A 71,574-nucleotide genomic window follows, 5' to 3' on the forward strand; every position below is an offset into this window, starting at 1 on the left:
TGGCCGCGGACGACCCTCAGCACCATCCGCCTCTGCATCCGAAGCAGCATCGTCATGCTGCGCCGGGAGGCCGCCAGGTCGTCCGCCCAGACGGGAGCCCCGTATAGGGCCACCGACTGAACCACATAGAGTCGACGAAATCGTCCCGTCGGGCCCCCCAAGTTGGGGAGGATCCGGCCTAAAGCCGAGACCGTCCTCTCCAACCGGGGAACCAGGCAGCGGAAATGCTCCTCGAAGCGCCAGTGGCTATCGAGGATCAGCCCCAGATACCTCATCCGGGGCTTCACCTCGATATCAGCCCCACCCACCCGGATCAGAGGGGGTGGCGGATCCTGCCGAGGTGAATGGAACGCTATCACCTCGGTCTTATGGACCGCCACCGTCATCCCCATCCCCCTGATCCGGTCGACGACGCGTTGCGCCCCCTCCTCGTCAAGGCGCTTGGCCCTCCCCCACTGAGCCCCGACGGCCAGCACCAGTGAGTCATCTACGTAACACACGGCACTGATGCCGTCGGGGATGTCGGCACGCAACACCGCGTTGTACGCGATGGTCCACAGGAGTGCCCCGAGGACCGACCCCTGCGGAACCCCGCAGTACACTACCCTCTGCATATCACCATCCCAGCCCGGATACTCGATCCACCTGCCGCGGAGATAATCCCCGACCACTGCCCTGAGACATGTAGTGTGTAGCCGTTATTCTGTCCAAGCGCGTTGCCACTTGGGGACTTTGCTGTACCTCAGACCGAAGGTCTATACCAGCAACTACATTTTGCCTGATGTTCGGGCATCTACTTTTCACGCGTCGTTATGCGTTTGGAGGCTAACGACGTCGAAACCTGCTGCCACCTCGAGTCCAACCCAATCCAGGAACGCTTGCCGAAGCAAGCGGGGCTTGTATCCCGGCCCGAGGAGGTCATTGCCGAAGCACATGACCTAGCATCCGTTCGAGTACATTTTCAAGCATGGTTCTTAAAGAGAATCCGCAGACTTCTCTCGTTCTGTTACGTAGCGTAGTGCGTTCAATGGCGACTTTGGTTTCGCCCTGCTTTCGTAAGTAGTACCGAGCGCGTATATGTCCGGAACTCCCTGTATAGGTCTTGTGTTACAAGATCGGCTTCGGTCACCGGCCACGGATGGCCAGTTTCTTCAGCCGCTTGTCTCAGGAGTTCTCGCGCGTCTCGGTACCTCCGGCACTCGAATAGGACGTGGTTTGGTGTTTCCACTTGGCCACAGTCACAATTCTCGTGCGGTACTAAAGCACATTCCTTGAGCTTGGCTCGGAAATCTCCGTGCCCGCTTAGGAATTGTACCACGTAGTGATCCAAGATCACCCAGCTTGCGTTGAGGCGGTCAGATACATCAGAGAAGTAGCGGTAGGTGACCCTACCTTTCTCCGATGACGACCATCTCGTTTGCCACATATTGAGAAGTTCCGCTCGCACCAAGGCTTTCGCCTGAGCAGCGGTTACTTCTCCAGCCGCCAAATCGGCTCGACTTATTCGACAATTTCCGACTTCTATATTGATTTGTCTTCTAATCTGGTATGCACACGCGCGCTCCACTAACACCAAGTCTATCGGCATCGTCCCGGCGATCACAGTGATCGCGTCGGTAGATACCGTGCGATAGGCCTTGGTGACGGCGAGCAAAACATGTCTCTGCGCCCTGGCAAGTTTAGTTCTTGTCACAGAGGTGAGCATGTCTACCCATCCGGCGGCGGCGTATGTCGTGATCGGGACGAAGAGACCTTTGTACAAAGTACGCATGGTTCTGTGTCCCAATCCCCAGTTTGATCGAGCAAGTCTTGCTAGCGTATAATACGTTCGCATGACTTTGGCATTCAAATATTCGACGTGGGATCTTACTCCCATTCGCGCATCGATGTGAACACCAAAGTACCTGATGGTTTGCTTGAGTGCCACACTTCTCCCGTTTATCTTTATCACAGGAGGTCGTTCTCTATCCAGATTTCCTTTCAAGAGAATCATCTCGGTCTTAGTCGCGGATAGTGTAAGTTTCTGCGTGGCGCACCACTCAGAAATTGTATCCGCGACTCTTTGCCCTCTTTGCTGCAACTGATTCCTCGAGTTTCCGTAGAATACCACGAGTAAGTCGTCAGCGTAGGCTATTGGCTCGCAAGCCAGGTGTTCGTTTGATAGGAGCTGTAGAACTTCGTCAAAGACTAGGTTCCAACAGCTCGGACCGAGTATCGACCCCTGCGGGCAGCCCTTGGTGACTTGCTTACGCACATTACCGTGTTTGGAAACTATTGTAACCATACGGTCAGCGAAGTAGTCGACCATGAGTCGATAAAGATTTCGGGGACATCCCCGGCGTTTCAGCTTCTGAAGTATGCTTGGCCACCAAACATTATCAAAAGCTCCGGCGATGTCGAAGGAGAGACCCATCACATATCGTTCCTCTCGCTGGGATATCAATTCCCTAAGCTTCACCACGGCGTCTTCCGTGGATCGTCCAGGCGCTGCCCTGAGACACGGGGGGACCCGATGATATTCGAGCTCCCTCCGTATCTCTTCCCAGGGAAGGGTGTTAAACGCGTTGGCAATATCCAGCGATACCGCCAACGCCGCCCCTCCCCGGGAGACGGCCGAATCCGAGAGGGCCCTGACACGACTGATCGCGTCGACCGTCGACCGGCCCCCCGGAAACCGTACTGGCAGTCGGCCAGGCCCGGAGCACCCCGCGACAGGTGCTCGACGAGGCGGGCAGCAATCACTCGCTCGAAGAGCTTGCCCACCTCGTCGAGGAGACAGATGGGCCGGTATGCGGATGGAGACACCGCGGGCCGACCCTCCTTCCGGATGAGGACCATCCTCGCTACTTTCCAACTGGGGGGGAATCGCCCGTCCCTCAGGCATCGGTTAAACAACCGCTTGAGGTCGGCCCCAAGGACGCCGTGGGTTAAGACTCAAACCCGGTCGGGCACACCATCCGGACCCGGGGCCATGTTACGCGCCACATATGTTCGCGACCATCCCCCCGAGCCGGGCGACCTCCTCCTCTATACTCGGCAACTCGGCCGCCCCCTGCGGCCAAGTTGCAGCGAGGGCAGCTGCCATCAGGGCGTCCTTGTCCAGGCACCGACGTGGCCAGCGGCGCGGTGGGGTACCACCCGGACGGTGGTGTCGGGATGCATCCCCCGCGGCGGCAGAGACCTCCAACCGGATATACCGGTGGTCCGAGAGTGTCTCTGCCCCCGCGACCACGTGCCACCCCGACACCATGCGCACGGCGTTGGGCGTTGCGAATCCAACATCCACGATAGACCCCCCATATCGCCGCACACACGTGTGCTCCGACCCCCGACTCAGTAACCGAAGGTCGAGGCTCGCCGCCCAGTCGCCCAGGATCCCGCCGCGAACGGAAGTGCTGCGGGATTCTCACGCCACTGACTTGGCGTTGAAGTCCCCCAGGACCACCACCGGCCGGGCCGCGCAGCGCTGCACGTATGCTGCGACCTCGGCCAGGTACTGCTCGAACGCGACGTGACCGCTGCGAGGCAACTCCCCCCCAGTCCACGGCGACGAATCCCCGACCGTGCTTCAGCATGGAGAACGGCGGGTACCAATTGCCACCTCCCCATACCGTCGCCACCAAGCCGTCCGCGTCGCCCACCCAATGAGGGTGATCAGGGACGCGGTACGGCTCAGCGGCGACAGCCAGGCCAACCCCCCACTCCGCGACGACTTGGGACATCATATCCTGTGCCGCGCGGCAGTGGTTGAGGTTGGCTTGGAGGAGGAGGCAGGCCCAATTAATTACTGACCGCCCCAGCCTCCTCCCGGCTGTCCGTCCTCGTGGCACTGTCCACCTCCATGGTGGACGATGCCACCGCCCGCGGCGCCGGAGCCGGAACGGCCCGCCTATTCCTCTCCTTCCGGAGGGGGGAGAGCACTTCCTGCTCCCCACCCTGTGGTCGGCTGGCATCCCCCTGTCCGCACATAGCGGGTAGTGGTGGGCCGCCGAGCACTGGCTCGCGCGGTGGTCCTTCGCTCCGCAGCGGTAACATTGACCGCTGCAGTCCACCGGCGAGGTGCACCACTGCCTCACATGTCCTAATTCGAGGCAGCGGTGACACTGGAGCGGGCGCGGCGCGAGTTTCTCCACTCGCGCCGAAACCCACCCCAACAAAACCCTCCCGGATTCCGCCAATTTATGGACGGCGGAGAGGGGGCAGCGGACCCACACGGACCCCAGGCCGGAAGGAGATCTGCGGATCTCCCCGACCCGTAAGTCCTCCTCAGGGCAATCCCCCGCCCATGCCAGGGCACGCGCCACGTCCTCCGCGGTGACCGAGTCCTCCAGCCCACACACGCGCATCTCCGTGCATTTCGTGGGCCGGGCGACCCGGACGCCCCGCTCGCCCAGCTGCTCCCGGAGCCTCTGGGCGAGTCGGCGAGTGGCCCTATACGGGGCTCCCGTCTGGGCGGACGACCTGGCGGCCTCCCGGCGCAGCATGACGACGCTGCGTCGGGCGCAGAGGCGAATGGCGCTGAGGATCGTCCGCGGCTACCTGACCGTGTCGCATGAGGCGGCGACGGTTCTTGCGGGGATGCCGCCCATGGATCTCCTCGCGCGGCAGTGGGGGCGATCCCGGGAGAGCAGGAACCTGCTTGGGGCGATTTGAAGCGTCAGGCCCGGCAGTTCGTGGTGCTCGGGTGGCAGGAGCGGTTGGCCCGGCCAACCGCTGGGAACCGGACAGTCGGGGCTGATCGGCCACTCTTGAGTGAGTGGCTGGACAGGGGCCATGGAAGCCTTACTTACCGGCTGGCACAAGTATCTTCCGGTCATGGCAGCTTCGGAAGATACCTGTGCCGGATAGGGAAGGAGCCGACGGCGCGTTGCTGCCATTGTGACGCCGAGCAGGACACGGCTGATCATACCCTCCAGATATGCCCAGCGTGGGAGGGGGAGCGCCGTGTCCTGGTCGGCGTCAGAGGGCGGGAAGTCTCGCTGCTGGGTGTGGTGCGCGCCATGCTCGGCAGCGAGAGGAAGTGGAGGGCCGTGGCCTCCTTCTGCGAGACCGTGATGCTGCAGAAGGACGCCGCGGGAAGGGAGCGCGAGCTTCAGCGGCGCGCTGAGGCTCGCGCTCGTATGGTGGCGCGAGGGCGTCGCCCAGGCGCCAGACGTCGCGGGCGGCCGCCTTTGCGCGGCGGATGACCCTGGCTGGGAAGGGGCCCTGAGGGGTGCCTCCTCCCGCCAGGCGGCGAAGGGTCGGAACGGGTGTGTCCGGCCCACGGAGAGGCACACTCGGTGGCCTGGAGCGGCCATGAGCTCCCGGCCGCCGAGGGGTAGAAATGGGATCGCAGGCGGTAGCGAGTTGGGGCTTGCAGCCGCCACTAAGCGCGGCCCCGGGTTGGATGCCGGCGGGATGGAGTGGCCCCGTCCTGCCGCTATGAGACAGAGTGTCTACCGGGGGGACCGTTTGTCCCCTCCTGGGATGGGCGCAAAGCGCGGGCACGTGGAGGATACCGGAAGAATGCTTCGAGCGATTCCCGGTATCCTCCCAAATCGTGCGGAAGGCTCACCGTGGGGTTTTTAGTGGGTAGGTCCCGCGTCCGTCATTCTACGGTCGCGGGAAATCCCACACACCCCTCCCGCCTCTCCCCAAAGAGGTGGGAGGGAGTCTTTCGAAGATTTTCCCCACGACAAAAAAAAAAGTAAGCTAGCAGTAAGCTAGTAAGCAAGCAGTAACCTAGAAAGCAAGCAGTAAGCTAGTAAGCAACCAGTAAGCTGGTATGAAAGCAATTAGCTTCTAAGCAAGCAGTAAGCTAATATGCAAGCAGTGATCTAGTAAACGAGCAGCGAGCTAGTAGGTAAGCAGGAAGCTAGTAAGGAAGCACTTAGCTAGAAAGCTAGCAGTAAGCTATTAAGCAAGCTGTAAGCTAGTAAGCAAGCAGCTAGCTAGTAAGCGAGCAGCAAGCTAGTAAGAAAGCAGTGAGCTAGTAAGCAAGCACTAAGATAATCAGCAACCAGTAAGGTAGTAATCAAGCATCGGGCTAGTCAGAAAGCAGTTAGATAGTAAGCAAGCATTAAGCTAGTAAGCATGCAGTGAGCTAGAAAGAAATCTGTTAGCTATTGAGCAAGCAGTATACTAGTAAGGAAGCAGTAAGCTAGAAAGCAAGCTGCGGGCTAGTAAGCAATCATTAAGCTAGTAAGCTATCAGTAAGCTTGTAAGCAATAAGCAAGGAAGTAAGCAAGCCGCAAGCTAGTAAGAAAGCAGTTGGCTAGTTAGAGAGCAGTATGCTAGTAAGCAATCGGTAAGCTAGAAAGCAAGCAGCATGTAAGTGAGCAAGCAGTAAGATAAAAAGCAAGGAGCAGGCTAGTAAGAAAGCAGTAGGCTAGTAAGCAAGCAGCTGACTAGTAAGAAAACAGTAAGCTAGTAAGCAAGCAGCTGGCTAGTATGAAAGCAGCAAATTAGGAAGAAAGCAGGAATGCAGTAAGAATGCATTTAGGTAGCAAGCAAGCAGTAAGCTAGTAAGCAAGCAAGTGAGCTAGTAAGCAACCAGTGAGCTGGTAAGCGAGGAGGAATCTAGTAAGGAAGCAGTATACTAGTAAGCAAGCAGCATGCTAGTAGGAAACATGTAAGCTAGTAAGAAAGCAGTAAGCTAGAAAGCAAGCAGGAGGCTACTAAAAAAGCAGTTAACTATTATGCGAGCAGTAAGCTAGATAGCAAGCAGTGTGCTAGTAAGCGAGCGGTTAAGTTAGATAGCAAGCAGTGAGCTAGTGAGCGAGCAGTGATCTGGTAAGCAAGCAGCAAGCCAGTATGCAAGCAGTAAGCTAAAATGCAAGCAGCAGGCTGGTAAGCTTGCAGTAATCGAGCAAGCTCGCAGTAATCTGGTAAGCAAGCAGTGGGCTAGTAACCGTGGAAGAAGCTACAAAGGAAGCAGCTTGATAGTAAGCAAGCAGTAAGCCAGTAAGCAACAAGTAAGCTAGTGGCCACCCAGTCGGCGGCTTAGTCCTATGTCACGAGGCCGTGGGCGTTGGTGACCAGGCGCTTGCGGTTGAGTGGGAATGCGGTGGGAGGAGTGCCTCCCACCGGGAGGGGCCTGAAAACGCACGACGCGGCGGCGGACTCTGTGATGTTTCACTAGAGTTTCCGGTCCCTCGCCGAGCGTCTGAGGATGGTCACCGTGGGGTTTTAGTCGGTATGAGTCCGACACTACCTACAAGCCAGCCCTTCGGGTGGGTTCGCGGGTGTCCATGAGGATTTCCCCACGTACAAGAAAAAAAATAACCTCGAAAACAAGCAGCAAGATAGTAAGCGAGCAGTAGGCTATTGAGAACGCAGTTAGCTACGAATCAAGCAGTGAGCTAGTAAGTAGGCAGAAAGCTAGTAAGGAAGCTGTGTGCTAGTATGTAAACAGTAAGCTAATATGCTACCAGTAAACTTGAAAGCAAGCAGTAAGCTAGAAAGCAAGCACCAGGCTATTGAGAAAGCAGGTAGCTAGGAAGCAAGCAGTAAGCTTGTATGCAACCAGTAAACTTGTAAGCAAGCAGTGAGCTAGTAAGTGAGGAGGTAGCCAGTATGGAAGCAGTATGTTAGTGTGCAAACAGTAAGCTAGTAAGCAAGAAGTAAGCTAGTATGCAAGCAGTGAGCCAGTAAGCCAGCAGAGAGCTAGTACGGGAGCAGTATGCTAGAAAGGAAGCAGTAAGGTAGTAAGCGAGCAGTAAGCTAGAAAGCAAGCAGTAAGCTGGCAAGCAAGCAATATGCGAGTAAGCTAGGTGTAAGCTAGTAAGCAAGCAGCAACCAAGTACGCAAGCAGTGAGCTAGTAAGCCAGCGGGAAGCTAGTAAGGAAGCTGTCAACTAGTAAGCAAGCAGTAAACTGAAAAGCATGCAGTATGCTAGCAAGCAAGCAACAAGCGATTAAGCTAGCACTAGGCAATTAAGCAAGCAACAAACGAGTAAGCAAGCAGTAGGCTAGTAAGAAAGCAGGTAGCTATTAAGCAAGCAGTAAGCTAGTAACCAAGCAGTAAGCTAGTAAGCAAGGAGCAGGCCAGTATGGAAGCAGTGAGCAATTAAGCGAGGAGGAAGCCAGTAACGAGTGCTGGAGGACGTGGTCAATACACTCTTCCCAATTGGGGAGAGGGGACCGCGTCCTCCGGCGGCGGCGGCTGTCCCAGTGGAGTGGACGGCCGAGCTGGGGGTCACGCAGGAGGAGCTGGCAGCGGCCATCAGACGGCTCGGGGTTCGTAACACGGCCCCGGGTCCGGATGGTGTGCCCGGCCGGGTTTGGGTCTTGACCCAGGGCGTCCTTGGGGCCGACCTCAGGCGGTTGTTCGACCGCTGCCTGAGGGACGGGCGATTCCCCCCCAGTTGGAAGGTGGCGAGGATGGTCCTCCTCCGGAAGGAGGGTCGGCCCGCGGAGTCTCCCTCCGCATACCGGCCCATTTGTCTCCTCGACGAGGTGGGCAAGCTCTTCGAGCGTGTGATTGCTGCCCGCCTCGTCGAGCACCTGTCGCGGGGTGATCCCGGTCTGGCCGACTGCCAGTTCGGTTTCCGGGGGGGCCGATCGACTATCGACGCGATAGGTCGTGTGAGGGCCCTCTCGGGGGCGGCCGTCTCCCGGGGAGGGGTGGCATTGGCAATATCCTTGGATATTGCCAATGCCTTTAACACGCTCCCCTGGGAAGAGATAAGGAGGGGACTCGAATATCATCGAGTCCCCCCTTGTCTCAGGGCGGTCGTCGGGGATTATCTCCGCGGCAGGTGGATCCAGTATCCGGGCCGGGATGGTGATATGCGGAGGGAGGTGTACTGCGGTGTTCCGCAGGGGTCGGTCCTCGGGCCACTCCTGTGGAACATCGCGTACGACTCGGTGTTGCGGGCCGGCCTCCCCGACGGCGTCAGCACGGTGTGTTATGCGGATGACACACTGGTGCTGGCCGTCGGGGCGCACTGGGGGAGGGCCATGCGTCGCGCGGAGGAGGGGTCGCAACGCGTCGTCGACCGGATCAGGGGGATGGGGATGACGGTGGCGGTCCATAAGACCGAGGTGATTGCGTTTCATTCACCTCGGCAGGATCCGCCACCCCCTCTGATTCGGGTGGGTGGGGCTGACATCGAGGTGAAGCCCCAGATCAGGTATCTAGGGCTGATCCTCGATAGCCACTGGCGTTTCGAGAAGCATTTCCGCTGCCTGGTCCCCCGGTTGGAAAGGATGGTTGCGGCTCTGGGCCGGATCCTGCCCAACCTGGGGGGCCCGGCGGGCCGAGTTCGTCGCCTCTATGTGGCAATGGTCCAGTCGGTGGCCCTATACGGGGCCCCCGTCTGGGCGGACGACCTGGCTGCCTCCCGGCGCAGCATGACTATGCTGCGTCGGGTGCAGAGGCGCATGGCGCTCAGGGTCGTCCGCGGGTATCGGACCATGTCACATGAGGCGGCGACGGTTCTAGCGGGGATGCCGCCCATGGACCTGCTCGCGCGGTCGCACGCGGTGATGTACCGGCACCGCGTCGACCGTCGCGCGGGGGTGGGGGCGGTCCCGGGCGGGCAGGAACCTGCTTGGGGCGATTTGAAGCGCCAGGCCCGGCAGTCCGTGTTGCTCGCGTGGCAGGAGCGGCTGGCTCTGCCAACCGCGGGGCACCGGACTGTCGGGGCTGTTCGGCCACTCCTGAAGGAGTGGCTGGACAGAGGCCATGGCAGCCTCACCTACCGGATGGCACAGGTATTTTCCGGGCATGGCAGCTTCGGAAGATACCTGTGCCGGATAGGGAAGGAGCCGACGGCGCGTTGCTGCCACTGCGACGCTGAGCAGGACACGGCGGATCATACCCTGGAGGTATGCCCCGCGTGGGAGGGGGAGCGCCGTGTCCTGGTCGGCGTCGTCGGGCGGGATGTCTCGCTGCCGGGCGTGGTGCGCGCCATGCTCGGCAGCGAGGAGAAGTGGAGGGCCGTGGCCTCCTTCTGCGAGAACGTAATGTTGCAGAAGGAGGCCGCGGGGAGGGAGCGCGAGCTTCAGCGGCGTGCTGAAGCGCGCGCTCGTGCGGTGGCCCGAGGTCGTCGCCCGGTCGCGAGGCGTCGCGGGCGGCCGCCTCGGCGTGGCGGATGACCTAGGCTGGGAGGGGGGTCCTGAGGGGACCCTCCTCCCGCCAGGCGGCGCCGGGTCGGACCGGTTGGGGGTAGGAGTGCCTTCCCCTACCGGTCCGACGCAAGGGGAGGCACCCTCGGCGGTCTGGTGCGGCCATGAACGCCCGGCCGCCGAGGGATGGAAACGGGGTCGCGGGCGGTTGCGAGTTGGGGCTCGCAGCCGCCACTAAACGCGGCCCCGGGACGGATAGCGGCGGGATGGAGTGGCCCCGTCCCGCCGCTATGAGGCAGTGTGTCTACTGGGGGGACCGATTGTCCCCCCGGGGGATGGGCGCGAAAGCGCGGGCACGGGGAGGATACCGGAAGAATGCTTCGAGCGATTCCCGGTATCCTCCCAAAGCGTGCCGAAGGGTCACCGTGGGGTTTTTAGTGGGTAGGTCCCGCGCCTGTCGTTGTACGGGCGCGGGGAATCCCACACACGCCTCCCACCTCTCCCCAAGGAGGTGGGAGGGAGTCTTTCGAAGATTTTCCCCACGACAAAAAAAAAAAAAAAAAAAAAAAAAAAAGCCAGTAACGAGGCAGTATGTTAGCATGCTAGTAATCAACCTGTAAGCTGGCAGGCAAGCGGGGAGCGAGTAAGCTAGCGGTAAGCCAATAAGCAAGCAGTGAGCTAGTAAACAATCAGGAAGCTAGTAAGCAAGCAGTAAACTAGTAAGCAAGCAGTATGCTAGTAAGCTAGCAGTAAGTTAGTAAGCAACCAGTAACCTAGTAAGCGAGCTGGGAGCCAGTATGCAAGCAGGAAGCAAGTAAGCAAGCAGTAAGCTGGTAAGAAAGCATTTAGCATGTAAGCAAGCAGTAATCTAGTAAGCAAGCATTAAGGGAGCAAGCAAGCAGTAAGCTAGTAAGCAAGCAGTAAGCTAGAATGCAAGGAGTAGGCCAGTATGGAAGTAGTGAGCTATTAAGCGAGGAGGGAGCTAGTAACGAAGCAGTATGCTAGCATGCAAGCAGTATGCTAGTAAGCAACCAGTAAGCTGGCAAGCAAGCGGGGAGCGAGTAAGCTAGCGGTAAGCTAATAAGCAAGCAGTAATCTTGTAAGCATGCAGTGAGCTAGAAAACAATGAGGAAGCTAGTAAGCAAGCAGTAAACTAGTAAGCAAGCAGTATGCTAGTAAGCAAGCAGTAAGATAGTAAGCAACCAGTAAGTTAGTAAGCAAGCTGGGAGACAGTATGCAAGCAGGAAGCGAGTGAGCTAGCAGTAAGCTAGTAAGCAAGCAGTAATCTAGACAGCAGGCAGTGAGCTAGTAATCAAGCAAAATGCTAGTATGGAAGCAGTATGCCAGTAAGCAAGCAGTATGCTAGAAAGCAAACAGTAAGCTAGTAAGCAGCCAGTGAGCTAGTAAGCGATGAGAAAGCTAGTAATCAAAGTGTAAGCTTGAAACCAAGCAGCAAGCTATTATGCAAGCAGTATGCTAGTAGGCAGGCAGTAAGCTAGAACGCAAGCAGTAAGCAAGTAAGCAAGCAGTAGGCTAGTAAGCAAGCAGTAAGCCAGTAAGCAACCACTAAGCAAGTAAGCAAGCAGTAAGCTTGTCAGTAAGCGGTAAGCTAGTAAGCATGCAGTAAGCTCCCAAGCAATCAGTGTGCTAGTAAGAAAGCAATTAGCTAGTAAGCAAGCAGTATGCTAGTAAGCAACCAGTAAGCTACTAAGCAAGCAGTAAACTGGTAAAGAAGCTGTAAGCTAATTAGCAAGCAGTGAGCTAGTCAGCGAGCAGGAGTCTAATAAGCAAGCAGTGAGCGAGTAAGCAAGCGGGAAGCTAGTAAGGAAGCAGCAAGCTAGTAAGCTACCAGTAAGCTAATAACGAAGCAGTAATCTAGTAAGCAAGCTGCATGCTGGTAAGCTACCGGCAAGCTACTAAGCAACCAGTAAGCTAGTGAGCAAGCAGCAAGCTAGTAAGAAAGCAATATGCTAGTTGCAAAGCATAACGCTAGTAAGCAAGCAGCAAGATTGAAAGTAACAGGTAAGCTAGTAAGCAAGCAGGTGGCTAGTCAGAAAGCTGCTAGCTAGTAAGGGAGCAGTTTGCCAGTATACCAGCAGTAAACTCGAAAGCAAGCTGCAAGCTAGCAAGGAAGCAGTACACGAGTAAGCTAGCAGTAATCTAGTAAGCAAGCTGCAAGCTAGCATGCATGCAGTGAGCTAGAAAGCGAGCAGGGATCTAGAAAGGAAGCGGTAAGCTAGTAAGCAAGCAGGAAGCTAGTAAGGAAGCACTAGGCTAGAAAGCAAGCAGCTGGCTAGTATGCAAACAGTAGGCGAGTAAGCTAGCAGTAAGCTAGTAAGCAAGCAGTAAGCTAGTAAGCAAGCAGTAATCTCGTATACAAGCAGTGACCTAGTAAGCGAGCAGGAGGCTAGTAATGAAGCAGTATGCTAGTATCCAAGCAGTTAGCTAGTAACAATGTGGTGTGCTAGTACGCAAGCAGTTAGATAGCAAACAAGCTGCAGGCTAGTAAGAATGCAGTTAGCTAGTAAGAAAGCAGTTGCCTGGTGAGCAAGCAGCACGCTGGTAAGGAAGCAGCAAGGTAGTAAGCAAGCAGTAAGTGAATAAGCTGGCAGTAAGCTAGTAAGCAAGCAGTGTGCTAGTAGGCGAGGTGGAAGCTAGTGTGAAAGGAGAAAGCTAGTAGGCAAGAAGTGAGCTAGTAAGCGTGGAGGAAGCTAGAAAGCAAGCAGTAAGCGAGTTAGCTAGCATTAACCTTGTAAGCAAGCAGCAGGCTAGTCGCAAAGCAGTAATCTAGTAAGAAAGCAGTATGCTAGTAGGCAAGGAGTAAGCTAGAATGCATGCAGCAGGCTAGTAAGAAAGCAGTGAGCTAGTAAGCGAGCTGTAAGCTAATAAGCAAGCAGTGAGCTAGTAAGCGTGGAGGAAGCTAGAAAGCAAGCAGTAAGCGAGTTAGCTAGCATTAAGCTTGTAAGCAAGCAGCAGGCTAGTCGCAAAGCAGTAATCTAGTAAGAAAGCAGTATGCTAGTAGGCAAGGAGTAAGCTAGAATGCATGCAGCAGGCTAGTAAGAAAGCAGTGAGCTAGTAAGAAAGCAGTTAGATATTGAGCAAGCAGTAAGCTAGTAAGCAAGCAGTATTCTTGTAAGCAAGCAGTGCGCTAGTAAGCGAGGAGGAAGCTAGTAAGCAAGCAGTAAGCTTGTTAAAGTACTAAGGGACTTTAACGTGGGTTCGGATGAGGAAACCGACAGAGAGAGAAATTGTTACAAGTTTTTCAATAAAGTTTTTATTTTACAAAAATATAAATGAAAATTCAAGTACTGTTAAGAACCCAATAATATATCATGTTTGGCGGCTAATAGTGGCGTGTTATTTATATTAATGTGAAATAAGTTAGAAATGTTTTTCGTTTTGTATCAATTTATATCAGTGTTTAAATTACGCGTTAATTCGTTAATTGAAAAACGTCGGTTAAACCGTCGCGTGATCGATAGTAAAAGCAGGACATTTCTTATACGGTTGTTCTCTGTTTACGCGACATTCCAGAGCCTTCTCTGCGGCGTAATATGTTTTGAGCAATACCGTGTAGAAAAACTACAAACATACTTTCGATACAAATCACGCATTCGACCTAGTAACGGTTCCCAGAGAACAGGTGTTACTACGCCGAAATTACAGAGAGGATGCAAAATTAATAAGAGACAGACAGCTTAGACCAGACAGCGCCACGAGACGAAAATTTTCCCCTCTCTCGTGGCCACGGTTAAGCAGGTATGTCTCGGGAACACTTGCTACCTGGTTCTCGACGAGTGCGGATCTCCTGAGCCGACCTCGTCAATCTATCGGAATCGATACATACGATTATTTAGATTCGTCTAATACGATCGTGGAGCCACTTAACCGAAACGGTACAAAACAGAGACTGCTGCGGATTCGAAAGAATCACGCCAAGTCGAATTTCGTACCCTACGGTTTCGTGAGAATATCTCGATTTCCGCGGTAAATGAATCGTAGGAACGGGAAAATTTACTCGATAATTTGAGTAATTTTCACAACCCGCCATCGGTGGCTGAATATAATCAGATTACACAAAAACAGTGCTTGATTATCGCCACTGTTGTGACGGACAAACACGTGTTGCTGAAATCAGTGGTCGTGTTTGAGAACCGAGAGAATTTCTTGATTCTCTGTTTGGCTATTGCACAGTTCAAAGCCCCAACCTATAGGGAGCCTTCGTTGCAAAATCCCTGGGTTGGGTTCGTCGTTTTCCAGGGTCGAAACAAAAGTTTGGGATAACACCCGATAGGGGCCTTATTGGCATTCCCTGGGTAAATATCTCGGCTGGTTTCGACCTGCTCGAGCGTGGGTTCCAGATCGTCAGTGGGTACGGACACTCGACGTAGAACTACGTTCAAAGGGCACCGTGGTGTTAGAACCTTAATAATCAGTCGCTTCTACGCAGTTAAGGCTCTGCATCACACCGGTCCCGTACGGACCAGGGAACGGCGAGGGACCGCGGAGTTGACAACCCTTGGAGCCTTACAACCTCCACTTGTTGTCCTCTCCTGCAAAAACCAAACCTACAGCAGTGGGAAGATCGAGATTAGAATCTCGTCTTCCCCATCTGCAATTCAACGTTTCCAAAATCTGAAACGTTGAAATATTTTACAGTCCACGAACCCGGCTGCGTATCGCTGTGGTGAAAATTCCCGCTCCAGTTTACAAATAAACGGAGTAAGGAGCGAGTGGATTAAAGCGAGTCCGACAACGCGACGAGCGTTGTCCTTTATTAACAGCTGGATTTCGGTCTCTTTTTGTTACAGAAGACCGAGGCGAGAGCCTTGAAGGCAAGCCGGCTCAGCCCAACTGCAGTTTATCCAGCTAATTTCCTATAAATTTTCTTTTTTTACGTTTATTTAATTTTTGAATTTTTTCTCTAAATAAACGGCCTAGTCCCTTGGACTAGGCGAAAGAAAATTATCAATTGTACATTCACTTTCCCCCATATTTCCAATCCCTCGTGATCCGGACCATATTTCGTTAAAGGGTACGAGACAAGGTTTTATCATAACCTTTGCACGAACTCGTACCTATTTTAACAATCAATTATTATATTATTATATTATTTAAATAAGTTTCTCCGTTTCAGTTTTCTTCAAGCACTTATCGTTTCAGTTTCTTCAATCGTTTATCGTTCAGTTCCTACAGCTATTTAAAAACCTCTCTAATATAATATGGTAAATGTATTAGGTTGTAAACGCTGGTGTGTAATATGATGACAAATAAAGTAAAGAAGAATGTACAACGAAGCGCGAGAGGAGAGCGAGAGGCCTTTGGGGTTAATTTGTCCGTCAGAAACGAGATTGGAGGCGTCTCGCGGATTCGCGGATTGGATAGAAACCCCGCATCGTCGGGATTCTGTCCCAAGCCCACGGGTAAAGTTGTCGTAAGCGGCATCCTAGGCCCGGTAGATCAAAGGGGGAAAACGTGAGCGTCTTCCCAAAATCAAGGTCCACGAGCACGGTAGACCGATCAGGTCGAGCCGAGGCCGTTAGGCTGAGCGAAGCCGCGAGACGAGCCCTACAACATTGAGGTAGGGAGGATTAAGACGGTTCCGCGGCAGTACGCGTCCGGGATTCATTCTGGTCTGAGATGTCGTATCGACAGGACGATCCTCTGGCTGTCCTATCGTGCTTCGCTTAAAACTATAATTTGCTCAATCGAGTCAGATGACAATAAATTTTTGTTAATCATCCTATTGACTTTGTTGGCCTGCTGCTTATCCTGGGTTAGTCCTATAACCAGTACAAAATGTAAAAATAAACGAAAAACAGAAAACAAAAATCTTGGACGGTGGCTCTGCTTTGGCCAGGCGTCTCCTATTCTTTTTGTCTCCAATTTGTTCTACTGCGGAGGCTTTCTGCAACAAAAGAATCCGCCTAATAAATACTTTTGCGGACAAGTCAACAATCGCGCGCTCGTCAGCTGTTTCTCGCGCTCCAGCGACAGTCTGGTGTGCTTGAAGGGGAGAGCTGGCTGGCTATCTAGCGCTCTAGCTAGTGTACTGTATATTCTTCTCTTTCTGGTCGATGAGATTCGTTTCCTACGATCTCACCGACGCGCACAACCGGGTAGACGTGTTTTTCTCCGTTCTACTGGATTCTATTCGCAATGCCACGGACGGGAAACCAAATGGAGGTTGTAAGGCTCCAAGAGGCTATATCCCGCGAGCACGCTCCCCGTGCGTGTGACGTTTCTACACCACCCACACAAGAGGACGTCTTGTCCTGGTTCGGCTTCCTCGACGGCTGCTCCTCAGGAGCAACCTGCGGTATGCACACGTGGTTGCCAAGCCGGCGATTCCTTCATCAAAGGAACGCCCGGCAGCCAGCCGTGGCTACCTCGACGGAGGCTCCTATGTTCCGAGGAACTGGCCTGTGGCTCATCGGTTCAGGACTCAATCCCCTGCAATTCCAACCACCCTACGTTCACAGCCCAGTGTGGTCGACTCATAGCTGGTAGTGGGTGTAGCGATGGAAGGAAGGCTCTTCGAACTCTTTGCTCCACCGTACGGTTAGGCTTTACTTGTTGTCCTCTCACGACGGTATATCGGAGCGGGTTCTCCGACGCCCGATGCACGGAGAGCATCACGAAGTGATATCCTTCCTGAATATCTATCTTCCGGTTGCCCCTACGTCGTATAGCTCTAATCTGGTCGTTGAAACTTTCCACCCCACCGGTCGGTGTACTCTCAGTGGTACAGAGGACGGGTGGTTCCAGTGGGTTTCGTATGACCTCTACGAACGGTAAACTACCACTAGGTGATACCAGTATGTCGGTATCAGCCTTCCAGTAGCTCTAACCGGATAACTGGAAGAAGACTCAAGGCGATCCACACCGAATCTTCAACGTCGCAGTCGCATCGACGACCAGCAACGTTCAATCACAATGCTGCGTCTACGATCGCTTCACACTCGGCGTGCCTTTTTTTTTTTTTTTTTTTTTTTTGTCGTGGGGAAAATCTTCGAAAGACTCCCTCCCACCACTTTGGGGAGAGGCGGGAGGGTTGTGTGGGATTCCCCGCGCCCGTAGAATGACGGGCGCGGAACCTACCCACTAAAAACCCCACGGTGACCCTTCCGCACGATTTGGGAGGACACCGGGAATCGCTCGAAGCATTCTTCCGGTATCCTCCCCGTGCCCGCGCTTTGCGCCCATCCCCGGGGGGGACAAACGGTCCCCCCGGTAGACACTCTGTCTCATAGCGGCAGGACGGGGCCACTCCATCCCGCCGCGATCCGTCCCGGGGCCGCATTTAGTGGCGGGCTGCGAGCCCCAACTCGGAACCGCCTGCGACCCCGTTTCTACCCCTCGGTGGCCGGGAGCTCATGGCCACTCCAGGCCACCGAGGGTGCCTCCCCGTGGGGCTACACTCGGCGTGCCTTGCGATCGCTGCAACGTCAGGCAGATTGTCATTTTTCTGAGGAAAATCTCCACACGCTATGACGAGATTTTCCAATAAATTGTATGTCCGCAAACTGATTCTATTACGAGGAGCGAGATCGACTCATCCTCCTCGGAGCTCGTAGGTAAATGGGAACGCGACCGTCACAGGGTCCGCTCTCGATCGCCGACGGCTCAAGAATGAACCGTGACGATCTGCAAGCAGCGACGGCTGCGGCCGGCTCCGTCGCGCAAGCGCAGAACCGGGTAGCTACGCCTCACATTGCTGGGCCCGGGCTGCTACCCGCCGCGTAGCTACAGCGCGGAGCTGCCGCGTTTCCTCTATCGATCTTTCACCGACAGATCTCCTTTCTCTCTCTATCGCAGCGCTAACAACATAATTCGTAGAATTTGTTCCAAAACTCGACAATTTCAGTGAAGCTACCTTGAAAAACCACGTAAATAACCGCGGTATACTAATCTGAACGGTGGAAAATTTCCACGTCAGCACAACCATCTAGAATTACGCGAATTCAATATAGATACGGGCATCGCGGCCGAGTTTCTACGTCTCGGACTCACGCGATATTTAAACAAAGCTAGTAAGCATGCAGCATGCTAGTAAGAAAGCAGTTAGCTAGTAAGAAAGCAATTAGCTAGAAAGAAAACAGTATGCCAGTAAGCAAGCAGTAAGCTAGTAAGCAACCAGTAAGCTAGTAAGCAAGCAGTAAGCTGGTATGAAAGCAATTAGCTTCTAAACAAGTTGTAAGCTAATATGCAACAAGTGATCTAGTAAGCGAGCAGTGAGCTAGTAAGCAAGCAGGAAGCTAGTCAGGATGCACTAAGCTAGAAAGCAAGCAGCAGGCTAGTAAGCAAGCTGTAAGCTAGTAAGCAAGCAGTCAGCTAGTAAGCGAGCAGCAAGCTAGTAAGAAAGCAGTTAGTTAGTCTGGAAGTAGTAGGCCAGTCAGCAAGCAGAATGCTAGAAAGCATGCAGCAGGCTAGTAAGAAATCTGTTACATATTGCGCAAGCAGTAAACTAGTAAACAAGCAGCAAGCTAGCAAGCAAGCACTAAGCGATTATGCTAGCAGTAAGCTATTAAGCAGCCGGTAAGCTAGTAAGCAAGCAGTGAGCTAGTAACAAAAAAATAAGTTATTAACAAAGTAGTAAGCTATTAAGCAAGCTGTAAGCTACTTAGCAAGCAATAAGCTAGAAAGCAAGAAGCTGACTAGTAAGAAAGCATTTAGCTAGTAAGAGAGCAGTATGAGAGTATACCAGCAGTAAACTCGAAAGCAAGCTGCAAGCTAGCAAGGAAGCAGTACACGAGAAAGCTAGCAGTAAGCTAGTAAGCAAGCTGCAAGCTAGCATGCATGCAGTGAGCTAGAAAGCGAGCAGGGATCTAGTCAGGAAGCGGTAAGCTAGTAAGCAAGCAGGAAGCTAGTAAGGAAGCACTAGGCTAGAAAGCAAGCAGCTGGCTAGTATGCAAACAGTAGGCGAGTAAGCTAGCAGTAAGCTAGTAAGCAAGCAGTAAGCTAGTAAGCAAGCAGTAATCTCGTATACAAGCAGTGACCTAGTAAGCGAGCAGGAGGCTAGTAATGAAGCAGTATGCTAGTATCCAAGCAGTTAGCTAGTAACAAAGTGGGGTGCTAGTACGCAAGCAGTTAGCTAGCAAACAAGCAGCAGGCTAGTAAGAAAGCAGTTAGCTAGTAAGAAAGCAGTAGCCTGGTGAGCAAGCAGCACGCTGGTAAGCAAGCAGCAAGGTAGTAAGCAAGCAGTAATTGAGTAAGCTAGCAGTAAGCTAGTAAGCAAGCAGTGAGCTAGTAGGCGAGGTGGAAGCTAGCGTGAAAGGAGAAAGCTAGTAGGCAAGAAGTGAGCTAGTAAGCATGGAGGAAGCTAGAAAGCAAGCAGTAAGCGAGTTAGCTAGCATTAAGCTTGTAAGCAAGCAGCAGGCTAGTCGCAAAGCAGTAATCTAGTAAGAAAGCAGTATGATAGTAGGCAAGGAGTAAGCTAGAATGCATGCAGCAGGCTAGTAAGCAAGCAGTGAGCTAGTATGCGAGCAGGAAGCCAGTAAGGAAGCAGTATGCTAGTACGCAAGCAGTTAGTCCCGGGCCGGGATGGTGATATGCGGAGGGAGGTGTACTGCGGGGTTCCGCAGGGGTCGGTCCTCGGGCCACTTCTATGGAACATCGCGTACGACGCGGAGTTACGGGCTGACATCCCCGACGGCGTCAGTGCCGTGCGTTACGCAGATGGCACACTGGTGCTGGCCGTCGGGGCTCAGTGGGGGAGGGCCCAGAGCCTCGCCGAGGAGGGGGCGCAACGCGTCGTCGACCGGATCAGGGGGATGGGGATCCATCCCATGGGGGACGGTGGCGGTCCATAAGACCGAGGTGATAGCGTTCCATTCACCTCGGCAGGATCCGCCACCCCCTCTGATCCTGGTGGGTGGGGCTGATATCGAGGTCAAGCCCCGGATGAGGTACCTGGGGCTGATCCTCGATAGCCACTGGCGCTTCGAGAAGCATTTCCGCTGCCTGGTTCCCCAGTTGGAGAGGATGGTCTCGGCTTTAGGCCGGATCCTCCCCAACCTGGGGGGCCCGGCGGGACGAGTTTGTCGCCTGTATGTGGTTCAGTCGGTGGCCCTATACGGGGCCCACGTCTGGGCGGACGACCTGTCGGCCTCCCAGCGCAGCATGACGATGCTGCGTCGGGTGCAGAGGCGAATGGCGCTGAGGATCGTCCGCGGCTACCTGACCGTGTCGCATGAGGCGGCGACGGTTCTTGCGGGGATGCCGCCCATGGATCTCCTCGCGTGGTCGCACGCGATGATGTATCGACATCGTGTCGACCGTCGCGCGGGAGTGGGGGCGGTCCCGGGAGAGCAGGAACCTGCTTGGGGCGATTTGAAACGCCAGGCCCGGCAGTTCGTGGTGCGCGTGGCAGGAGCGGTTGGCTCTGCCAACCGCGGGGCACCGGACACACGGGGCTGTTCGGCCACTCCTGAGTGAGTGGCTGGACAGAGGCAACGGAAGCCTCACTTACCAGCTGGCACAGGTATTTTCCGGGCATGGCAGCTTCGGGAGATACCTGCGTCGGATAGGGAAGGAGCAGGCGGCACCCTGCTGCCGTTGTGACGCTGAGCAAGACACGGCTGAACATACTCTCGAGGTGTGCCCTGCGTGGGAGGAGGTGCGCCGTGTCCTGGTCAGCGTCATCTGGCGGGATGTCTCGCTGCCGGGTGTGTTGCGCGCCATGTTCGGCAGCGTGGGGAACTGGAGGGCCGTTGCCTCCTTCTGCGAGAGCGTAATGTTGCAGAAGGAGACCGCCGGCAGGGAACGCGAGCTTCAGGGGCGTGCTGAGACTCGAGCACGTGTGGTGGCGGGAGGCCGTCGTCCAGGCGCCGGGCATCGTGGGCGTCCCCCGCGGCGTGGCAGACGACCCTGGCTGGGAAAGGGTTCCTGAGGGGAGCCTCCTCCAGGCACGAGGCGTAGAGCCGAACCGGATTGTGGTGGAAGTGTCATCCCAATTCTGGTCCGACAAATCGGGAGGCACCCTCGGTGGTATGGTGTGGTCATGAGCCACCAGCCGCCGTGGGGTACAAATGGAGTTGCTTGCAGTTGCGATTTGGGGCTCGCAGCCGCCACTAACCGAGGCCCCGAGACGGATGGCGGCGGGAAAGAGTGCTCTCTCCATGCCACCATGAGACAGTGTGACTGCCGTGAGGAACCTTTTGTCCCTCCGTGGATGGAGGCACAGCGCTGGCACGGGGAGGTCACCGGAAGTATGCAGCGAGCGATTCCCGGTATCCTCCCAAATCATGCGGAAGGGTCACCGTGGGGTTTTTAGTGGGTAGGTCACGCGCCCGTCATTCCATGGGCGCGGGAATCCCACACACCTCTCCTGACTCACCTCAAAGAGGTGGGAGGGAGACTTACGAAGATATTCCTTACGAAAAAAAGGCTAGTAAGGAAGCAGTATGCTAGTAAGAAACAAGTAAGCTAGTAAGCATGCAGCAGTGTTTAAATATCATCCCTCAGGGGCTGCCAGCCTTTCAGCTGCAGTACGGGCTTAACGAACCCGGGGTACCCGAGTCATACACACACCGTAAGCCTCCTGTTGGTCGTCACAACGACCCATTCACAATTCCCTATTGGTTTTGTGAATGGTACGTGACGGCAGGAGGAACGGGGGTCTTGGCTTAACCGCCTGGGCCACGAGTATGGCGACTCTATAAAATCGCCCTCCAATCCTAAGCTATGGTGCGCGGCGATGGGATGCATGGTTGGGGGAGAAGGCCCAATCCCAAGCGACCACCTCCGGGGAACCTGCCGAACCCCCGGAGTATTAGGCTTACCCGGGTAAGGCGGCTCTGCCCGGGTGGACCTTTATTTCCGACCATCTCGTGGGACTATTATGGACACAGAAAATAAAATGGGGATGGGGCGGGTTTTGTCGGTTGGGAAGGACGGAGACGGGGTTGGGGTTAGGGTGGCGGCGCTCGCGCCCCACTCAGCGCCAGGTCCGGCTTCGTGGAGGGTGGAGGAGGACGACGAGACGGCGTCGGTCTCGTCCTTCTCCTCCAGCACGAGCCACATAGGCTCTAAGAGGAAGAGGACGGGGCAGGCCGTCGTCGAGGTGGGCGGGGCGATGAGCCCGTCGGTGAGGCTGAGTTGCCTCAGGGACGAGGTGACCGAGGAGATATCGGAGAGGATCTCCTCGTCCCTGAGGCGGGTGGAGAAAGTCGCCGCTGCCTGCGCCTTTAAGGGGCAGAAAAGCGGTGGCGCGGAGGCCCTGAAAGCCGCGGCGGAGGAAATGAGGGAGGCGGCGCGGGAGCTCAGAGGGCGGAACGCCCGCCTGCAGCTCCTGTTGGAGGAGGAGCGACAGGGGAGGAGGAGGGCAGAGGCGCTGTGGAACAGCGCGGCCCTCCCTCCCATCCTCCCTCCTCCCCCACCGCCGCGTCCCTCGGCGGAGGTAAATAAGCGGAGTGCGGCGGCAGTGGTGCGGGGCACCGCGGGCCCCTCCACCCGCACTCCGCCCGTGAAGAAGTCCCCGTCCTCCTCAGAAGACGATCTTCTGAGGAGGATTGGGGACATGATTGATGGCAAGCTGGCCGCCTTCCGGGAGGAGCTCCTCGCCGGAAGAGCGGTCAGCAGGAAGGCGGTGCCTCCCCGACCTGTTCCGGTACAGTCGGGGAAGGCAAAGAAGGGCGGAGTGAAGGCTCCGCCCAGCGTTGCGGCACCAGGGCCCCGGGTCGCGACCCCCAAGGGGGGTGGTGTACCCGTGGTCGCGGTGGTCGCGTTCTCCACAGCACCCACCCAAGGGGGGGTGGCGTGGAGTGAGGTGGTGGGGCGGAAGGCGAAGCGGGCAGCGAGGAAGGCCTCGCAACCGCAGCCTCCGCCTCCGCCGCCGGCGGCCAAGGTAAAGGCCGCGAAGGTCGGGAAGGCACGACCAGGTCGTCCCCCAAAAACGGCAGCGGTGACGCTGACCGTTGCGCAGGGGGGCGACCTGACCCTCGCGGAGGCGATGCGGCTCGCCAGGGAGAATATCTCCCTGGAAGAGCTGGGCATCGCCTCCGTGAGGGCGAAAAGGGCCGTGACCGGGGGTCTCTTGCTGGAGATCCCCGGTGCAGAAGGCGGCGCGAAGGCGGATCGTCTCGCCCAGAGGCTCCGGGAGCAGCTGGGCGAGCGAGGTGTCCGGGTCGCCCGGCCCACGAAGCGCACGGAGATGCGCGTTTGTGGGCTGGACGACTCGGTCAGCGCACAGGATGTGTCCCGTGCCCTTGCGAGGGCGGGGGACTGTCCTGTGGAGGACCTGCGGATCGGAGAGATCCGCAGGTCGCCCTCCGGCCTCGGGTCGGTGTGGGCCCGGTGCCCCCTCTCCGCCGCCCGTAAGGTGGCGGAATCCGGGAGGGTGTTGGTGGGGTGGGTTTCGGCGCGAGTGGAAATCCTCGCGCCGCGCCCGCTCCAGTGTCACCGCTGCCTCGAATTGGGGCACGTGAGGCAGTGGTGCACCTCGCCGGTGGACCGCAGCGGTCAGTGTTACCGCTGCGGTGCCAAAGAGCACCGTGCGAGCCAGTGCTCGGCGGCCCCCCACTGCCCGCTGTGTGCGGACATGGGGAGGCCAGCCGATCACAGGGTGGGGAGCAAGAAGTGCTCCCCCCCCTCCCGGAAGGAGAGGAAGAGGCGGGCTGCACCGGCTCCGGTGCCGAGGGCGGTGGCATCGTCCTCCATGGAGGTGGACGGTGCTACGGGGACGGACGGCCGGGAGGAGGCTGGCGCGGCCATTAATTAATGCCGCCCCGCCTCCTCCTCCAGGCCAACCTCAACCACTGCCGCGCGGCACAGGACTTGATGTCCCAAGTCCTCGCGGAGTGGGGGGTTGGCCTGGCGGTCGCCGCCGAGCCGTACCGCGTCCCTGATCACCCTCATTGGGTGGGCGACGCGGACGGCTTGGTGGCGACGGTATGGGGAGGGGGCGACGGGTCTCCACCGTTCTCCTTGTTGGAGCGCGGTCGGGGATTCGTCGCCGTGGACTGGGAGGGAGTCGCTGTAGTGGGGTGCTACATTTCGCCCCGTAGCGGTCACGCTGCGTTCGAGCTGTACTTGGCCGAGGTCGCGGCATGCGTGCAGCGCTACGCGGCCCGGCCGGTGCTGGTCCTGGGGGATTTTAATGCCAAGTCGGTGGCTTGGGGATCCCCCAGGACCTCCGTTCGCGGCGGGATCCTGGGCGATTGGGCGGCGGGGCTCGACCTCCGGGTATTGAACCGGGGGTCGGAGCACACATGCGTGCGGCGATATGGGGGGTCCATCGTGGATGTTGGATTCGCGACCCCCAACGCCGTGCGCATGGTGTCGGGTTGGCACGTGGTCGCGGGGGCAGAGACACTCTCCGATCACCGGTACATCCGGATGGAGGTCTCTGCCGCCGCGAGTGCATCCCGACACGGCCGCCTGCGTGGCACCCCACCACGCCGCTGGGCGCTTCGGCGACTGGACAAGGACGCCCTGATGGCAGCTGCCCTCGCTGCAACTTGGCCGCAGGGAGCGGCCGAGTTGCCGAGCATAGAGGAGGAGGTCGCCCGGCTCGGAGCATTGGTCGCGGGTATTTGCGACGCGGCGATGCCTCGGGTCGGGCGGGCTTCTCCTCGCCGGGCGGTGTACTGGTGGTCGGACGCGATCGCGGAGTTGCGAGTCGCGACTGTCCGCGCCCGACGCCAGTACACCCGCGCGCGCCGTCGTCAACGTACAGGCGACGGCGTGGCGCGAGCGAGGGCAGCTGATGACCTGTATGGAGCATACCGCGTGGCGCGGGTTGCTCTGCAGGTCGCCATCAAACGGGCCAAGACCCAGGCATGGAAGGAGCTCCTCCAGACCCTTGATGACGATCCATGGGGGCGCCCATATAAGGTGGTGCTGAATAAGCTCCGCCCGTGGGCGCCCCCCGTCACCGAGGGTCTTGACCCCCGGCTGCTGGAGGACGTGGTCAATACACTCTTCCCAATTGGAGAGAGGGGACCGCGTCCTCCGGCGGCGGCGGCTGTCCCAGTGGAGTGGACGGCCGAGCTGGGGGTCACGCAGGAGGAGCTGGCAGCGGCCATCAGACGGCTCGGGGTTCGTAACACGGCCCCGGGTCCGGATGGTGTGCCCGGCCGGGTTTGGGTCTTGACCCAGGGCGTCCTTGGGGCCGACCTCAGGCGGTTGTTCGACCGCTGCCTGAGGGACGGGCGATTCCCCCCCAGTTGGAAGGTGGCGTGGATGGTCCTCCTCCGGAAGGAGGGTCGGCCCGCGGAGTCTCCCTCCGCATACCGGCCCATTTGTCTCCTCGACGAGGTGGGCAAGCTCTTCGAGCGTGTGATTGCTGCCCGCCTCGTCGAGCACCTGTCGCGGGGTGATCCCGGTCTGGCCGACTGCCAGTTCGGTTTCCGGGGGGGCCGATCGACTATCGACGCGATAGGTCGTGTGAGGGCCCTCTCGGAGGCGGCCGTCTCCCGGGGAGGGGTGGCATTGGCAATATCCTTGGATATTGCCAATGCCTTTAACACCCTCCCCTGGGAAGAGATAAGGAGGGGACTCGAATATCATCGGGTCCCCCCTTGTCTCAGGGCGGTCGTCGGGGATTATCTCCGCGGCAGGTGGATCGAGTATCCGGGCCGGGATGGTGATATGCGGAGGGAGGTGTACTGCGGTGTTCCGCAGGGGTCGGTCCTCGGGCCACTCCTGTGGAACATCGCGTACGACTCGGTGTTGCGGGCCGGCCTCCCCGACGGCGTCAGCACGGTGTGTTATGCGGATGACACACTGGTGCTGGCCGTCGGGGCGCACTGGGGGAGGGCCATGCGTCGCGCGGAGGAGGGGTCGCAACGCGTCGTCGACCGGATCAGGGGGATGGGGATGACGGTGGCGGTCCATAAGACCGAGGTGATTGCGTTCCATTCACCTCGGCAGGATCTGCCACCCCCTCTGATTCGGGTGGGTGGGGCTGACATCGAGGTGAAGCCCCAGATCAGGTATCTAGGGCTGATCCTCGATAGCCACTGGCGTTTCGAGAAGCATTTCCGCTGCCTGGTCCCCCGGTTGGAAAGGATGGTTGCGGCTCTGGGCCGGATCCTGCCCAACCTGGGGGGCCCGGCGGGCCGAGTTCGTCGCCTCTATGTGGCAATGGTCCAGTCGGTGGCCCTATACGGGGCCCCCGTCTGGGCGGACGACCTGGCTGCCTCCCGGCGCAGCATGACTATGCTGCGTCGGGTGCAGAGGCGCATGGCGCTCAGGGTCGTCCGCGGGTATCGGACCATGTCACATGAGGCGGCGACGGTTCTAGCGGGGATGCCGCCCATGGACCTGCTCGCGCGGTCGCACGCGGTGATGTACCGGTACCGGGTCGACCGTCGCGCGGGGGTGGGGGCGGTCCCGGGCGGGCAGGAACCTGCTTGGGGCGATTTGAAGCGCCAGGCCCGGCAGTCCGTGTTGCTCGCGTGGCAGGAGCGGCTGGCTCTGCCAACCGCGGGGCACCGGACTGTCGGGGCGGTTCGGCCACTCCTGAAGGAGTGGCTGGACAGAGGCCATGGCAGCCTCACCTACCGGATGGCACAGGTGTTTTCCGGGCATGGCAGCTTCGGAAGATACCTGTGCCGGATAGGGAAGGAGCCGACGGCGCGTTGCTGCCACTGCGACGCTGAGCAGGACACGGCGGATCATACCCTGGAGGTATGCCCCGCGTGGGAGGGGGAGCGCCGTGTCCTGGTCGGCGTCGTCGGGCGTGATGTCTCGCTGCCGGGCGTGGTGCGCGCCATGCTCGGCAGCGAGGAGAAGTGGAGGGCCATGGCCTCCTTCTGCGAGAACGTAATGTTGCAGAAGGAGGCCGCGGGGAGGGAGCGCGAGCTTCAGCGGCGCGCTGAAGCTCGCGCTCGTGCGGTGGCCCGAGGTCGTCGCCCGGTCGCGAGGCGTCGCGGGCGGCCGCCTCGGCGTGGCGGATGACCTAGGCTGGGAGGGGGGTCCTGAGGGGACCCTCCTCCCGCCAGGCGGCGCCGGGTCGGACCGGATGGGGGTAGGAGTGCCTCCCCCTACCGGTCCGACGCAAGGGGAGGCACCCTCGGCGGTCTGGTGCGGCCATGAACGCCCGGCCGCCGAGGGGTGGAAACGGGGTCGCGGGCGGTTGCAAGTTGGGGCTCGCAGCCGCCACTAAACGCGGCCCCGGGACGGATAGCGGCGGGATGGAGTGGCCCCGTTCCGCCGCTATGACGCAGTGTGTCTACTGGGGGGACCGATTGTCCCCCCGGGGGATGGGCGCGAAAGCGCGGGCACGGGGAGGATAACGGAAGAATGCTTCGAGCGATTCCCGGTATCCTCCCAAAGCGTGCCGAAGGGTCACCGTGGGGTTTTTAGTGGGTAGGTCCCGCGCCTGTCGTTGTACGGGCGCGGGGAATCCCACACACCCCTCCCACCTCTCCCCAAGGAGGTGGGAGGGAGTCTTTCGAAGATTTTCCCCACGACAAAAAAAAAGAAAAAAAAAAAAAAAAAAAAAGTGTTTAAATATCACGTTAATTGACGGATTTGAGAACCGTTTAGAGAAATATTCAATTTAACGTGTATTATAACTGAGAACCATAAATTCCTCGTACGGTATTGTTTTCGTGTACGCGACATTCCAGAGACTCTCCGATGCGTAGATCGGTACACGGAACGATACAGGTTAGAAAAACCATACGCAAGTGTTGGCTGCTCTCCCTCAGGGGCTGCCAGCCTTTCAGCTGCAGTACGGGCTTAACGAACCCGGGGTACCCGAGTCATACACACACCGTAAGCCTCCTGTTGGTCGTCACAACGACCCATTCACAATTCCCTATTGGTTTTGTGAATGGTACGTGACGGCAGGAGGAACGGGGGTCTTGGCTTAACCGCCTGGGCCACGAGTATGGCGACTCTATAAAATCGCCCTCCAATCCTAAGCTATGGTGCGCGGCGATGGGATGCATGGTTGGGGGAGAAGGCCCAATCCCAAGCGACCACCTCCGGGGAACCTGCCGAACCCCCGGAGTATTAGGCTTACCCGGGTAAGGCGGCTCTGCCCGGGTGGACCTTTATTTCCGACCATCTCGTGGGATTTTTATGGACACAGAAAATAAAATGGGGATGGGGCGGGTTTTGTGGGTTGGGGAGGACGGAGACGGGGTTGGGGTTAGGGTGGCGGCGCTCGCGCCCCACTCAGCGCCAGGTCCGGCTTCGTGGAGGGTGGAGGAGGACGACGAGACGGCGTCGGTCTCGTCCTTCTCCTCCAGCACGAGCCACATAGGCTCTAAGAGGAAGAGGACGGGGCAGGCCGTCGTCGAGGTGGGCGGGGCGATGAGCCCGTCGGTGAGGCTGAGTTGCCTCAGGGACGAGGTGACCGAGGAGATATCGGAGAGGATCTCCTCGTCCCTGAGGCAGGTGGAGAAAGTCGCCGCTGCCTGCGTCTTTAAGGGGCAGAAAAGCGGTGGCGCGGAGGCCCTGAAGGCCGCGGCGGAGGAAATGAGGGAGGCGGCGCGGGAGCTCAGAGGGCGGAACGCCCGTCTGCAGCTCCTGTTGGAGGAGGAGCGACAGGGGAGGAGGAGGGCAGAGGCGCTGTGGAACAGCGCGGCCCTCCCTCCCATCCTCCCTCCTCCTCCACCGCCGCGTCCCTCGGCGGAGGTAAATAAGCGGAGTGCGGCGGCAGTGGTGCGGGGCACCGCGGGCCCCTCCACCCGCACTCCGCCCGTGAAGAAGTCCCCGTCCTCCTCAGAAGACGATCTTCTGAGGAGGATTGGGGACATGATTGATGGCAAGCTGGCCGCCTTCCGGGAGGAGCTCCTCGCCGGAAGAGCGGTCAGCAGGAAGGCGGTGCCTCCCCGACCTGTTCCGGTACAGTCGGGGAAGGCAAAGAAGGGCGGAGTGAAGGCTCCGCCCAGCGTTGCGGCACCAGGGCCCCGTGTCGCGACCCCCAAGGGGGGTGGTGTACCCGTGGTCGCGGTGGTCGCGTCCTCCACAGCACCCTCCCAAGGGGGGGGTGGCGTGGAGTGAGGTGGTGGGGCGGAAGGCGAAGCGGGCGGCGAGGAAGGCCTCGCAACCGCAGCCTCCGCCTCCGCCGCCGGCGGCCAAGGTAAAGGCCGCGAAGGTCGGGAAGGCACGACCAGGTCGTCCCCCAAAAACGGCAGCGGTGACGCTGACCGTTGCGCAGGGGGGCGACCTGACCCTCGCGGAGGCGATGCGGCTCGCCAGGGAGAATATCTCCCTGGAAGAGCTGGGCATCGCCTCCGTGAGGGCGAAGAGGGCCGTGACCGGGGGTCTCTTGCTGGAGATCCCCGGTGCAGAAGGCGGCGCGAAGGCGGATCGTCTCGCCCAGAGGCTCCGGGAGCAGCTGGGCGAGCGAGGTGTCCGGGTCGCCCGGCCCACGAAGCGCACGGAGATGCGCGTTTGTGGGCTGGACGACTCGGTCAGCGCACTGGATGTGTCCCGTGCCCTTGCGAGGGCGGGGGACTGTCCTGTGGAGGACCTGCGGATCGGAGAGATCCGCAGGTCGCCCTCCGGCCTCGGGTCGGTGTGGGCCCGGTGCCCCCTCTCCGCCGCCCGTAAGGTGGCGGAATCCGGGAGGGTGTTGGTGGGGTGGGTTTCGGCGCGAGTGGAAATCCTCGCGCCGCGCCCGCTCCAGTGTCACCGCTGCCTCGAATTGGGGCACGTGAGGCAGTGGTGCACCTCGCCGGTGGACCGCAGCGGTCAGTGTTACCGCTGCGGTGCCAAAGAGCACCGTGCGAGCCAGTGCTCGGCGGGCCCCCACTGCCCGCTGTGTGCGGACATGGGGAGGCCAGCCGATCACAGGGTGGGGAGCAAGAAGTGCTCCGACCCCCTCCCGGAAGGAGAGGAAGAGGCGGGCTGCACCGGCTCCGGTGCCGAGGGCGGTGGCATCGTCCTCCATGGAGGTGGACGGTGCTACGGGGACGGACGGCCGGGAGGAGGCTGGCGCGGCCATTAATTAATGCCGCCCCGCCTCCTCCTCCAGGCCAACCTCAACCACTGCCGCGCGGCACAGGACTTGATGCCCCAAGTCCTCGCGGAGTGGGGGGTTGGCCTGGCGGTCGCCGCCGAGCCGTACCGCGTCCCTGATCACCCTCATTGGGTGGGCGACGCGGACGGCTTGGTGGCGACGGTATGGGGAGGGGGCGACGGGTCCCCACCGTTCTCCTTGTTGGAGCGCGGTCGGGGATTCGTCGCCGTGGACTGGGGGGGAGTCGCTGTGGTGGGGTGCTACATTTCGCCCCGTAGCGGTCACGCTGCGTTCGAGCTGTACCTGGCCGAGGTCGCGGCATGCGTGCAGCGCTACGCGGCCCGGCCGGTGCTGGTCCTGGGGGATTTTAATGCCAAGTCGGTGGCTTGGGGATCCCCCAGGACCTCCGTTCGCGGCGGGATCCTGGGCGATTGGGCGGCGGGGCTCGACCTCCGGGTATTGAACCGGGGGTCGGAGCACACATGCGTGCGGCGATATGGGGGGTCCATCGTGGATGTTGGATTCGCGACCCCCAACGCCGTGCGCATGGTGTCGGGTTGGCACGTGGTCGCGGGGGCAGAGACACTCTCCGATCACCGGTACATCCGGATGGAGGTCTCTGCCGCCGCGAGTGCATCCCGACACGGCCGCCTGCGTGGCACCCCACCACGCCGCTGGGCGCTTCGGCGCCTGGACAAGGACGCCCAGATGGCAGCTGCCCTCGCTGCAACTTGGCCGCAGGGAGCGGCCGAGTTGCCGAGCATAGAGGAGGAGGTCGCCCGGCTCGGAGCATTGGTCGCGGGTATTTGCGACGCGGCGATGCCTCGGGTCGGGCGGGCTTCTCCTCGCCGGGCGGTGTACTGGTGGTCGGACGCGATCGCGGAGTTGCGAGTCGCGACTGTCCGCGCCCGACGCCAGTACACCCGCGCGCGCCGTCGTCAACGTACAGGCGACGGCGTGGCGCGAGCGAGGGCAGCTGATGACCTGTATGGAGCATACCGCGTGGCGCGGGTTGCTCTGCAGGTCGCCATCAAACGGGCCAAGACCCAGGCATGGAAGGAGCTCCTCCAGACCCTTGATGACGATCCATGGGGGCGCCCATATAAGGTGGTGCTGAATAAGCTCCGCCCGTGGGTGCCACCCGTCACCGAGGGTCTTGACCCCCGGCTGCTGGAGCACGTGGTCAATACACTCTTCCCAATTGGGGAGAGGGGACCGCGTCCTCCGGCGGCGGCGGCTGTCCCAGTGGAGTGGACGGCCGAGCTGGGGGTCACGCAGGAGGAGCTGGCAGCGGCCATCAGACGGCTCGGGGTTCGTAACACGGCCCCGGGTCCGGATGGTGTGCCCGGCCGGGTTTGGGTCTTGACCCAGGGCGTCCTTGGGGCCGACCTCAGGCGGTTGTTCGACCGCTGCCTGAGGGACGGGCGATTCCCCCCCAGTTGGAAGGTGGCGAGGATGGTCCTCCTCCGGAAGGAGGGTCGGCCCGCGGAGTCTCCCTCCGCATACCGGCCCATTTGTCTCCTCGACGAGGTGGGCAAGCTCTTCGAGCGTGTGATTGCTGCCCGCCTCGTCGAGCACCTGTCGCGGGGTGATCCCGGTCTGGCCGACTGCCAGTTCGGTTTCCGGGGGGGCCGATCGACTATCGACGCGATAGGTCGTGTGAGGGCCCTCTCGGAGGCGGCCGTCTCCCGGGGAGGGGTGGCATTGGCAATATCCTTGGATATTGCCAATGCCTTTAACACCCTCCCCTGGGAAGGGATAAGGAAGGGGCTCGAATATCATCGAGTCCCCCCTTGTCTCAGGGCGGTCGTCGGGGATTATCTCCGCGGCAGGTGGATCGAGTATCCGGGCCGGGATGGTGATATGTGGAGGGAGGTGTACTGCGGTGTTCCGCAGGGGTCGGTCCTCGGGCCACTCCTGTGGAACATCGCGTACGACTCGGTGTTGCGGGCCGGCCTCCCCGACGGCGTCAGCACGGTGTGTTATGCGGATGACACACTGGTGCTGGCCGTCGGGGCGCACTGGGGGAGGGCCATGCGTCGCGCGGAGGAGGGGTCGCAACGCGTCGTCGACCGGATCAGGGGGATGGGGATGACGGTGGCGGTCCATAAGTCCGAGGTGATTGCGTTTCATTCACCTCGGCAGGATCCGCCACCCCCTCTGATCCGGGTGGGTGGGGCTGACATCGAGGTGAAGCCCCAGATCAGGTATCTGGGGCTGATCCTCGATAGCCACTGGCGTTTCGAGGAGCATTTCCGCTGCCTGGTCCCCCGGTTGGAAAGGATGGTTGCGGCTCTGGGCCGGATCCTGCCCAACCTGGGGGGGCCGGCGGGCCGAGTTCGTCGCCTCTATGTGGCAATGGTCCAGTCGGTGGCCCTATACGGGGCCCCCGTCTGGGCGGACGACCTGGCTGCCTCCCGGCGCAGCATGACGATGCTGCGTCGGGTGCAGAGGCGGATGGCGCTGAGGGTCGTTCGCGGCTACCGGGCCGACCTCCCCGACGGCGACAGTGCCGTGTGTTACGCAGATGACACACTGGTGCTGGCCGTCGGGGCTCAGTGGGGGAGGGCCAAGCGCCTCGCGGAGGAGGGGGCGCAACGCGTCGTCGACCGGATCAGGGGGATGGGGATGACGGTGGCGGTCCATAGGACCGAGGTGATAGCGTTCCATTCACCTCGGCAGGATACGTCACCCCCTCTGATCCGGGTGGGTGGGGCTGATATCGAGGTTAAGTCCCGGATGAGGTATCTGGGGCTGATCCTCGATGGCCACTTCGAGGTGCATTTCCGCTGCCTGGTTCCCCAGTTGGAGAGGATGGTCTCGGCTTTAGGCCGGATCCTCCCCAACCTGGGGGGCCCGGCGGGACGAGTTTGTCGCCTGTATGTGGTTCAGTCGGTGGCCCTATACGGGGCCCACGTCTGGGCGGACGACCTGTCGGCCTCCCAGCGCAGCATGACGATGCTGCGTCGGGTGCAGAGGCGAATGGCGCTGAGGATCGTCCGCGGCTACCTGACCGTGTCGCATGAGGCGGCGACGGTTCTTGCGGGGATGCCGCCCATGGATCTCCTCGCGTGGTCGCACGCGATGATGTATCGTCATCGTGTCGACCGTCGCGCTGGAGTGGGGGCGGTCCCGGGCGGGCAGGAACCTGCTTGGGGCGATTTGAAGCGCCAGGCCCGGCAGTCCGTGTTGCTCGCGTGGCAGGAGCGGTTGGCCCTGCCAACCGCGGGGCACCGGACAGTCGGGGCTGTTCGGCCACTCCTGAGTGGGTGGCTGGACAGAGGCCATGGAAGCCTCACTTACCGGCTGGCACAGGTATTTTCCGGGCATGGCAGCTTCGGGAAGGAGCCGACGGCGCGTTGCTGCCATTGTGACGCCGAGCAGGACACGGCTGATCATACCCTCCAGGTATGCCCAGCGTGGGAGGGGGAGAGTCGTGTCCTGGTCGGCGTCATAGGGCGGGATGTCCCGCTGCCGGGTGTGGTGCGCGCCATGCTCGGCAGCGATATGAAGTGGCCTCCTTCTGCGAGACCGTAATGCTGCAGAAGGAGGCCGCAGGAAGGGAGCGCGAGCTTCAGCGGCGCGCTGAGGTTCGCATTCGTATGATGGCGCGAGAGCGGCGCCCAGGCGCCAGGCGTCGCGGGCGGCCGCCTTTGCGCGGCGGATGACCCTGGCTTGGAGGGGGGCCCTGAGGGGTCTTCAACGCCAAGTCTGTGGCGTGGGGATCCCCCAGGACTTCCGTTCGCGGCGGGATCCTGGGCGCCCGGGCGGCGGGGCTCGACCTTCGGTTACTGAACCGGGGGTCGGAGCACACGTGTGTGCGGCGATATGGGGGGTCTATCGTGGATGTTGGATTCGCAACGCCCAACGCCGTGCGCATGGTGTCGAGGTGGCACGTGGTCGCGGGGGCAGAGACACTCTCGGACCACCGGTATATACGGATGGAGGTCTCTGCCGCCGCGGGGGATGCATCCCGACACCACCGTCCGGGTGGTACCCCACCGCGCCGCTGGGCGCTTCGGCGCGTGGACAAGGACGCCCTGATGGCAGCTGCCCTCGCTGCAACTTGGCCGCAGGGGGCGGCCGAGTTGCCGAGTATAGAGGACGAGGTCGCCCGGCTCGGGGGGATGGTCGCGAACATATGTGGCGCGGCGATGCCCCGGGTCGGGCGGGCTTCTCCTCGCCGGGCGGTGTACTGGTGGTCGGCCGCGATCGCAGAAACGCGAGACGCGAGTGTCCGCGGCCGATGCCAGTACACCCGCGCGCGCCGTCGTCTACGGAGAGACGATAGCGTGGCGCGAGCGAGGGCAGATGACCTGTATGAGGCATATCGCATGTCGCGGATGGCTCTGCAGGTCGCCATCAAACGGGCCAAGACCCGGGCATGGAAGGAGCTCCTCGAGACCCTTGATGAAGAACCTTGGGGGCGCCCTTATAAGCGCCTTACATGTTGTTTGCCCTTTTAACACCCTACTACCTTACAGGTTGGTTACAAGCTTACTGGTTGCCTACTAGCATACAGCATGCTTACTATCATACTGCTTCCTTACTGGCTTTCTGCTGGCTTACTATCTCACTGCTTTGTTACTAGCTAAGTGCATACTTACAAGTTTCCTCCTGGCATACTAGCTTACTGCTAGCTTACTAGCTTACTGCTTGCTTAGTAGCTTGCTGCTTGCTTTCTGGCAAACCGCTTGTTTACTAGCCTGCAGCTTGCTTTCCCGCTTACTGCTTGCTTACTAGCATAATGGTTTCTAACTACCTCCTTACCAGCTTACTGCTCTTTTACGAGTTCACTATTGCTTACTAGTCTACTGCTTGCTCACTAGCTAACTGCTTTCTTACTAGCCTGCTGCTTGCTTACTAGCTTACTGCTTGCATGCTAGCTTACAGCTTGCTTACTAGGTAGTTGCTTTCTGACCAGCTTGCTGCAGGCTTAGTAGATCACTGGTTGCTTACCAGCTTACTGCTTGCTTACTAGCTTGCTGCTTGCTTTATAGCTTACTACTTGCTTACTAGCATACCGCTTCCTTACTAGCGCCCTCCTGGCTTATTAGCTCACTGCTTGATTACTAGCTTACTGCTAGCTTGCTATCTCACTGCTTGGTGCCTAGCTTACTGTTAGCATACTAGCCTACTGTATGCTTACTAGCCTGCTGCGTGCTTCCTAGCTTACTGCTAGCTTACTTGCATGCTGCCTGCATTCTAGCTTACTGCTTGCTTGCTAGCATTCTGCTTTCTTACTACCTACCTTCTTCCTTACTAGCTCACTGCATGCTTACTAGCGTACTACTAGCTTACTAGATAACTGCTTCCTTACTAGCCGGCTCCTTGCTTACCAGCATACTGCTTCGTTACTAACTTCCTGCTTTGTTTCTAACTTACTGCTTTGCTACTAGCTTCCTGCTTGCTTACTTGCTTAATGATTGCTTACTAGCTTACCGCTTCCTTACTAGATCCGTGTTCCCTTACTAGCTCACTGCTTCCTTACTAGCTCCCCTCACGCTTACTAACTTACTGCTTGCTTACTGGCTTGCTGCTTGCCTTCTAGACTACTGCTTGCTTACTAGCTTGCTGCTTGCCATCTAGCTTACTGCTTGCTTACTAGCTTACTGCTTGCTAACTAGCATACTGTCTTATTACTAGATAATTGCCTTCCTACTAGCCTGCTGCTTGATTACTAGCTTACATGTTTCTAACCAGCTTACTGCTTGCTTACTAGCTTACTGCTTACTTACCAGCTTACTGCTTGGTCAATGGCTAACTGCTATCTTAATAGCCTGCTGCTTGTTTTCTAGCATACTACATCCTTACTAGCATGCTCCTAGCTCACTAGCTTACTGCTTGCTTACTAGCTCACATCTTGCTCCCTAGATTTCTGCTCGCATACTAGCTCACTGCTTGCTTATTAGCTTAGCGCTTTCTTACCGGCATACTGCATGCTTACTAGCATACCGGTTCCTTACTAGCATACTGCTCCCGTACTAGCTCTCTGCTCGCTTACTGGCTGTCTGCATGCTTACTATCTTACTGCTTGCTTACTAGCTTACAGCTAGCTTACCAGCTTACTGCATTGTTACTAACTTACAGCTTTGTTACTAGCTTCCTGCTTGCTTACTAGCTCAATGCTTTCTTACCAGATTACTGCTTGCTTACTAACTTACTGCCTGCTCAATATCTAGCTGCTTTCTTAATAGCCTGCTGGTTGCATTCTAGCTTACTGCTTGCTTACTATCTAGCTCCTTGCTTTCTAGCTTACTGCTCGATTACTAGCTAACTGCTTGCTTACTAACCTACTGCTTGCTTACTAACTTACTACTTGCTTACTAGCTACCTGCTTTCTTACCAGCTTACTGCATTCTTACTAGCTTATTGCTTTCTTACTAGCCTGCTTGTTTAAAGACTTTCACCGCTCTTAGGGGGTTATTTTAGTCTAACGTGGTCCGGATTACGAGGGAAAGGACACTGGGAAAAAGTATTGAATAAATTGATGCACCTGATTTTGCTCAATGAAATTAACGTTTATTTTTAATGGAAAAGAAAAAAAGGAAAAAAATCCGCCTAGACGTCGGCCAGACGTCCGGGGAAAAAAAACCTGGGCCGGCTGCTCCTGGCCAAGTTCGCGATGTGTTGTTCTGTAACAAGGAAAGACAAGGCTGGATTTAAATACCTATTAACTCTAGTCGCGTCGCCCGTCTCGCTCTATCTCGCACGCATCTGTCTGTGCCGTTCGCACTCAAGAGCGGAGATTACAGACACGTCTCGACGAACTGAGATATGTATGAGTGGATTGTATATTATGAACGTTCTCACAAATCGAGAACCGTTCGATCGCTGTGCGGAAGAAGAGATCTAATTTCTCATTTCTCCGCTTTTTAGCGATGGTTGAATGCCGCAGGAAAGGACAACAGGTGGAGGTCGTGAAGCTCCAAATGCTGTCCAAACCGCAGTTTCTCACTGTTCCCTGCGTACAAGACGCGGTGTGATGTAGCCCTTAACGGCGCACGTAGCGTCTTACGTTTAAAGGAGCATACACCACGGTGCTCATTATGCGTTGCTCTACGCACAGTATACGTACTCACTGGCGGTCAAGGAGCGTTGCTCGTGCAGGTTGAGAGCTAAGAAGTCCGGAATTTCTTAGCCCCGACCGAAGAAACGGTGAGCCCACGTAGGGTATCGGTCAGAGACCACCCTAGGGGTGATATACAAAACCGTGCGGACAATTCAACTTGTCGCACGACCGCGTCAAATGCATCAGTCCGTACGACAAATTCTTACACGACCGCGAAACTCAAACGTCACGTGAAGATAATTAGCCTCACACGACCGCGTCAAATGCAGCAGTCCGTGGAGAAATCAGTATTGAGTTGGCCGTAGCCACTGGCCGAAACTGGACTTCCGACGACCGCTGGTTGCAGCAAGACGTTGGAAAGTCAGCCTCACGACCGCGTCAAATGCAGCAGTCCGTGATAATGCCAGCCTCGCATGACCGCGTCAAATGCAGCAGTCCGTGGAGTCGTCAGTACTGATCGGGCCGTAGCCCTTGCTGAGACTGGAGTTTCGACACACGGGAAACGATTCTTATCTCGATTCCCCTTTCATGACCGCGTAGCACAAACGTCACATGAAATTTGGACGAAAACCCACAGTCTTTTAAATTTTGTTAATAATCTCGCCAAGCGGGAACTGAAGTTTATCAATTCCCTCACACGACCACGTAACTCGTGCGCCTCGTGCTATTCGGCGAGATTGTACAGTCAATAATCGGGGCTGATAAAATGCCTCACCGATTTAGTTAATTTTGAGCAACAATTTAAAATTCTCAACGAAAGGTTCGAGTATTCTCAGAACCTATATTCGGAGATTTGGTTTCGTCGCGGAGCGGAATCGTTTGTCGATCTGCTCGCTGCGAGGACCCGCTATCGAGTCTCGAAGCTAAGAAGCGAACAGACATCCGCAGTCACGGCCACGAGAGGGGTAATCACCACCTCGCGGCGCTATCCCTGCTCTTCAATGTCTATCTCTTCTTAATTTCAATATTCCTCTACCCTCTCTGTTTATGGATCTTCGACGATCGATCCCAAGTAAATATATTGGGTCGATCACGTGACTGAGAGCAGCCAACACTCGCGTATGGTTTTTCTAACCTGTATCGTTCCGTGTACCGATCTACGCATCAGAGAGCCTCTAGAATGTCGCGTACACGAAAAACAATACCGTACGAGGAATTTATGGTTCTCAGTTATAATTCACGTTAACTTGAATATTTCTCTAAACGGTTCTCAAATCCGTCAATTAACGCGATATTTAAACAATGTTACATATTCTTCTGCGAAAAGCGCAACTGTTTTGCAAGGTGTTTTAGATTACACTGAACATGTGCAAAAAACGTATACAATACATTTGTGGATGAACACGCGCAAAAAACACAACCTCTGCAAAACCTATAACAGCGCATTCGCGGACACAGATTTCTGTAATATATCGCGAGCATCACCGAAAGCATCATCGGGAACAGTGATTTTTTGTAATATATCGTATGCATCACTATACACATTAACACAAAAGACGACAGTATGGATCATCAAGAGCAGGAGCTGTACGAGCAAGCCGCTCAATTAAGGTCGATGGAAGAATACAATTTATGGGAACATCGATTTGGCGATTATCTCGATTCGTTGGTGGAACGAAGCCGAATCAAGAGACTGCGACTCTCAATCGGTGAAAAACAATCATTGATTGCTCGTATCGCTAGATTAGAAAGTCTAAAAGATTCGACACGCAATCGATTTGTACATGCGGGTGCTGGACATAGTGCAAGACTCAGATGGCGTGAAATTGATACGGCTTTCGTTAACCGTATATTGACCGGTGCAGTGATAAATTCTAACCACATAGAATCACAATATCCCTCGAAGATGCGAGGGATATTGTAGTCGATCATGTGCGAAACATTGTGCTGAAACATGATAGTGTAAAAATAAATACTATACTTAATGGTGAATTTGTTGCTGGTAACAAATGTGCAAACAAAAGTGTTAACACGAAAAATTGTGAACTTTTTCGCTTGTCTGACCTACGCGAATGGTATGATTTACGTGTCATCGAACCCATTCTAGCATCCTTAGACGAATTTCAGGAACGCGATAGTGGGTGGGCGCTGTCGCGGATACTGAATTTAATTGTTAATGTAAATAAATATATGCCAATGCATGCAGGATGTGCCATACAATTACCGCGAGAGGTACGACTAAAGAAAGCAGTAATCAATGTATGCTCGACGGACAATGCATGTTTTGCGTGGTCGGTGGTGGCCGCTCTGTATCCAGCCGAAAGTCACGTATCTCTCGCATCGTCATATCCTCATTATACAACAGTGTTGAATATCCAGGATATTGAATTTCCAATGACATTGAACCAAATTAAAAAGTTTGAACATATCAACAACATCTCCATCAATGTCTATACCATTGAGAATAAGAAGGTGTTACCAATACGAGTCACCGATAAGAAGATGGAAAGACATGTCAATTTGTTGTATTTAGAAGGAGCAAACGACGTGGGACATTTCACATGGATTAAGAACTTATCTCGCCTCGTATGCACACAATTGAGTAAACATAATGGCAGGAAATACTTTTGTGATAGGTATGTATATAATAAATCTTTTAAATATTTTATGTTAGATAAAAATTATGCCTCTTATTGCAGATGCTTACACTACTTTAGTTCGAATGAGAAGCTGGAAGCTCACACCATGGATTGTGAGAAGATGAACGATTGTGCAATCATATTGCCAAATGATGATTGCAGTAAGTGGCTCAGCTTCAGCAACTACAACAGGAAAGAGCGTGTTCCGTTTATCGTGTATGCCGATCTGGAATGCATCCTGGAGAAAACGGATACTGATCGAGAAGCGTCAAGATACACGTACCAGCATCATCGAGTATTTAGCGTGGGATATTATGTGCGGTGCTCGTACGACGACTCGTTATCTACGTTTCAATGTCGTCGCGATCCTGATTGCGTATCATGGTTTGTGAGACAACTTCAAGATTTGTCACATCGTGTAAAGTCCATCTTATCGACCAATGTACCCATGGAAAATTTATCAGCTGAACAATTACGAAATTTTAATACGGCAACACACTGCCATATATGCGAAACACCGTTTACGCGAGATGATATGCGAGTACGCGATCATTGCCACTTAACCGGTCGGTACAGAGGTCCTGCACATTCAAATCACAATCTAAATTATAAAGACGCATTTGCCATCCCTATAGTCTTTCACAATTTATCCGGTTATGATTCACATTTTATTATCAAGGAGATAGCCACAGCATTTGAGGGTGATGTCACTGTATTGCCGATAACAAAAGAGAAGTACATTTCATTTACAAAATACGTTGAAAACGCGAATGAAGAATCAAACTCGCGCAAGCGCATAAAATTGCAATTCATCGATTCATTTAAATTTTTAAATACAAGTCACGAGAAATTGGTATTTTTTCTTAGTAAAGATAAACTTGAAATTACACGGTCCGAGTTTCAAAAATTATCTGTGGAAGATTTTGATTTATTGACGCGAAAAGGGGTGTTTCCATACGAGTACATTGACTGTATTGAAAAGTTGGACCAATCATGTTTACCATCACGCAATTCATTTTACAGTTCCGTAACTGGCGATACAGTATCCGAAAACGACTACGCACACGCTGCCAACGTGTGGAAGCGGTTCTCCATTGAAACGCTCGGCGAGTATAGCGATTTGTATCTGAAGACGGATGTCTTGCTGTTGGCTGATATTTTTGAAAATTTTCGCAATAGTTGCATCGCAAGTTATGGACTCGACCCCGCGCACTATTATACTTTGCCTGGTTTTACGTGGGATGCCATGCTGAAGCATACACGTATCAATTTCGAACTTCTTACCGATATCGACATGGTCCTATTTATCGAACGTGGTATACGTGGTGGTTTGAGTCAATGTTCCAACAGACGCGCACGAGCCAACAACAAATACACGCAATCGCACGATCCATCGCAACCGTCGTCATATTTAATGTATTTCGATGTAAATAATTTGTACGGCTGGGCAATGTGTCAACCATTACCATATGCCAATTTTCAGTGGGTCAACAACAAAGATGTAGATGTAATGACCGTAGCGTTAGACTCATCGACGGGGTATATTTTGGAAGTCGATCTGGAGTATCCGCAACATCTGCATGATTCGCACACTGACCTACCGTTCTGCCCAACACATGATAAACCGCCTGGCAAGCGCCAGGAGAAGCTCCTCGCAACTCTATACGATAAGAAGCGTTACGTAATACACTATCGCAATCTGCAGCAATGTATTCGTCACGGCCTTCGCGTAACTGAAGTTCACCGCGTATTACAGTTTTTCCAATCCCCATGGCTTCGCGATTACATCGAACTAAATACAAAGTTCAGAACTCTTGCTACAAACGATTTTGAGAAAAATTTATATAAGTTAATGAATAATGCAGTGTTTGGCAAAACCATGGAGAATGTGCGCAATCATGTAGATGTCAAATTAGTAACGAAATGGGAAGGGAGATACGGTGCAGAGGCACTGATCGCTAAACCAAATTTCCACAGTCGCAGCATATTTTCGGAAAACCTAGTTGCGATCGAACTGCATAAATTGTTCGTAAAATTTAACAAACCAATCTATGTGGGCATGTGTATACTAGATATATCTAAGATTTGTTTGTATGAATTCCATCACGATTACATGTTACCCACACATAGGAATAAATGTAAAATTATGTACACCGGTACAGACAGTCTAATCTACCACATCGAGTGTGACGATATTTATGAACTTATGATACGCGATATTATCCGCTTTGACACGAGCGATTATCCCACAGATAATCGATATGGTATTCCGCTTGCTAATAAGAAGGTACCAGGTTTAATGAAAGATGAAAATAATGATGCGATTATGACGGAATTTGTTGGATTGAGAGCGAAAATGTATGCCATACAAGTCGATGGTAAGAAAGATACGAAAAAGGTGAAAGGTGTCAAGAGTAATGTTGTAGCGCGAACTATAACATTTGATGATTATGTGCAATGTTTGATGGGTGAGGTTGAAAAGATTTGTCACCAATCGTGTATAAGATCCATGTTGCATGAAGTGTACACGGTATCAGAAACAAAAATTGCTTTGAGTCCATACGATGACAAACGATATATTGTACCATATTCAACCAAGACGCTGTCATGGGGGCATTATAAAATACCGCTTTAGACATACCAGTATACATATGTTTGTAACACCATAAAAGATCCAAGAATGCAAAGTTTGCAGAATGCTGTGGGAGAAGCCATAAAAGATCCAAGAACGCAAAGTTTGCAGAATGTTGTGGGAGAAGCTGAAGGCATACAATTCTACTAATGTTGGCAGATACGAGCGAGTACCACTCCCATTCCTAAGAAGACCAAGTCCTCCCCCACCCGAGTAATGCACTATATAAAGAGTTGTACGACCAGTCCATACCATTTATAGTCGAAAGTGATTTCATAAATTTTTTTTACATAAAAATAAAAAAATTGTTTAACAATGGTTGCAGACAAGTGGGTCGAAGGTATGTAAAGCAGAAATAATTTTTATCACATTAGTTTGTATCATATTTTAACAATCTCAATTACAAAATATAATATTCTAATATGAACATTCTCGCCCCCACACAGCAAGAGTTAGCGCAGATAGGACTCATCCATATGCGGAAGTTGTCTTACTTTCAGTAAGATACAATGTTATTAATAAGAGACACTGCTTATGGGGAGGCAAGTGCTATAGGCGGAGGCGGGAGCCATGCCGAATTTGCAAGGAATGCCTAGACGCATTGCCAAGTTATGAAAGTATGGAATATGACAAAGAGCAAGAGATTTGGCAATGTCGTCGATGTTTGATGGCCGTTACAATACATTATATTGTGGTAAATGCGGTACACAAATATATAAACTCGCCGATCCGCTACATTGTATGGGGTGCGTTGCAGCAATTCAAAGAATCCCACTCTACAAAATTTCGAGGCAAGCAGTAATAATTTGCGACGACTTATATTAATAATTTTTTATATTTTTTCATTCATTTTTTCATTATATATTTTTATTTATATTTTTACGTAATTTTTATATTTCTTATTCATTTTTCAATATATATATATATTTTTTATTTATATTTTTATGTAATTTTTATATTTTTTATTCATATTTCTATTTCTATTTTTTATGTATGTAATTATAGTATGTAATAAAACAATTTATATATACATGGTATCTCTTTTAATTTACATTTAATTTAATTTTACATTAGGAAAGTTCACAGTAAAAAAAGAAGAAAAAAAAAAAAATATTATTTCTGATATTTCAACCACTCGCTGTATAATTTAAATACATTTTGTAAAAACACAAGTCTTTTCATGGTTGTTGGATTACAATGTATTAGCACAATCGAGATTTTTCAAACACTTGATATCTTCGTAATCGGCATCAATGGTTTTAGATTTATTCTAAAGTTCATAATTTTATAAAAAGATACATTTATATCCAATATTTCAACCATCACTAATAAGTACATGTTTTTCAGAAGCTTGCAAAAAACATTAAAAGATTTTTAGACATATTCTGAAAGTTCATAATTTTATAAAAATTGCTAGGAAGGAGGATGATGGGGAAATTAGATGTATTTTTTAAATGACATAAATTGATTCAAAAAGATACATTTATTTCCAATATCTTAACCACCAATTGCATAATTTAAATACATTTTGCAAATCAAAAAAGGTACATTTATTTTTGATATTTTGACCACCAATTGTATAATTTAAATACATTTTGCATAGCGCATGTCTTTTTATGGTTACCACATCGCCATGTGTTTGCACAATCAAGATTTTTTAAGCATTCAATATCACCATAATCAGCATCGATGTTCTCAGCATTAATATGTTCAGCCACCATGTTTGTTAAAGTACTAAGGGACTTTAACGTGGGTCCGGATGAGGGAACAGACAGGTAGAGAAACAGTTACAACTTTTACAAAAAAAGTTAAATTTATTTTACAAAATATAATTTATTACAAAACTAAAATGTGAAAATAAATGTAACGGAAAACAAAAAATTGCGGAAAACACGGCTCACTTTCCCGGCCGGTCTCCTCTTTGCTTTCTCCTAATTCGTTTACCTTGGTGGAGGCCTTCTGTAACACAATTGTACAGCAAAGTGTGAATATTTTGCGGACAGCTTACACGTTAACGCGCGCGTCAGCTGCTTATCTCGCGCTCCAGCGACAATCTAGTGTGTTTGGAGGGGAGAGCTGCCTGGCAATTTAGCGCTCTAACCAGTGGACTGTATATTCTTTCTGGTCGATGAGATTCGTTTCTTACGATCTCACCGACGTGCACAACCGGGTAGATGAAGATCTCCTCCTATCTACCGGGTTCGCTCTCGCAATGCCACGGACGGGAAACCAAATGGAGGTTGTAAGGCTCCAAGAGGCTATATCCCGCGAGCACGCTCACCGTGCGAGTGGCGTCTGGACACCACCTACGCTAGAGGACGTCTTGTCCTGGTTCGGCTCCCTCGTCAGCTGCTCCTCAGGAGGGACCTGCGGCCTGCCTACGCAGCTGCCTAGCCAGCGATTCCTTTCAGCCAGGAATGCCCGACAGCCAGCCGTAGCGGCCTCGAGGGCGGCTCCTTTAGTTCGAGGAACTGGCCTGCGGCTCGCCAGATTAGGACGAAATTCCCCTGCTAACCTATCCACCCTACTTTTACAGCCCAGTGTGGTCGACTCACAGCTGGTAGTAGGTGTAGAGGTGGGAGGAAGGCTCTTCGAACCCTTTGCTCCACCGTACGCTTAGGCTCTACTTATTGTCCCCTCACGACGGTATATTGGAACGGGTTCTCCGAAGCCCGATGCACGGAGAGCACCACGAGGTGATATCCTTCCTGAATATCTACCTTCCGGTTGCTCCTACGCCGTATAGCTCCAGACTGGTCGGTGAAACTTTCCACCCCACCGGTCGGTGTACTCTCTACGGTACACAGGACGGGTGGCTTCAGTGGGTTTCCTACGACTTCTACAAACGGTGAACTACCACCAGGCGATACTAGTATATCAGTATCAGCCTTCCAGTAGCTCTAACCGGATAATTGGAAGAAGACTCAAGGCGATCGACACCGAGTCTCCAACGTCGCAGTCGCATCCACGACCGGCAACGTTCAATCACACTCCTGCGTCTACGATCGCTTCACACCCGGCGTGCCGTGCGATCGCTACAACAACAGGCAGATTGTCCTATCTCTGGGAAAATCTCAAGTCACGATGACGAGATTTTCCACTAAATTATTACGCTGTCCACTTGCTGTTTCTATTTAAGAGCGAGCTTAGCTCACACTCTTCTGAGCTTCGATTGAAAACCGGAGCGAGATCGTAAATAGGTCTGCTCTGGATCACCGACGGCTCAGTACTGAAGCGTGACGATCTGCAAGCAGCCACGGCCCCGGCTGGCTCCGTCGCGCAGGCGCAGTACTGGTTAGCGACGCATCGCGCTGCTGGGCCCCGGGCAGCTCCTCGCTGCGTGGCCACGGCGCGGCGCTGCCGCGTTTCGTCTATCGACCTTTCTTCGATAGATCTCGTTTCTCTCTCTTTCTCATCGCTAGCAACACAATTCCTAGAATTTCTCTCAAAACTCGAGAATTCCCGTGAAGCTAACTGGAAAAAACACGTAAATAGCCGCGGTATACAAAACTGAACGATGGAAAATTTCCACGTCAGCACAACCATCTAGAATTCCGCGAATTCAATATAGATACGGGCATCGCGGCCGAGTTTCTCCGTCTCGGACTCACGCGATATTTAAACATGGTTAACCAATCACGCTTTTGAAGCCCTTTTACATAGACGATTGGGTTTGACTCATCTACTATTGCCGATGTAATAAGCATTTTGCTCATGCTGTAGGATATAAAACCGTCGTCCCACCACAGTCCGTGATGATTCTTCGTCACCCAAGTAGCTCGTGATTTATCGGGCGCAGATAATAAACACCATGGATATGGACTTTGGAAGATATAATGCGCTAGAGTGCTTCCTTTTTTCAGCACTGCCACTTCCTTTACAACAAACTCTGTGTCGCTAACGAATCCTTGTATGTCGACAAATGTTGGTACCATCATGAAAATATCTTTGAAACTATGCTGCAATGCGGCGTGTCCGCCTGTTATATATATATTACAAACATTGCTGATGTTACAGTTTATGTAATCTTGCGCACAACGTTGGACAGGAGACAGTATTCGACAACACGATCATGTAAAAGAAGACAATAGGCGGTAGTATTTGCTGGCACGTTTTCTTTACAATCAAATTCTATTCGCACATCTATGGTAGCGCTCTTGATTGATTCGTTCTGTCTCGAACAATCGATGACTACAAACGGTCCATACAACGAAAAGTTCTCCCTGTTGCAAAGCGTTTCGTAACAGTCGTATCCATAATAAGCTTTACGAAAACGTGCATACATATCAAAAAGAATAGCATATCTGTTTTTATCAAAATCAAGATTCAAGTCATCATATGGATAAAAGTCAGAGTTTAGATACAGTTTCACATTGGTCAAGTTACATTCATCGAAATTGCTTGCATCTTTAGACATGTTGTTCTTCCGACCAGTCTGCAGCCCAAAAATGACGTATCGCGGCTTCTCCAGCTGAGTTGCAGTTTTAACAGCCCACGAATGTTTTGTTGTACTATGCAATAATGGGTACTCATACAGGTCCCACGAACGAAAACTCATGCTTAGGTATTGTCCGCTTTCCAAAATCCGCAACATCGATAGTTTATTCGTATCATTCAGTATAATGCGCGGCATTCGCCACTGTATCTTTAGTAATTCGATCTCCGGCTCCAGCGCGGAATTTTCAATGATGCATTTGTTATCATTGCGAGCGCGTATAAGGATGAGTTCATGTCGAGCGTTGACTACTATACGCTTGTAATCTTCGCAAAACCCCAACAGCATATTGAGCGGTTCACAAAAGTTAAAGTAACCTGTCGGTATGTTTGATTGTGTGGCCCATCCAGCATTCCGTAAAATTAACGATTTGTCATATGTTGAGGACACAAATGTTTTGATGGTACTTGTTATCCCAACGTTTCTGTTACGATCGATCTCCACACCATTGAGTTCATATCGAATTTCATCAAACATAAACGCAACACAATTATTTCCGAGGAATGCATCCAAGTCATTGTTTGGCTTCTTTACTATGAATCTTCCTTCAACGTATAGAAAGCTCTCACATGGTAGCGTGTATAAATCCTGCTGTTGTATAGGTATTCGTATCTCATCGTTGTGTCCAAACGTTGTGTTGGCGTATGAGTTGTATGTGTGAGTCTCAATCTTGACAATGCGATCATCAAAGATCGGTTCGCTTCCAATGTTTAAGATATTAGCCATTTCGTACAACAAAACCCAACGATTTAAGAAATTCAATATTCGATGCAGTAAGTTTTGTGGGTGATCGAATTGTCCTCTCGCCTGATGGTTTTAGACAGTCAATATTCGATACAGTGTGGTGTGCAAGCGATTGAATTGTCTTCTCTTTATTTTCATGCGTCGTCTGTTTCACTTGCTCCCCTTCGTTCAGCACAAGCATCTCCTACTACAGTCGTTGTCTCCGCACATGCAATCGAACGGTGATCTGGTCCCCTCGAAAATCGAGCAATTGATCGTCTTGATTCACAACGCGAATCGTCAAATCCGAAATGCTTCGTGCAGTAATCGGAAGGTAAATGATCTGTGTTGGTCTTTCCGATATCTTATATCCTGGTGGAACGGTAGGCGAAACTCATGTATCGTGTGCGCGCACTTGTTATTGCTGTAAGCGCCAGCTGTCACGTTGCATTCAATGCGAATGATATTTACATTCATTATATTGATTGATGTATCCGATTCGTGCCATTTTCGTGGTTGTAGCACCCGATTCGTTGAAAACCCCAGTAACGAGCCAATAGTATTGGGTTTGGTAAAATTTATGCTATAATTACACCTGATTTCGCTCTTCATCGTATTGTTGTTAGCTCTAAGCATCAAGGGCGGGTTCCCTTCATTATCCCATGAAAGCGATCGTTGCAAATACATGTGAATGTCGTCCAGTTCATAAGATCCCTCGGGAATAATGGTTTCCTTATCATCATTATCATAGTAAAATTTATTATTTGACAAATTTACATTCGGTATTGTGTAATATGTTTCAAAGTCCATAAGACCGAGTTCGTAATCACCATTGCTCAAATCGATGGCTGGAAAATAGCTTACTGCGAGAATACTACCTTGCCCGGTGAGCGTTAACGTCAGCGACATGTTCCAACGGATACTGGAGTTAAAGCGTACAATGATTATCCTTAAATTGATTGTCAACTGTCAGCAGAAACTGTAAACACAGCTGTCGACAATTGCTTTGATTATAGCGCTGATAAGGCATGTGATTATACTCAATTACACTATTCTTCAAATATTGTATCAGTTCCCTTGGTGGTTGAAGATTGCCAAAACTATCAAAATATATGGCGCATGTTCCCCGTTTTGCGTATGCCACCCAATGAGTACCTGGTCCCTCAACAGTATCCAAATTTACAATCCCGCTCTCATTCCTGCGTACCCCATCTGTTCGTAAAGTATTGCGCATAAAAATACCTCTGAAATATGGAATACGCATACGTTTTGCCAGTTGCTGCAGTTGTATGTTTGTGGTTACGCCTTCAGGCATTTTAATTTTGACTTTTTTTTTTCCTCTTTCAGACTCCTCGCCCGCGTTTGTATGGCGCGAGATAAAGTCCGCGACCTTCCATGGCGAGATTATGACGTTCCATTTCTTCTAGCTGGCGATGCATTGCCTTCTTATCGTTCACAGCCTTCGCGACTCCTGCCGCCCCTCCGACCAATGAGCCAAGAACCCCCAATAATGGTAAAATCGGTAGGATACCGCCACGTTTCGCCGTTGGAAGTATTCGCTTCTTCACAGCACTCTTTTTTTTCTTTTTCAAACCCATGCCGAATTTTGTTTTGGCCTTCATAGCCGCCCAAACGGTTGTAGCAGCAACCTTTTCCCCGAGACTGGAATCTCTCGCAGTAATGCGTTCTCGTGCTTTTGCTGCTAGGATGTTGTCAGCTGCGTGTCGTTTTACGAAATCGTTATTTTGTGAATACGCTATATCATGCTCGCGACATGCAGCATCCAGCGGATTGATACCTTGATCGCCTCGCGCCAAACGTTTCTCTAAATGTGTTCCGGGGCCACAAAACTGATAACCTGGAATATGTAATTCAATCGGAAGTGTGTTTATAACGCGATTTAATAGGCCTATCCCAATTTTTGCTGACATTCGTCACAGTTGTTTATCGATGGTGGTGGTAGACAGTCAATGTGTGTTCTGCTGACTCGACAGGTTATATTTGAATACTGATTGTTTCAGCTCTATGCATCGCTATAAATAGACCAGCACTCTTTCGAAAGTATCTTCATTTGTATAATGCTGATAAAATATGCAGTTTATACGCCAATCACCTATGATCAATGTGACTAATCTAGACAAAAAGATACAGTCTGAGAAAGAGTTACGCAAACATGGAAATATGCTGCCGGCCTCTATACGTGGTATCATCTGCGGTCCATCGAATTGTGGCAAAACGAACGTGTTGATTAGTTTGTTAGAAAGTCCGCACGGTGTTCGTTTCGAAAACGTATACGTGTACTCGAAATCGTTGCACCAACCGAAATATCGATATCTAGAAAATATATTCTCATCGATAGACGAAATTGGTTATTTTACATTTTCGAATAACAGCGATGTCGTTCCGCCGAGCGATGCACTTCCGAATTTCATTTTTATCTTTGATGATGTGGCATGTGATAAGCAAAACGTGGTAAGAGAATACTTTGCAATGGGTAGGCACTCGGACGTTGACTGTTTCTATCTTTGTCAGACATATGCAAAGATACCGAAGCATCTGATACGCGACAACGCGAACCTGCTGATCATGTTCAAACAAGATGGTACAAATCTAAAACATGTATACAACGATCATGTTAACACTGACATGTCATTTGAGAATTTCTGCAAATTGTGTACCGCTTGTTGGCAAGAAAAATATGGATTTGTAGTGATTGATAAAGACAGCACATTATGGAATGGTCGCTATAGAAAGGGATTTAATGACTTTGCAATATCATAACATGTTCAGTTATTTCCGATACGTTGATAAAGCAGTGTTCCAACATGAGCAACAATATTGAAGATTGTGAGAGGATAACGAAACAGATTGCGAGAACGAGTGATTTGATTCGCAAAAAGTATCGTGAATTGAAAATTGGTAAAATTGAGGAAGAGATTGCGCTGGAAAAACACTTTAAGCCTGTTACTGAACCGTTGAAAGCAATTGTTGATAACGCGACAAAAAATTATGATCTATACAATAATACAGATATCGGAAGCGAACCATTAGCCACTCCGAATATCAAGGAATTGGATAAAACACAATCAAATTACTGGCTAAATCTTTCGAAACCACTAAAAATAAAAAAACCAAGATTAAGCAGTTTACTCGATATGAATCCCATGATTTCTACACCGGCCTCTACATCGATTAAGACGATGCCAACAATAAAAAGCTCAGCAAGTTTACCCGATACGAATCTGATGGCCTCTACACCGATTAAGATAGCACCAACAATAAAAACCTCAGCAAGATTAAGCAGTTTACCTGGTATGAATACGATGACCTCTATACCGATTAAAACAACACCAGCAACAAAAAGCTTAGGAAACGAAGATACTTTTGAAAGTCCAAAAAGCTTAGCGAACGAAGATGTTTTTGAAAGCCCAAAAAGCAGTTTCTCAACATCTGTTCGAAGTCGGTTGCAAACGTCGGAAGGTGAAAAAATGTTGCGGAATCACCTAGGTCCGCTGAGTCAAAAATACATCGCGCCTGTATTACGTGGAGACATAGAGGTTGGTATGGATCATGTGTATGGTGTTTATCTCGGTAATGATGGACCGATGCTCGGTAATAAACATGTTGATGTGGACAATGCTGATAACATAATTATCGATGGCATACGATATTCTGGTACACCCGGTCTTTATGAATTGATATTTAAGAAAATTCCAGATAACGACATTTATACTGAGGCTGATGAATGCAAATATAGGGACATACTGCTGACAACGAGTGCACATAAGTACAAGCATGATTCGTATGGTAAAACATTAGGCAACAAAGGATACAAGTATAACTATGTAATCAAGCCTTTATTGAAAGATAGAAAAGTTGGAAAGGGTGTACCAAGCTCGATGAGATTAACCAGCAACAAGAATGAATACGTTCATTGGAATGATCCTAACGAACTCGTAGATCGGCTTCGATTGCTCGAGGCTTCGCGTCAAGCTGGTCACAATGCTCACGATAATGAGATGTTATCGATTATCGAGGAACTTCGCGAGGCAGAGCTCATTATAAATTAAGCTGCACTTTGACGATAGAATCAATCATTATCAAAATGCCAATCAACAAGTTTGGGTCATCGTTTGGAACAATGGAATCATACTATCGCTGGAATGGAGTAGTGAGAAATTATGTGCGCAACAACGCTCTATGTATTGTCGGTGCCGATTATGATGCAAAGGCGCGCAAGATTCGTCGAGTAGCACCACCTGTAGAGGATGGTGACGCTATCAACAAACTATACTTGCAAGAAAACATGACATTTATAAAAAATCGGCAAGATGAATTCGACAAGAAGATGATCATGTTTCATGATTACGTTCAGAATTTGAAAGATCAACTGAATCACTTGGAGAGGGATATTATCGAATTCCGAAATCAAATGCATCAATAGCTGGATGTTGGGACGTTGGAACGTTGGGACGTTGGGGCGTTGGGATGTTGGGACATTGAGATGTTGGAGCCTTGAGGTTTTGGGGTGTTGGGGACGTTGGGGTGTTGAGACGTTGAACATTGATTGATAAGACGTGTGCGTTAGGTCTTCGCGTTAGTGGCGAGTCATACATGGCCGAGAAGAAAACCTCCAGTATCGAGAAACGATGTCTTGTGGAAGAATTGCATGCTCCAGCGAGAAGACATTTTCCTCGAAGACGCGTCATAGTACATGGATACGACGACCTATGGCAAGCGGATGTGGTTGAGATGCGACCTTACACGCGATATAACAGAGGTTTCCATTACATACTCACTGTTATCGATGTGCTGAGTAAGCATGCGTGGGCTATACCCCTCAAAACCAAGAATGGAAATGAAGTTTCTACAGCGATCGGGAAGATAATCCGAGACAGTGGGAGGTATCCGAAAAATTTGCAGACCGACAAAGAAAAGGAATTTTACAACGCAAATATGCAAAAACTTTTGTCAAAATACACCATAAATCATTATTCAACGTATTCGGTGATGAAGGCGTCAGTCGTCGAGCGGTTCAATCGTACACTCAAAAACGATACGTGGACACAGTTTACACTTAATGGAAATTATAAATGGATTGATTCGCTGCAGCATCTCATATCAAATTACAACGCGCGAAAGCATCGAACTATCGCTATGCGACCAATTGATGTTACACCAACAAACGCTGCTATGCTCTTAACAATGGCGTATAATCATATAAAAATTGCCGCTCCTGCACGATTCAAAGTGGGAGATGCAGTACGCGTGAGCAAATTCAAGACAATTTTTGAAAAAAGTTACACACCGAATTGGAGCACTGAAATATTTACAATCGCCGAGGTACAGAAAACTAATCCTGCAACGTATCTGCTGAAAGATATTTATGAAAAACCAATTGCTGGAGGATTCTACGAACACGAGTTGCAACGCGTTGCAAATTCCGACGTGTATATAGTTGAAAAAGTATTGCGTAAGAAGGGGAACAATGTGTATGTAAAATGGTTGGGGCTCAATAACTCGCACAATTCGTGGATCCATAAAAGTAATGTTTCGTAACATAATTATTCATTGCTTTAATAAATATATCATATTTTTAAATCATCAAAACATGGTATCTAATTTCTTTCCCATGGTAAGGGTCTCCATATATATATTACAGAATTCTTTGCCTGTAAATGCAATGTATACGTTTTGCAGAAGTTGCGTTTTTGCACGTGTTCAGCGTAATCTAAAACGTCTTGCAAAAAAACGTTGCGCTCTTCGCAGAAGAAGAACATGCGACATAAAATAAGAATATGAATAGCGTGTACGTAAAATGATTAGGACCCCAATAGCTCGCACAATTCGTGTGTAATGTTATACGCTTTGCAGAAGTTGCATGTTTAGACATGTTCAAGGTAATCTAAAAAACAATTTTTGCAAAAAGTTGCACTTTTCCACGTGATATAAAAAATTCCTCCTTCCCCACAAATGATCTATGTCGCGAAGAATATTATTTGTTTGCATCATCCTGCGAATGTAATGTTATACGCTTTGCAGAAGTTGCATGTTTAGACGTGTTCAAGGTAATCTAAAAGACATTTTTGCAAAAGTTGCACTTTTCGCAGAAGAAGAACATGTGATATAAAAAATTCCTCCCCCCACTACGCGCCATCCGCTTCCCTGATACATATGATGCAACGTTGCATTTAAGTGCTGCACAATATTCACACTCGTTTGATAGTATCGTCGTGAAACATTATCTATTGAATTCTACGTTCAAATTTTTTCTGAAAAAATGAATTATTGCATTCCTTGCGATACAGCATGCACAAGTAATCAGTAAGTATTATTATCACCATTTTTTCTTATCCATTTTTTCTTATTGTTATTACTTATTGTCATTACTTACCTTTTATTCTTTATTTACTTTTCTACATGTAACAGTAGCAAGAAACAGCATTCAACGCCTCATATACTGGGAAGGAGGTTTGCCCTCACATCCACAGCATACAAGTATTTGGATATTGCAATCGGTGTAGGACCTGTATCCGCCGTGGAAATTATACTTGGCGATACTCGAGGAAATAAATTGTTGCTGTCTTACTCAACATGGATGGTGTTTATTCAGAAACGCGAGGACATCAAACAACATGTGCTATCAGCTCCTTCTCCAACATCGTTATCAATTTGTGATTTGGTGCTTACGGTTGTTGCAATGCGTGATATGAACATTGTACAAGTGAAATTGCATGATGCTTGCATGTATATGAAACCGACAACTCTATTGTTTTTATTCGAACTGGAACAGTGCATCGAGCATGCATATTCGTGGCTATGCCAAAATGCGCACTATGTTGGTGAGAAATACCAAGAATTTACAAATATTTTAAAACGCAATAGTATTATGCGTAAACGTGATGCAGACAAAATCCTTCGTCAATATTACGACAAAAATTCGCCTGTAGATTGCGAGCTGTTGGCATATGCGCTGGATAACATTTTATATGATGCTATTAATAATTAAAAATAAAAACTGTATCTAATTTTTGTGGAATAAAATTTCGAAATAGTCAAAAGACGTCTAATTTCTTTCCCCACCTCCTCTTTATCGACCTCTGATAATTACCATTGATAATTACCACTTCTTTTTACCAGATGCATCTCTTTTATCGCCCCTTCTCTTTTTATCGATACCAGGCAATTACCCTCTTTCATTTTCTAACCTCCGCTAATTACCAGCCGTTAATGTCAATTATCGATCGATGATACTAATTACCGACCATAAATACTAATTACCAACCATAGATACTAAATATCGACCGTAGATACCAATTATCGACTGTCGGTAATAGTTACCGACCTCCCACTCCGACTGCCCCCCCCCCTCCCGACGGACCCACCTCGGGCACCCCTCACCCACCCTCCCTCACCCTCATCACCCCCTCCCCCACCTCCCCTCACCGTCAACTCCCCCTCCCCCGCACCCCCCAGGTGCCCCCTGTCCAGAACTCTCCTTTCTCACCTACTCACGTCTCCATCGTGGCAGTCCCCCGTCGTCGCTATGGCACGAGACACATCCTGCGTTGTGACCGAATCGTCTAGCCCACAAACGCGCATCTCCGTGCGCTTCGCGGGCCTCGCGACCCGGAGAACCCGCTCGCCCAGCTGTTCCCAGAGCCTCTGGGAGAGTCGGTCCGCCTTCTCCCAGCCCTACGGTCCGGGAGTCTCCAGCAGGAGGCCCCCGGACACGGCCCTCTTCTTCCTTACTAGCCTGCTGCTCGCATACAAGCTTACTGGTTGCTTACTAGCTAACAGGATGCTTAGTAGCATTCTGCTCCCCTACAAGGACCCTGCTCGCTTACCAGCTTACTGCCTGCTTGCTAGCATACTGCTTGCTTCCTAGCCAGATGCTTGCTTTTTAGCACACTGAATCCTTACTAGCGTCCTGCTTGCTTACTAGCTCACTGGTTCCTTAATAGCTTACTGCTAGCTTGCTAGCACTCTGCTCTCTTACTAGGTCCCAGCTCGCTTTCCAGCTTCCTGCTCGCGTACTAGCTGACTGCTGGCTTACTAGCTTACAGCTCCTTTACTCGCTTACTGCTTGCTTACTAGCCCGCTGCTCGCTTATTAGATTACTGCTTGCTTACTGGCATACTGCTTTCTTACTAGCCAGCCGCTTGCTTACTTGTTTACTGCATTCTTACCAGCTTACTGCTCGCTTAATAACTTACTGCTTGCTTGCTAGCTTACTGCTTCCTTACTAGCTTCTTGCTTGCTTACCAGGATACTGCTTTACTGCAAACTTACTTCTTCCCTACTAACGAACAGCATTTTTACTAGCCTGCTGCTTGCTTACTAGCTTACTGTTTGCTTACTACCTTACTGCTAGCTAACTATCCTACTGCCAGCTTACTCCCTTACTGCTTGCTTTCTAGCTTACTGTTTCCTTAGTAGCTTACTGCTAGCTTACTAGCCTACTGGCAGCTTACACCCTTACTGCTTGCTTTCTAGCTTACTGTTTGCTTCGTAGCTTACTGCTCGCTTACTAGCTTACTCCTTGCTTACTAGCTTACTGCTTGCTTACTAGCACACTACTCGCTTAGTAGCTGACAGCTTGCATACTAGCTTGGTGCTTGCTTTCTAGCTTACAGCTTGCCCACAATCTTACTGCTAGCTTACTCGCTTACTGCTCCCTTACTAGCTTCCTGCTTGCTTACCAGATTCCTGGTTCCTTAATAGCTTACTGCTAGCTTACTAGCATCCTGCTTCCTTACTAGGTCCATGCTCGCTTAGTATCTTACTGGTTGCTTACTAGTTAACTGGATGCTTAGTAGCATTCTGCACCATTACAAGGACCCACCTCGCTTGCCAGCTTACTTGTTACTTACATGCTTACTGCATGGTTACTAGCATAAAGCATCCTCACTAGATTCCTGCTCGCCTACTAGATTACAGCTTGCTTACTAGCTTACTGCTTGGTTACTAGCATACAGCTTCCTCACTAGATTCCCACTCGCCTACTAGCACACTGCTTGCTTACTAGCATACTGCTTGCTTACTAGCATACTACTTGCTTACAAGCGATCTGCTTTTATGCTAGCTTACTGCTCGCTTACTAGCTCACTGCTTGCTTACTAGCATAATGTTTCCTTACTAGCTTCCAGCTTGCTAACTAGCTCACTGCTTGCTTACTAGCTTACTCCTAGCATACACGCTTACTGCATGCTTGCTAGCCTGCTGCTCGCTTTTTAGCTTATTGCCTGCTTACAAGCTTGCTGCTTGCATTCCAGCTTACAGCTTGCTTACTAGCTCACATCTTGCCTACTAGCTTACTGCTTACTTACTAGCTTACTATCTGCTTACTAGCTAACTACATTCTTGCCAGCTAATTGCATTCTTGCCAACATGCTGCTTGCTTACTAGCTTACAGCTTGTTTACTAGCTCACAGTTTGGTTGCTAGCTTACTACACGCTTACCAGCATACTGCTTGCTAACTAGCATACTACTTGCTTACTAGCCAACAGCTTTCTGACGAGCCTGATGCTTGCTTCCAAGCTTACTGCTTGCTTAGTAGCATACAGCTTTCTTACTAGCTAGCTTACTTGTTGCTTAATAGCTCACTGCTTGCTTAATAGCTCACTCCATGCTTACTAGCTTCCTGCTTGCTTACTGTCATGCTGCTTCCGTTCTAGCTTCCAGCTCGCTTGCTGGCTCACTGCTTGCTTACTAGCTTACTGCGAGCCCACTCGATTGCTGCTTGTTTACTAGCATACTGCTATCCTTACTATCTTCCAGCTCGCATACTATCTCACTGCTTGCTGACTAACATACTGCTTGCTTGCAAGCTTACTTCTAGGATACTGGCTTACAGCATGCTTACTTGCTTCCACCTCGCATACTAGCACACTCCTTGCATGCTAGCTTACTGCTTGCTTACTAGCGGACTGGTTGCATACAAACTTACAGCTTGCTGACTATCAAACTGCTTCCTTACTATCTTCCACCTCGCTCACTAGCTCACTGCACGCTTACTAGCTTACTACTTCCTTGCTAGCTAACTGCTTGCTTTCTAGCATACTGCTTCCTTACTACCCTCCTGATCGCTTACTGGCTCACTGTTTGCTTACTAGATTTCAGTTTGCTTACTAGCTTACTGCTAGCTTCATCGCTTACTGCTTGCTTACTACCTTACCACTTGCTTACTATTTAACTGCTTCCATACTAGCTTGCTGCTTGATTTCTAGCTTACAGCACTAACTGCTCTCTTACTAACCTGTTGCTTGCCCTCTAGCTTACTGTTTGCTTACTAGCTTGCTGCTTCCTTTCTAGCTTACCGGTGTCTTACTAGCTTGCTTCTTGCTTCCTAACATACTGAATGCTTACTACCATACAGCTAGCCTTACTAGCTTCCAGCTCGCTTACTAGCACACTGCTTGCATGCTTGCTTACTGCTTGCTTACTAGCTCACTGGTGGCTTTCTAGCATACTGCTAGCTTAACTGCATACTGCTTCCTTCCTAGCTTCCCGCTCGCTTACTAGCTCTCGGCCTGCTTACTAGCTGACTGCTTTGTTACAGTCTTACTGCTTGCTTACTAGCACTCTGGTTGCTTACTAGCCTACCGCTCGCTTAATATCTCACTGCTTCCTTACTAGCTTCCTGCTCGCTTACTGTCTCACTGCATACTTACCAGCTTAATGCTTGCTTACTAGCTTACTGCTTGCTTACTGATGCAACTCATCCGGACAACCGGTGTTTGGGCTAGTAAGCCAGCAGTGAGCTAGAAAGCAAGCAAGAAGCTAGTAAGGAAGCAGTATGTTAGAAAACAAGCAGCGGGCTCGTTAGTAAGCAGTAAGCTAGTAAGCGAGCAGGGACCTAGTGAGGAAGTAGTAAAGTAGTAAGCAAGAACAAAGTTTGTAAGCAAGCTGTGAGCTGGTAAGTTAGCAGGAAACTAGTAAGGAATCAGTAAGCTAGTAAGGGAGTATGGAGCCAGTAAAGAAGCAGTAAGCTAGAAAGCAAGCAGTTAGCTAGGAAGGATGTAGTAAGCTCGTATACAAGCAGTAAGCTGCTAAGCAAGCAGTGAGCTAGTAAGGAAGTGGTAAGCTAGTAACCAAGTAATAAGTTCGTAAGCAAGCAGTGAGCTAGTAAGCATGCAGCAAGCTAGTAGGCAAGCATTAAGCGATTATGCTAGCAGTAAGCTATTAAGCAACTAGTAAGCTAGTAAGCAAGCAGTATGCTAGCAAGCAAGCAGTACGCTAGTAAGCGAGGAGGAAGCTACTAAGCAAGCAGTAAGCTAGTATGCAACATGTAGGCTAGTAAGCAAGCAGTAAGATTGTGAGCATGCAGTGAGCTAGTAAGGAAGCAGCATGCTAGTATGCAAGCAATGTGATAGCAAGCAAGCAGTAAGCTAGTAAGCGAGGCGGAAGCTAGTAAGCAAGCAGTAAGCTAGTATGCAACATGTAAGCTAGTAAGCAAGCAGTAAGATTGTGAGCATGCAGTGAGCTAGTAAGGAAGCAGTCAGCTAGTAAGGAAGCAGTATGCTAGGAAGCAAGCAGTATGCTAGAAGGCAAGCTGCCAGCTAGAACGCATGCAGCAAGCTAGTATGCCTGCAGAAAGTTAGTAACGGAGCAGGAAGCTTGTAACGAAGCAGTAATGTATTGGCAGCAAGCTGCAAGGTAGTAAGCATGCATCAGGCTAGACAGATAGCAGTTAGCTAGTAGGAAAGCAGTATGCAAGTAAGCCAGCAGTATGCTGGAAAGCATCCAGTAAGCTAGTAAGAAAGCATTTAGCTAGTGAGAAACCAGTATGCTAGTATGCAAGCATTATGCTAGTAAGCGAGCAGCAAGCTGATAAGCACGCAGAAAGATAGTAAGCGAGCAGGAAGCTAGTAAGCAACAAGTAAGCTAGTAAGCAAGCAGCAGGCTAGTATGAAAGCAATTAGCTAGTAAGAGAGCAGTGTGCTTGTAAGCTCGCAGAATGCTAGAAAGCGAGCAGCGAGCTAGTAAGAAAGCAGTCAGCTAGTAAGGAAGCAGTATGCTAGTAAGCAAGCAGTAAGCTAGTAAGCAAGTAGTAAGCTAGCAAGCATGCAGTAAGCTTGTAAGCAAGCAGTGAGCTATTAAGCTAGCAGTAAGCTAGAAAGCAAGCCGCAAGCTAGTAAGGAAGCAGTAAGCTAGAAAGCCAGCGGTGAACCATTATGCTAGCAGGGAGCTCGTAAGGAAGCAGTATGCTAGTAAGGAAGCAGTAAGCTAGAAAGCAAGCAGTAAGATAGTAAGCAAGCGGTGTGCTATTATGCAAGCAGGGAGCTCGTAGGGAAGCAGTATGCTAGTAAGTAAGCAGTGAGCTAGTGAGCAAGCAGTAAGGTAGCAAGCATGCATCAGGCTAGTCAGAAAGCTGTTAGATAGTAGGACAGCAGTGTTCTAGTAGGGAAGCAGCATGCTAGTAAGCAAGCAATGAGCTAGTAGACAAGCAGTGAGTTTCTAAGTGAGCAGCGGGGTAGTAAGGAAGCAGTGATATAGTTAGCGAGGAGGTAGCTAGAAAGGAAGCAGTAAGCTAGTAAGCAACTAGTAAGCTAGTAAGCATGCTGTATGGTAGTAAGCAAGCATCGGGCTAGACAGAAAGCAGTTAACTAGTAGGAAAGCAGTGCTAGTAAGGAAGCAGGAAGCTCCAAAGCAGGCAACAAGCTAGTGTGCTACCAGGTAAGCTAGGAAGCAACCAGTGAGCGAGTGAGCGAGTGGGAATCCAGTAAGGAAGCAGTACTCTAGTTAACAAGCAGTAAGCTGGAATGCAAGCAGTGAGCTTGTAAGCTAGGTGATAGCTAGTTAGCAAGCCGTAAGCTCGTATGCAAGCTGTGAGCAATTAAGCGAGCAGGAAGCTAGTAAGGAATCAGCAAGCTAGTAAGCAAGCAGTTAGCTAGTAAGAAAGCTGTATGCAAGTAAGCAAGCAGTATGCCAGAAAGCATGCAGCATGCTAGTAAGCAAGCAGTAAGATACTAAGCAAGCAGTATGTTCGTCAGCAAGCAGTGAGCTAGTGAGAAAGCTGTATGCTAGTATGGAAGTAGTAAGCCACAAAGCAAGCAGGAACCTATTAAGCAAGCAGTGTGCTAGTAAGCGTGGGGGAAGCTAGTATGGAAGCAGTATGCTAGTAAGCAAGCAGTAAGCTAGTAAGCAATCAGTGATCTAGTATGCGTGCTTGGAGCTAGTAGGGAAGCAGTATGCTAGTAAGCAACAAGTAAGCTAGTAAGCAAGCTGTATAGTACTAAGCAAGCAACGGGCTTGACAGGATGCAGATACCTACTAGGAAAGCAGTATGCTAGTATGGAAGCAGAATGCTACAAAGTAGGCAACAAGCTAGTAAGCTACCAGGTAAGCTAGGAAGCAAGTAGTGAGCCAGTAAGCGAGTGGGAATCCAGTAAGGATACAGTACGCAAGTTAGCAAGCAGTAAGGTACTAAGCAAGCAGTAAGTTAGTCAGCAAGGTGTGAGCTAGTAAGAAAGCAGTTAGCTATTTAGTCAAGGAGTAAGCTAGTATGCAACCAGTAAGGTAGTAAGCCAGCATCGGGCTAGACAAAAAGCAGTAAGCTAGTAAGCTATCAGTGAGCTATTAAGCGAGCAGTAAGCTGGTAAGGCTGCAGTATGCTAGAAGGTAAGCAGTAAACTAGAAAGCAAGGAGCAAGCTAGTAAGCGAACCGTGAGCACGTAAGCGAGCTGAGAGCCAGTACGGAAGCAGTATGCTGGTAGGCACGCACTAAGCTAGTAAGCAACCTGTAAGCTAGTAAGCAAGCAGTAAGCTTGTATGAAGGCAGTTAGCCAGTAGGCATGTAGTAAACTAGTAAGAAAGCAGTATGCTATTAAGCAAGCAGTAAGCTAGTATGCAAGCAGCAAGCTAGTAACAGAGCAGTAAGTTAGTAACAACGACGTAAGCTAGTAAGCAAGCAACAGGCTAGTAAGAATGCAATTAGGTAGCAAGCAAGAAGTAAGCTAGCAAGCATGCAGGAAACTAGTAAGGAATCTTTCAGCTAGTAGGAAAGCATTAAGTTAGGAAGGAATCAGGAAGGTACAATGCAAGCAGCAAGATGGCAGGCAAGCAGTAAGCTAGTAGGCAAGCAGTGAGCTAATAAGGATGCAATAAGTTACTATGAAACCAGCAAGCTAGTAAGCAAGCAATAAGCAGGTCAGCAAGCTGTATTCTTGTAAGCCAGCAGTGAGCTAGTAAGCAACCAGCAATCTAGTAAGCTAGTAAGCAAGCAGTAAGTCAGAAGCAAAGCAGTAAGCTAGTAAGGAAACATTAGTCTTGTAAGAAATCAGTAAGTTAGTAAGAAAGCACTAAGTTAGGAGGAAAGCTGGAAGGTAGTAAGAAAGCAATTAGCTACTAAGCAAGGAGTAAGCTAATAGTCATGCAGTACGCTAGTAAGCAAGAAGTGAGCTAGTAAGAGAGCTTGAATCTAGTAAGGAAGCAGCAAGCTAGTTAGCGAGCAGGAAAGTAGTAAGGAAGCAACAAGCGAGTGAGCTAGCATTAAGCTAGTAAGCAAGCAGTGAGCTACTAAGGGAGCAGGATGCTAGTAAGCAAGCAGTAAGCTAGTAAGCAAGCTGTAAGCTCGAAAGCAAGTAGCAAGATAGTAAGCAAGCACTAAGCTAGAAAGTAAGCAGCAGGCTAGTAAGAAAGCAGTTAACTATTAAGCAAGCAGTAAGCCATTATGCTAGCAGTGAGCTAGTAAGCAAGCAGTAAGCAGGAATGGAAGCAATTAGCATGTAAGCATGTAGCAAGCTATCAAGCAAGCACTAAGCTTGAAAGCAAGCAGCAGGCTAGTAAGCAAGCAGTAAGCTAGAAAGCGAGACGCAGGCTATTAAGAATGCAGTTAGCTATTGTGCAAGCAGTAAGCTAGATAGCATGCAGCGTGCTAGTAAGCAAGCAGCAGGCTAGTAAGCAAGCAGCAAGCGAGTAAGCTAGCAGTAAGCAAGTAAGCAACTGATAATCTAGTAAGCAAACAGCGAGTTGGTAAGCGCGCAGGAAGATAGTAAGGAAGTACTAAGCTAGAAAACAAGCAGCTGGCTAGTATACAAGCAGTAAGCAAATAAGCTAGCAGTAAACTTGGATGCCAGCAGTAATCCAGAAAGCAATGGGCAGGCTAGTAAGAAAGCAGTTTGATAGTAAGCAAGCCTTGAGCTAGTAAGTGAGCAGGAAGCTAGTAAGAATGCAGCCTGCTATTAATCAAGGCGTAAGCTCGTTTGCAACAGGTAAGCTAGTAAGCAAGCATCTGGCTAGTAAGAAAGCTATTAGCTAGTAAGCAAGCAACATGCTAGTAAGCAAGCAGTAAGCTAGTAAGCAAGCAGTAACCTAGTAAGTAACCGGTAAGCTAGTAAGCAAGCAGCAGGCTTGTAAGATAGCAGTTAGCTAGTAAGCGAGTATTAAGCTAGTAAGCCAGCTGTAATCTAGTAAGCAAGCAGTGAGCTAGTAAGCAAGCATGGAGCTAGTAGGGAAGCAGTATGCTTGTAAGCAAGAAGTCAGCTGGTAAGAAAGCAGTTAGTAAGCAAGTAGTAAGCTAGTAATCATGCAGTAAGCTAGAATGCAAGCAGCAGGCTAGTAAGCAGGCAGTAAGGCAGAACGCAAGCAGCAGGATATTAAGAAAGCAGTTAGCCAGTAAGCAAGCAGTAACCTAGTGAGCAACAAGATAGTAAGCAAGCAGGAAGCCAGTAAGAAAGCAGTTAGCTAGTTAAAAAGCAGTATGCTAGTAAGCCAGCAGTAAGCTAGAAAGCAAGCAGCAAGCTAGTGAGCAAGCAGTAAGCTAGAATGCAAGCAGGAAGCTCGAAAGCAAGCAGCAAGCTAGCAAGCGAGCAGGAAGCGAGTATTCTAGCTGTAAGCTAGTATGCAAGCAATTATCTAGTATGCAAGCTTTAAGCTAGAAAGCACGCAGCAGGCTAGTAAGGAGGCGGTATGCTAGTAAGCCAGCAGTAGGCTAGTAAGTATCCATTCATCTGGTAAGCTAGCACTGAGCTAGTAAGCGAGCAGGAAGCTAGTAAGGAAGCAGTATGCTAGAAAGCAAGCAGTAGGCTAGTATGTAACCGGTAGGCTAGTTAGCAAACAGTAAGCTGTTAAGCATGTTGTAAGCTAGTACGCAAGCAGTATGCCAGTGAGTAAGGAGTAAGCTAGTGTGGTGTGTGTGTGTGTATGGTATGTGTGAATCATGAGTGGTATGAGTAAGCGACGAATGCTTGGAGCCGAATGATTGTTTATGCAATGGTATCGATGCCGATGCCGTCAATGTTGCGGGTAGCGTCATTCGGTTTGAAGACGCACGTGGCTGGCCCTGGGAAAAAAGGGCAGAGTCGAGCGAACCGTCGAAGAGTCCACACGAGCGAGTTAAGACGTAGCGAGTTATATTTTTACCACCTTTATTTTATTTCATGTTCAAGTAAACTTAACATCTTTTATTCTATTTTAATTTCATTTTCTACAAAATTGGGGGCTCGTCCGTGATCAGAATTTAAACCGAGTCGTAGCAGAACGCTTAGTGTGGACAGTAAAGTGTTGTGAGAACAGAGTTTACTTAAAAGGGTTGAGGTGAAAGTGTAGAGTGTGTACTGCGGGGACTAGTGTTGAAAGTGACGATTCATAGTTGTTAGTGGACAATAAAGTGTGAACTTTGTGCAACCTTACAATGAATTTGTGACTGTGTGATTTGCTCCGCCATTCTTCGCGTCCCTGTTCCTCGTCCGCGCCTCTTTTCGTCTGTACAAGTATGCTAGTAAGCAAGCTGTGAGCTAGTAAGCGAGCAGGGAACTAGTAAGGAAGCGGTATACTAGTAAGCAAGCAGTAAGCTAGTAAGCAACCAGTAAGATAGACAGCACGCAATAAGCTAGTAAACAAGCAGTAAGCTTGTAAGCAAGCAGCAAGCTAGTAAGCAAGCAGTGAGCTAGTAAGAAAGCAGTAAGTTAGTAACAAAGCACCAAGCTAGAAAACAACCAGTAAGCTAGAAAGCAAGCAGTGTGCTAGTAAGAAAGCAATTAGCTAGTAAGCCAGCAGCAAGCTAGTAAGCTAGCAGCATGCTAGTGAGCAAGCAATAAGCGATTATGCTAGCAGTAGGCTTTGAAGCAGCCAGCCAGCTAGTATGCAAGCAGTGAGCTAGTAATCAAGCAGCAAGCTAGTAAGCAAGGAGTAAGCTAGTAAGCAAGCAGTTAGCTAGTATGGAAGTAGTAAGCTCGAATGCAAGCAGTAAGCTGGTAAGGAAGCGGTGAGCTAGTAAGGAAGCAGTATGCTGGTAAGAAAGCAGCCGGCTATTACGAGAGCATTTAGCTAGTCAGAAAGCAGTATGCCAGTATGCCAGCAGTAAGCTTGAATGCACGCAGCAAGCTAGCAAGCTAGCTGGAAGCGAGTAAGCTAGCAGCAAGTTCGTAAGCAAGCTGTAATCCAGTAAGCAAGCTAGAAGCTAGTAGGGAAGCACTAAGTTAGAAAGGAAGCTGCAGGCTAATAAGCAAGCAGTAAACGAGAAAGCTAGCTGTAAGCTGGTAAGCAAGTAGTAAGCTAGTCAGCATGCAGCAAGTGAGTAAGCTAGCAGTAAGCTAGTAAGCAAGCAGTAAGCTACTTAGCATGCAGAAAGCTGGTAAGAAAGCAGTTTGCTAGCAAGGAACTGGTAAGCTCGTGAGCAAGCAGTAAGTTAGTAAGCAAGCAGTGTGCTAGTAAGCGAGCAGGAAGCTAGTAATCAAGCTGTAAACTAGTAAGCAACCGGTAAGCTGGTAAGAAAGCTGTAAGTAAGTAACAAAGCAGTAAAATAGTAACAAAGCAGTTAGCTAGAAAGCAAGCAGGAGGCTAGTGAGCATGCAGTAAGAGTGAAAGCTAGCAGTAAGCAAGTAAGCCCGCAATAAGCCAGTAATCAAGCTGTAAGCTTGTAAGCATGCAGTAAGTTAGTAAGCAAGCTGTGAGCTAGCATGCGAGCAGGCAGCTAGTAAGGCCACGCACCCGTTTGGTTGTCCCGGCGGCAGGGGAGGTGAACCCCTACGTGGCGCATCCCCAGGTGGAGGATAGGTGTAGCCGCTGGGATGGGGTGCGGGGATGGGGTCACCAACTTGTGGAGGCTGGTGACCACATCCTCGCATGTGATCCCGGAGGTTGGAGCGAAAGCTCCCGCGGACCAAACACAGATATGAATGCTTTGCGTGGGTGAATGCGTGTGTGAGTGGCCCGGGACATGGGATATTTGCCGCGGGTGTTACCTAAGGCTGGAGGTTGGCCCGTTGACTGCGGATGAGTCCAGCGGCCAACGTGGCCACCCAGTCGGCGGCCTATTCCTATGTCACGAGGCCGTGGGCGCTGGTAACCAGGCGCCTGCGGTTGAGTGGGAATGCGGTGGGAGGAGTGCCTCCCACATGGTGGGGCCGGTAAAGGCACGACGCGGCGGGGGATTCTGTGATGCCTCACTAGAGTTCCCGGATCCTCGCCAGGCGTCTGAGGATGGCCACCGTGGGGTTTTAGTCGGTAAGAGCCCGACACCACCCGCGGGTGTCCATGAGGATTTCCCCACGTACAAAAAAAAAAAAAAAAAAAAGGCAGCTAGTAAGGAAGCAGTATGCTAGTAAGCAAGCAGTAAGCGATTAAGCTAACACCATGCTATTAGGCAAGCATTGAGCTAGTAAGCGGGCAGGAATCTAGTAAGGAAGCTCTAAGCTAGAAAGCAGCAGCAGGCTAGTAAGCAAGCAGTAAGCAAGTAGGCTAGCAGTAAGCTAGTAAGCAAGCAGTAAGCTAGAAAGCAAGCACCAAGCCAGAAAGCAAGCAGTAAGCTACTAAGCAACAAGTAAGCTAGCAAGCAAGCAGGTGGCTAGTAAGAAAGCAATTAGCTAGTAAGGAAGCAGTACAGTAGTAAGCAACAAGTAAGATTGTAAGCAAGCAGCAGGCTAGTATGGTAGCAATTTGCTAGTAAGGAAGTAGTACGCTAGTAAGCAAGCAGTAAGCTAGAAAGCAAGCGGCAAGCTAGCAACCAAGCAGTAAGCTAGAAAGGAAACAGCAAGGTAGCAAGCAAGCAGGAAGCGAGTTTGCAAGCAGTAAGCGAGTAAGCTAGCAGTAAGGCGGTATGCAAGCTATAAGCTTGTAACCAACCAGCGAGCTAGTAAGCGAGCAGGAAGCAGTACGCTAGTAAGCTATCTGAAATCTAGAAAGCAAGTAGCAAACTACTAAGCAAGCAGTAAGCTAGAAAGCAAGCAGCAGGCATGTAGGAAAGCAGATACGTATTAAGCCAACAGCACACTAGTAAGCAAGCAGCAAGCGGGTATGCTAGCAGTAAGCTAGTATGCAAGCAGTAAGATAGTAGTCAAGCAGCTGGCTAGAAAGAAAGCAGTATGCAAGTAAGCAAGCAGTAAGCTAATAAGCAAGCAGCGGGCTAGTAAGCGAGTTGGGAGCTAGTAACAAAGCAGTAATCCAGTAAGCAAGCAGTATGCTGGTGAGAACGCAGTTAGCTAATAAGTACGCAGTAATCTAGAAAGCAAGCAACAAGCTAGTAAGCATGCAGTAAGCTAGTAAGTGAGCAGGGACCTAGTAAGGGAGCAGAATGCTAGTAAGCAAGCAGTGAGCTAGTAAGCAACGAGTAAGCTAGTAAGCAAGCAGGAAGCTGGTGAGGAAGCAGTATGCCCGAAATCAAGCAGCGGGATTGTAAGCAAGCAATAAGCAAGTCAGCTAGCAGTAAGCTAGTAGGGATGAAGTAAGCTAGTAAGCGAACAGGAAGCTAGTACGGAAGCAGTATGCTAGGATCAAGCAGTAAGCTGGTAAGAAAGCAGTTATCTAGTAAGAAAGCGGTATGCCAGTCAACAAGCAGTATGTTAGAAAGCAAGCAGCAAACTATTAAGCAGGCAATAAGCTAGAAAGCAAGGGGCAGGCTGGTAAGAACGCAGTTAGATAGCAAGCAAGGAGCAGGGTAGTAAGGAAGCAGTAAGCTAGTAAGCATGCAGCTGGTTAGTAAGAATGCCGCAAATTAGGAATGTTTAAAGATCGAGTTAATTCGATTTATTTAAACCCGTAATTAGCCGTTAATCCACTTTATTTTCAATATACGCGACAGACCAGAATATTCTAGGTCGACGCGTCCGCGATTCGAAACAGAAGGCAGCAGAAAAACTCTCGCTCCTTGAGTTTTTCTGTAAGTCACGCGAGCATTACAGTAACGTTCGATTTCGAACTTTTCGGTTAAACGCTCGACCATAGAGAAGGTGCGACAATTACATATGAGATAAAGACGGACGAGAGCCACGGCGACAGCGCCGCGCGTCGGAGGATTCCCCCTCTCTCACGCGTACTTTTCGGCAGCTCGTGCTCGTCCGTCACTTGAAAACGAGAGCCTGCCAAGCGCGGATCGATAACCGATCACGCTTCGCATAATTAAAAGAATTCCGTATTGCTTCGAGTTATTCGAGCATTCGTAGAAAATCAAAAGGCCCTCGCAATATCCGAATTGCTTCGAGTTATTCGAACGTTCGGAAAAATTAAGAAAACTATAAAGAAAATTCTCAGGTTCAAGCGGCTGATTCCCACGCAACGTTGAAAGTTTGAGTTATTCGAACTTTCACAACGCGGGCAACCGACGTATAACCGCAGCTTTACGGGATTAGCTTGCGTAAACAAACTGCCCCCAGTAAACTACGTGTAATTCCGGTTGTCGAATCAAACCAGTTAATCGATTCGGTCGTGAGTACGACCCGGTTAAAAGACTGCGGGAAACTCTTTGGTATCATCGAGTTCCCGAATTTTCCGCGTATTGCTGCAAACAGCGGTCGTGTGAGAGGTATCGAGGTTAAGACTCGATCCTCCCTTGATTTAATCGAACGGCCTTACACCCACCTAAAGGGGCCTCATTGGCACGTATACCCTAGGTGGACTTGTCGCCTTCTAGTCGGAGCGTTGGACGAGTTACTCTAAGCCCAGCTTCCGGCGAATGCCAGAGCGTTGTTCTTTGATCGCCAGTCTTGTACGGTCACTGCGCGTAGAACGCGACTCACAAGGCGTCGGGATGCCAGTCTCAATATTAAGACGTCCTATACGCCATTGAAAGACTGCACCACATCGTGTTCCGTACACACGCATACGAAGACGGTAAGGGGCCGAGGACCGGGTGACGGTTGGAGCCTTATAACCTCCCTCTAGGCACCCTCTCCTGCGACAATCAAGTGTTGTAGTCTAACAGAAAAAACCGAGACGAATTTCCATAATTGGAAGAAAGCGAGCGATTCCCGGTTTAAAGGGAACGCTCACACACACGTACAGTCCACTAGCTTAGCTGCGTATCGCGGCGGCAGAGATTCCCGCTCCTAGGTGCGACAAGCACAGACCAGGAGCGTACGGCAAAGAGAAAGACAAGCGACGTGACTCACGTCGATAGGTATTAAACGCCTAGTCGTGTCTCTTTCTGTTTCAGGGTAACAACGCGGGCCGCACAACAACATCGTCTGGCAGACGTCGGCCGGTTATTACCAAAAACCTGTACAAGCTATAAGAAAAGAAACAAAATAAAAGGCTTATCCGTGCATTTGGATAAGCGTAAATAAAAATTATAATTGTACTGCTTATTTTCCGTCTGTTCCTTCCCTCGAGATCCGGACCACCGTTAGGCGAGGCATTTCCAAACCTCCTCCCCCTAACAAGGAAGAAAGCAGGAATGTAGTAAGAATGCAGTTAGGTAGTAAGCAAGCATTAAGCTAGTAAGGTAGCAGTTAGCATTTATGCATGCAATAAGCTAGTACGCAAGCAGTAAGCTGGTAAGCATGCAGTGAGCTAGTCAGCGAGCGGGGAGCTCGTAAGGAAGCAGTAAGCTACAAAGCGAGGAGAAAGCAATCAAGAACGCAGAATGCTGGTAAGCAGGCAGAAAGCTAAAAAACAAGCAGCATGTTAGGAAGCAAGTAGTAAGCTAGTAAGAAGGCAGTTAGCTAGTAAGCAACCAGTAATCCTGTAAGCAAGCAGTAAGCCTGTAAGCAATCAGTGGGCTTGCGAGCGAGCAGGGATCTGGTAACAATGCAGTAAACTAGTAAGCAAGTAGTATGCTGGTAAGAAGGCAGTTACGTAGTAAGCCAGTACTGAGCCTGTAAGCCAGCAGAAAGCTAGTACGCAAGCAGAAAGCAAGTAAAGAAGCAGTAAGCTAGAAAGAAAGCAGGGGGCTAGTGAGCAAGCAGTAGGCGAGTAAGCTAGCATTATGCTAGTAGGGTTGCAGTGAGCTGGTAAGCGAGGAGGAAGCTAGGAAGCAAGCAGCGAGCATGTAAGCATGCAGGCAGCTAGTAAGCGACCAGTAAGATTGTAAGGAAGCAGCAGCCTAGTCAGATAACAGTTCGCTATTAAGAAAGCTGTGTTCTGGTAAGCAAGCAGTAAACTAGAAAGCAACCGGGAAGCTAGCATTCAAGCAGTAGGCTGGCATGAAAGCAGTTAGCTAGTAAGGATGTAGTAGGCTTGTTAGCAAGCAGAAGGCGAATAAGCTTGCTGTAAGTTAGTAAACATGCTGCAGGGTGGTCAGAAATCAGTTAGCTAGTAAGCAAGCAGTAGGCTAGTGTGCAAGGAGCTCAGAGGGCGGAACGCCCGTCTGCAGCTCCTGTTGGAGGAGGAGCGACAGGGGAGGAGGAGGGCAGAGGCGCTGTGGAACAGCGCGGCCCTCCCTCCCATCCTCCCTCCTCCTCCACCGCCGCGTCCCTCGGCGGAGGTAAATAAGCGGAGTGCGGCGGCAGTGGTGCGGGGCACCGCGGGCCCCTCCACCCGCACTCCGCCCGTGAAGAAGTCCCCGTCCTCCTCAGAAGACGATCTTCTGAGGAGGATTGGGGACATGATTGATGGCAAGCTGGCTGCCTTCCGGGAGGAGCTCCTCGCCGGAAGAGCGGTCAGCAGGAAGGCGGTGCCTCCCCGACCTGTTCCGGTACAGTCGGGGAAGGCAAAGAAGGGCGGAGTGAAGGCTCCGCCCAGCGTTGCGGCACCAGGGCCCCGGGTCGCGACCCCCAAGGGGGGTGGTGTACCCGTGGTCGCGGTGGTCGCGTCCTCCACAGCACCCTCCCAAGGGGGGGTGGCGTGGAGTGAGGTGGTGGGGCGGAAGGCGAAGCGGGCGGCGAGGAAGGCTTCGCAACCGCAGCCTCCGCCTCCGCCGCCGGCGGCCAAGGTAAAGGCCGCGAAGGTCGGGAAGGCACGACCAGGTCGTCCCCCAAAAACGGCAGCGGTGACGCTGACCGTTGCGCAGGGGGGCGACCTGACCCTCGCGGAGGCGATGCGGCTCGCCAGGGAGAATATCTCCCTGGAAGAGCTGGGCATCGCCTCCGTGAGGGCGAAGAGGGCCGTGACCGGGGGTCTCTTGCTGGAGATCCCCGGTGCAGAAGGCGGCGCGAAGGCGGATCGTCTCGCCCAGAGGCTCCGGGAGCAGCTGGGCGAGCGAGGTGTCCGGGTCGCCCGGCCCACGAAGCGCACGGAGATGCGCGTTTGTGGGCTGGACGACTCGGTCAGCGCACAGGATGTGTCCCGTGCCCTTGCGAGGGCGGGGGACTGTCCTGTGGAGGACCTGCGGATCGGAGAGATCCGCAGGTCGCCCTCCGGCCTCGGGTCGGTGTGGGCCCGGTGCCCCCTCTCCGCCGCCCGTAAGGTGGCGGAATCCGGGAGGGTGTTGGTGGGGTGGGTTTCGGCGCGAGTGGAAATCCTCGCGCCGCGCCCGCTTCAGTGTCACCGCTGCCTCGAATTGGGGCACGTGAGGCAGTGGTGCACCTCGCCGGTGGACCGCAGCGGTCAGTGTTACCGCTGCGGTGCCAAAGAGCACCGTGCGAGCCAGTGCTCGGCGGCCCCCCACTGCCCGCTGTGTGCGGACATGGGGAGGCCAGCCGATCACAGGGTGGGGAGCAAGAAGTGCTCCCCCCCCCCTCCCGGAAGGAGAGGAAGAAGCGGGCTGCACCGGCTCCGGTGCCGAGGGCGGTGGCATCGTCCTCCATGGAGGTGGACGGTGCTACGGGGACGGACGGCCGGGAGGAGGCTGGCGCGGCCATTAATTAATGCCGCCCCGCCTCCTCCTCCAGGCCAACCTCAACCACTGCCGCGCGGCACAGGACTTGATGTCCCAAGTCCTCGCGGAGTGGGGGGTTGGCCTGGCGGTCGCCGCCGAGCCGTACCGCGTCCCTGATCACCCTCATT

Source organism: Colletes latitarsis, chromosome 9 (assembly GCF_051014445.1).
Source record: "Colletes latitarsis isolate SP2378_abdomen chromosome 9, iyColLati1, whole genome shotgun sequence".
Lineage (NCBI taxonomy): Eukaryota > Metazoa > Arthropoda > Insecta > Hymenoptera > Colletidae > Colletes > Colletes latitarsis.